Source organism: Medicago sativa, chromosome 3 (assembly GCF_051527215.1).
Source record: "Medicago sativa cultivar Bolivia chromosome 3, Bolivia_mono, whole genome shotgun sequence".
Lineage (NCBI taxonomy): Eukaryota > Viridiplantae > Streptophyta > Magnoliopsida > Fabales > Fabaceae > Medicago > Medicago sativa.
The window spans coordinates 22,584,825-22,656,913 of record NC_140751.1 but is presented as its reverse complement, the minus strand read 5'-3'; the positions used below and the strand labels follow the sequence as shown (position 1 = coordinate 22,656,913).

At 35.5% G+C, this 72,089-nt stretch overlaps 1 protein-coding gene, 1 long non-coding RNA gene, 2 other non-coding genes and 1 pseudogene across 5 annotated transcripts; 1 reads left to right on the top strand and 4 right to left on the bottom strand.

Moving 5' to 3' along the window:
* Window positions 1-4,935: 4,935 nt before the first annotated feature.
* LOC146936426 (small nucleolar RNA R71) lies at window positions 4,936-5,042 on the bottom strand. Its single transcript, XR_015033640.1, has one exon. It is a non-coding gene; the product is annotated as a small nucleolar RNA R71 (small nucleolar RNA).
* Window positions 5,043-19,516: 14,474 nt separating this feature from the next.
* On the bottom strand, window positions 19,517-20,225 carry LOC146936425 (uncharacterized; annotated as a pseudogene).
* Window positions 20,226-32,865: 12,640 nt separating this feature from the next.
* Window positions 32,866-35,185, bottom strand: LOC146936424 (uncharacterized). The gene has a single exon (XM_085751269.1). The coding sequence runs from the start codon at window positions 34,444-34,446 to the stop codon at window positions 33,097-33,099; it is 1,350 nt and encodes a 449-aa protein (XP_085607395.1). The 5' UTR covers window positions 34,447-35,185; the 3' UTR covers window positions 32,866-33,096.
* Window positions 35,186-48,281: 13,096 nt separating this feature from the next.
* Window positions 48,282-48,389, top strand: LOC146936423 (small nucleolar RNA R71). Its single transcript, XR_015033696.1, has one exon. It is a non-coding gene; the product is annotated as a small nucleolar RNA R71 (small nucleolar RNA).
* Window positions 48,390-65,574: 17,185 nt separating this feature from the next.
* LOC146936422 (uncharacterized) lies at window positions 65,575-69,774 on the bottom strand. 2 transcript variants are annotated; one of them, XR_015030594.1, is made up of 8 exons: window positions 69,219-69,750; window positions 68,969-69,033; window positions 68,747-68,809; window positions 68,102-68,175; window positions 67,317-67,385; window positions 66,224-67,155; window positions 66,073-66,145; window positions 65,575-65,852 (listed from the first exon to the last, which is right to left on the bottom strand). It is a non-coding gene; the product is annotated as an uncharacterized LOC146936422 (long non-coding RNA). The 2 variants fall into 2 exon arrangements; XR_015030593.1 differs by lacking the exon at window positions 68,102-68,175 and having other exon boundaries at window positions 66,224-66,958; window positions 68,969-69,060; window positions 69,219-69,774.
* Window positions 69,775-72,089: the final 2,315 nt, after the last annotated feature.

Sequence of the window (72,089 nt, the reverse complement as noted above, 5' to 3'; positions counted from 1 at the left end):
GAATATTGATTGCCTCAGAACTGAGACAAATGCAGTCCTTTATATTTCTCCCTTTGATGAAACCTCTTTGTTGAACTGAGACAATTGCTGGCATTATTGTTGCTAACCTGTCGGCCAAGATCTTTGATATAATTTTGAATTTGAAGTTTGCAACTGGAATAGGCCTATACTGCTCCATTGTATTTGCATTGTTAGTTTTAGGAATAAGCACAAGAGTATTAGTGTTGAAATTTGGCAATAACCAACCAGAGTTAAAAAACTGTAACACAACTTTTATCACATCATGTTTGATTATTGACCAATAATTTTGAAGAAATAATGCTCCAAAGCCATCAGGACCAGGAGCACTATCTTGGTTTAGTGAAAAATTGCATCATGAATTTCCTTCTCATTTGGTAAAACAGTGAGCCTTTCATTGATTCTATCTGTAATGAGATTGGGAATGACATCTTCAACCATACCATTGTTGACTATATTTGTATTTTGAGTGAATAAATTTGTAAAGTGATTAACAATATGTGCAGAGACTTCATTAGTCTCATTTAGCAAGATTTCACCGTTCCTCATGGTTGTGATAAGGCTAGAGGCTTGTTTAATTTTGGTGATTCTGTGGAAGAAAACTGTGTTTTTATCTCCTTCAGTGTGCCATTTTACTTTGGATTTCTTTTTCCAAAACGTTTCTTCAAGGTTTAAAACAGTCTCCAATTTCATCTGTGCATTCTTTTCTTGTTCTAACAATTGATCTGTGTATCCTGAATTGTCAATTTGTTCCTGAATATTATCTACTTCCTGAGCAGCAGCCTTTACTTGTAAGTGTATGTTTCCAAAGGTATTAGTATTCCATGTTTTCAGGTTAAGTTTGAGGGTTTTCAGTTTTGGGATAGAATGTACATTGGACAGCCAATAATTTCAGTGTTCCAGCTTTGTCTAACTATGTTGATGCAATCCGGATGCTCAGTCCAAACTTTCATAAATTTAAAGTTTCAGGCATGGTTGATGGTCTGGTTCTGAAATTGAAATAAAAGAGGGAAGTGATCATACCTTAATTTAGTGAGGGTACAGACACTGGATGTGGTGCAGGAATTGATCCAATTTTGGTTCACCATTACTCTATCAAGCCTTCTTTGAATGTTGAATCTTCCTTTCCTACCATTAGACCAAGTGCAAGCAGCCCCTCTTGTAACACCCATACTAAACGTATCTAGAAAGTTTAGGATGAACATTATTCTTAGTACTGGATACATTAAAATATACAACATAAAATTTTCCGAACGAATAATATTTACATCAAGTCACGTTCGTATAAATAATGATACAATACATCTCATCCATACATAAAAATACATCCTTAATGTCCATAATGTCCTACAGCGGTACGAACGAACCTTTGAAGTAATATCCATCCGGCTACGAGCATGCATAAACATCCTGCTTATCTGAAACAAATAAGGATTGGGATGAGACATAATGTCTCAGTGAGTTTCCCTAAATCCTAGGCTATAGGCAACCTCAAGGGGAAACCTACGATCACCACGTGTCTACAATACAACCTGACGGTTGATTATACATGTGTGGGGACTTGCATACTTAGACGGTAGTGCATACTAGAGCCGTCATAATCTTATCTTAACTTTTTATAGGCTTCACTTCCTATGCGTGTCATGGCGGTCGAGGGGGAAACTAGGACCGCATTGCCAAGAATACACTCTATGTATCGAGGCCTAAACATAACATAACATGTCACGATTCTAAACCGGACGATTAGGGGAAACCTAAGATCGTCATCGGCATAACATACTTTACTTGTTCTATTTCATATCTTGCACTTGTCTTGTAGCATCTAATTCTCTTGCTCTTAACTTAATCATATATGTAATCACTCTTACATAATCATGAACATAATCATAAACATAACATACATAGTCGTGCATAAGCTCATTCATTAGGTTAGCGTTGAACAAACAATCATTATCTTGATTCATTTTATGGATAGTCCCGGGTGGAGTAACCCCGAGAACAATCCCATACATGACCGATGTACGTACATCGGACTCCCTCGGTGTCGTGCAGGTCCCTTGCGGCTTGAACCGTTCCCCTTAGGTCGAGAACCTCCCGTATCCCCCCGGCGTGGATAACAAGAGACACGAGCACCTACGTCTTGTTTACTCAGTGACATGCGGGTCCCTTACGGCTTGAATCGTTCCCATTACGAGAACCCCTTGTATCCCCCTGATGTGGATATCAAGAGACATGTCACCTACACTTATTAAGTCATAGTCTTGTCGTACACATAAGTTAAACATATACATACTTGCTTATTTACCTCGGAATCTTGATCGATCCGATTAGCGGTAACTTATACTTATTCATACTTAACATGGTGGAGAGAATTAACTTATCAATCCACAACTTACATACTAGCTAAGTTATTCTAGCTTATGTGCGAAAAGATTATCCTTCGCGTCTTACTTACATATGCTTCCATATTCCTATACTTGACATACTTAGGGATTCATGCTAACTTGCTAGTTCTCAACAACTATGTCAAGGCTCTACATTCATTCCCTTCTTAAATCATTGCTACCCGAGTAATACCGGCTTAACCTCTCTTGATTCACTCTTGCCATTCTTATTAAGTTTGCCATGATTTTCATTTCAAGAATCGTTTGATGTTATGTGCATTGCCTAGATGTTGTTTCGGGGTTATAAAGTTGTAAAACGATGAAAGAAAAGCATCGGAACGCACCACCGACCCTACAATGAGCCAACCGCCAAAAAGCATATTGGCCAACACAGAGCCCTGCACTATTAGCGCACCTGGGGCGTGGCCTGCCTGAAGAATTTCGCTATTAGCGAAATTTTCGCTAATAGCGTGGTTCTTCAGGTCTGTGGTACTAAATTTGTCATTTTGACCCCAAAACTCATCCAGTTTGATCCTGCTATGTACCATAATCATCCAGCAACATATATTGACTTTAAATAACATATTTCATGGCAAACTAACATGGAATCAACAAGAATTTCTCAAAAGAACATTAGGGTTCTAAATCCCTCATGAACATAAATCAATCCTTTCTAACATGAATTTACACAACCAAAGGTAGGTAAACTATTGATGAGTCATAGATAGTCTTATTTATTGCCTTATTTAGTTTAGTTTTATTTTAGATTTGATTTTATTTTATTGCATTTTATTTTAGTTTAGAATATTTTACTTCAAATTGTGTTTTATTTTATTTTAGGAATAAATATATGGTGGAAGGTGCCTTGGAGCAAAAGAAAGAGGACTGGAGCAAATACAGCGCAAGAATACAAAGATACGGGACAAAAATATGTTCCCCCAAAGTCAGAAGCTTGGCACGGCCCGTGCCAACATGTGGCACGGCCATGCCCGTCTCCAGGACCTGTTTTGCTGCTTTTCTTCAAGCCCAAGTTACCCTGTTGCAGCTTTACCGTTTTATCCTTTTAGTTGCTTAGTTTCTAAGTCAGATGTAAAGCTATAAATAGAGTAGCTCTCCACCATAAACAATCATCCTTTACTTTGCTTATTTCAATTGCTATTTTAATAAAAGTCTTTATTTTCCCTTTTACTTTCTTTGCAATTTACTTTACTGTTATTTTCTCTCTTCTTCCCCCATGTCTACGATGAACATGAGTGAGTAGACTTCTTCGTCTTGGGATTGTTGGGGAGTCTAATGACTCAATACTAAACAAAACATGTCTAAACCCTAATTTCTATGTAACCCTAATTTCTAATCTAGATTCACCGTCTTAACGTGGATTAACAATTATCAAACTGTGGAAGCGAAAGCGGAGGGTTTGATAATCGTTAATCCATCATCCCAAACATCAATTCATAAAGCGAGAGCGGAGTCTTGATGTTGGAACAAGTGAATCTAGACAATAATTGCAAAACAGTGAAATAGTCTTTGCAATTATTGAGACAAAGAGTAGTTTCAATCCTCTATGCATCTTCTAGTAATCATGTCAGCGAAATAGGCTTGGTTGCTAGAAGTAAACTCTCACCGGACTTTCATCGGAAAGGTGAGGGGCTAAGGGAAACCGGTCTTTAGAAATTAGTGTGTAAATCATGAAATTAGATGTTTAGGTTTTGTCTAGTAAAGGATTAGTCATTATGATGAACCAATGATCCTAAGGCCCTTTATTATTATTATTATTGTTTTTACCTTCAGCAATAAAACTCTCTTTTATTAACTTTCTCTCCTCTAATCATTCATTAAAAGTTAATTAAGTTGAACAACTCCCTAGCGGAACGATAACTCTACTTACTACTATTACTTCGATAGGCCGTGCACTTGCGGTTTGGCCCTATCAAGTTTTTGGCGCCGTTGCCGGGGAGTTAACTAATTTAATTAGCTTTTTCTTAGTGATTAGAATTCTCTCTTCTTCTCTTTCTTTTTCTGTTTTTATTTTTATTTTTATTTTTTTGTTATCACTAACTTCTTGGGTTCTCAATTTTTTATGCGAAAAACCAGAAATCGAGTTGTAATAATCAACGAGATCGAAAGGTATTTGCATAGACGAAAGAGAGCAGCACAAAATAACACCGCCATGGCCAATCGCACTCTCAAAGAGTATGCAATGCCGTCTACGGCTGAGCCACAAGCTGTTATTGTGTACCCAACGGTTGAGGATGACAATTTTGAAATTAAGCCTGCCTTACTTAACTTGGTGCAGCAAAACCAATTCTCGGGATCCCCCACTGAGGATCCCAATCTTCACATCTCTGTTTTCCTACGAATTAGTGGAACCATGAAGGAGAACCAAGAAGCCGTAAGACTTCATGTCTTTCCCTTTTCCTTATGGGATAGAGCTAGCGCTTGGTTCCATTCCCTCGAAGTCGGTTCCATTACTTCATGGGATCAGATGAGGCAAGCATTCCTTGCCCGTTTCTTTCCACCATCTAAAACCGCTAAACTTAGAGACCAAATCACGCGGTTCAACCAAAAAGATGGGGAATCTCTCTATGAGGCGTGGGAGCGTTTCAAAGAAATGCTAAGACTTTGTCCCCACCATGGCCTAGAGAAGTGGCTTATAGTCCACACTTTTTATAATGGCTTATCTTATACCACTAAGATGTCTGTTGATGCAGCTGCAGGTGGAGCACTTATGAACAAGAATTACACGGAGGCGTATGCCTTGATTGAAGACATGGCTCAAAATCACTACAAGTGGACCGACGAGAGAGCCATCACTAGTTCTTCACCCTCCAAAAAGGAGGCAGGTATACACGAAGTCTCTAACTATGACCACCTTGCTTCTAAAATTGATACACTAACTGAAAAACTTGAAAAACTCAATGTTAGTGCTATCAATTCTGCTTCTATTCCTTCTTGTGAAATATGTGGTATAACCGGTCATGCTGGTGTTGATTGCCAACTAGGTAGTGCTATTAATGGTGTTGAGCAAATGAATTATGCTCAATACAACCAAGGGATGCGACAAAATCTAAAATTTTATAAAAACCAAAATCCCTATGGACAAGTAGCACCACCCGGTTATGCAAACAACCAAAGATTCACTCAAAAATCCAATTTGGAAATTTTGTTGGAAATTTCCATTGCCAACCAAAACAAACAACTTCAAGAACTTAAAAACCAAACTGGATTTCTGAATGATTCTCTTTCCAAGCTCAATACCAAGGTTGATTTTATTACTACTCACTCTAAAATGCTTGAAACACAAATCGCCCAAATAGCCCAACAAGTGGCTACCTCTTCCCAAACACCGGGAGTCTTTCCTGGTCAAACCGAAGCCAATCCCACAGCCCAAGTTAATGTCATATCTTTTGGGGGTAGTAAGTTAGGCGAAACTTTTGCTAAGGTTAAAAACATTGGGAAAGAAAATGTCAAGCCCTTAGGTGATAAAGTTGTGATAGAAGAAGCAAAACCACTTGAAGAAAACAAAACTCCATCCCCCTTAAATCCTGATAAGCTTAAACTAGAGGGTAAGTTTGAAAAATTTGTTAACATACTTAGGAAGATTTGCATTAAACTTCCCTTTGCTGAAGCTTTGTCTAGGATGCCTCTATATGCCAAGTTTTTAAAGGAAATTTTTTCAAAGAAAAGGGCTATAGAGCATAATGAGACAATAGCCTTGGCTAAGGAAACTAGTGCAATCATCCAAGAAGCACCCCCTAAGCTTAGAGATCCAGGTAGCTTTGCCATACCATGTGAAATTGGGAATGAAACCATAAACAAAGCCTTATGTGACTTAGGAGCTAGTGTTAGTTTGCTGCCTTTCTCTCTTCTTAAAAGGATAGGGATAGGAGAGTTGAAACCTACCGAAATGGAATTAAAGTTAGCTGACCGTTCTACCATGAAACATGTAGGATTTGTCGAGGACATACCCGTTAAGATAGAGGGGATATACATCCCCACCGATTTTAAGGACTCTTTCTAACCGTCAAGCTAATGACATTAAAAGAGCGCTTCGTGGGAGGCAACCCACGCATTTAATTGCTTTTGTTTTGTTTTTCTTTGTTTTAATTTGTTTTGTAGGTATTTGTCCAAGAGTGATTCGAGAAAAATCATGAAATTGAAAAAAAATTTGAAGCCTCCTTACCAGAGTGTTGGCACGGCCCGTGCTGAGGTTGGCACGGCCGTGCCATGGTTTGTAACACAAAATCAGCCAGGAGCCACAGAGTGTTAGCACGGCCCGTGCCAAGGGTGGCACGGCCGTGCCCGACTTCTAGCCCACTATATACCAATTTTTCTTCTTCTTCTCCATTCATTCTCAAACCACAAACTTCTTTCATCTTCTAACCCTCTCTCTAAACCTCCATAACTCCCAAACTTCAAACCTTCACATCTTCATCAAAACTTAACCAAATCACTCAATTCTTTCACCAATCAATCACAAACTTCATCCAAAACAACAACCACCAATCAAAAACAACTTTCATCCACCCAAACCCATAATTCACCAAAACCCTAATCCTTCAAAACCTAACCCAAACACCGCAAAACCTCAACCAATCTCCATAACTAAACCCATAAACCTTACTTAAACATCCACCCCAACCCTAAACCAATCCTTTCCACCAAAAATCTTCCCAAACCCCAAACTTTCATACCAACCATAACCAAGGTCAAATGGCTTCAAGAAGAAGAAGTGGAAAGGAACCAACAAGTTCTTCCGGTCCTCCCCCAAAGAAGCAAACACAAGTCAAGAATCATGGAATTCAGTTCAAAGACAACAAACAAAGGGACAGGTACAAAATTCTTACTTCTAAAACCTTACATCCCTCTAGATATCCTGATTCCTATGATTTGCAAGTGCTAGGGCTTAGAGATGATGTTTTTAGGTTGATGGGTAGGCTAGGTTGGACTGATATGCTAACACCTATGAGGGGTTATGAGAATTTTACTTATGAATTTTTAAGCTCACTTGTTTTTACCAAAGATAAGTTGAATTTTGATAACCCTAATCATAGAGTTGTTTTCCGGTTAATGAACATTGATTATAATATGTCTCTTCAGCACTTTTGTGAAGCCTTAGGTTTTGTCAATGAGGGGTATATTCATGATCATTGGGATGATAGTCTTAAACCGGATAACTACGACCCAGCTGCCTTTTGGAACCGTATCACCGGCCTTGATAACTATGTCCCTAGAGCCAACAAAGCTAGCAACATTCACAACCCCGTACTTAGGTACCTTTAGAGAGTCATGGCTTGCACCATTTGGGGTAGAACCGAGCTAGGAAACACTAGAACCGATGAGTTGTTCATGTTATGGGCAATGCTCTACAACCACCCCGTCAACACTGGCTTTTACTTGATTGATTACCTAGACTTTGTAGCTACTAGACCAGCCGGTAGGGGAGACATAGTGGTGGGTGGCATCATTACATACATAGCTAGGTGTTTTGGTGTGAGTGAGGATGAGGGGATCAAACCAATTGAGGGAAACAATAAGCTTAACCGAGAAGCCCTCATTGCTATGAATTTCATTAAACATAGTCCACCACTCCGTTACCAACTTAAGCTTAATGTGCCAATCATGTTTTTATTGCCTAACCCACCTCGGACTACTACCGAGGTGGAAGAAAATTGGTTGTATGTTAATGATGTGCAGGTTCTTGGTGAGCAAGATGATGATGAGGGAGAAGGTGCTAACTTGCACCATGATGAGGGAGAAGGTGCTAACTTGCACCAAGAGGGGCACCATGGCCATGAAGCCGGTGAGCTTAATGAAAATCAAAGATGGACATGGATTCACAATGAAATCGAGAGGATGAGCACCGAGCAACAAAGGCAAGGTGTTGAGATATCCGGCCTTCGCAGTGAAGTTCAAAGGGGCAACCGTGTCAATGATGAAAATAATGAGATGCTCCGTCGGATGATGCAACACCTCCAACTTCAAGGTCCTCCTTATGGACCTCAATAACATGTGAGCTTTCCTCTTCCTCTTTTCCCTTCTTCTCTCTCTCTACTACTCTTCTTCTACTCCTTCTTTCTTCTTCTTCTACTTCTTCTCTTTTAAATTTCTTTTTCTTTGAATCATTGAGGACAATGCTTCCCCTAAGTGTGGGGGGGCCTAATAAAGTGTCTAGAGTCGTAGTGTTCCCAAACTCCCTTGAACTTTATTCTTTTGTTTTGTTTTTATAGCAAGAGGCACGATTAGTAGCTTGTTTTTAATGTAAATATGGCATGAAATTTTTTTGTTTTGTCTCTTCTTTAAAGGTTGTTTCTTGTACATAAAAGTAGTTTCTTGTGTTTCTTGTGTTCTTGCTATACCCATATCATGTTTTAATGTGAAAATTCTCCAATGAGAAAATCACCCGGTTGCAATCCTTGAGTAAATGTATGAATAGGTATTTTAAGGAGCACGTTCTATCTTTAGTGTTAACTTAGACCCTTTAAAGTCTTAAGAGTAAAAGTAGTATAAGTTTGTGTGGGAAAATTAATCAAATTGATTCTTAATTGTTATATTCTTTTTAATTTGTTAATGTTAAATGGGGCGGGAGAATGGCACCAACATATGGGGGAAAGGACAATTACATCCTAACTTCCTAATTGTGGTGGTGACTCCTTAATTTGAACTTAAAGTGAAACAAATTCATCAATGCTAGGGGGAAAGGACAATTACATCCAAAAAGACTTCCTACGCGGAGATGAAACAAATAAATAATTTTGCAGCACTGCTTAGGGTGATTTTGAATCTAGGGGGAAAGGACAATTACATCCGAGAAGACTTCCTACGAGGATAGATAGAACCTAAGCATCTGCAGCCCCTTGTGCTTAATTGTTAAATTAAATCAATAACTTAAATTCCCATCACTCTTATATGAAATGAAGAAAGGACTTTTCTCGGTTACTTTAGCACTAGGGATAGAACCTATTCCTCATAATATCTGTCTTATACAGGAGCAAGAAAAGGGTTGGACTGCACACACACACTCACTTGAGACTTGAAGTTGGGTAGAATAGGTTCATAAGAAGTATTTGAAATTGTAATTAGTGTACTTGAAGCAAAGCCTTTCTTTTGAGACAATTGTTCTTAATATTTCCATAATCAAATCTTTTGTTGCTGCTATGTTTGCTGCCTTTTGCTTGAGGACAAGCAAAGATTCAAGTGTGGGGGAGTTTGATGAGTCATAGATAGTCTTATTTATTGCCTTATTTAGTTTAGTTTTATTTTAGATTTGATTTTATTTTATTGCATTTTATTTTAGTTTAGAATATTTTACTTCAAATTGTGTTTTATTTTATTTTAGGAACAAATATATGGTGGAAGGTGCCTTGGAGCAAAAGAAAGAGGACTGGAGCAAATACAGCGCAAGAATACGAAGATACGAGACAAAAATATGTTCCCCCAAAGTCAGAAGCTTGGCACGGCCCGTGCCAACATGTGGCACGGCCGTGCCCGTCTCCAGGACCTGTTTTGCTGCTTTTCTTCAAGCCCAAGTTACCTTGTTGCAGCTTTACCGTTTTATCCTTTTAGTTGCTTAGTTTCTAAGTCAGATGTAAAGCTATAAATAGAGTAGCTCTCCACCATAAACAATCATCCTTTACTTTGTTTATTTCAATTGCTATTTTAATAAAAGTCTTTATTTTCCCTTTAACTTTCTTTGCAATTTACTTTACTGTTATTTTCTCTCTTCTTCCCCCATGTCTACGATGAACATGAGTGAGTAAACTTCTTTGTCTTGGGATTGTTGGGGAGTCTAATGACTCAATCCTAAACAAAACATGTCTAAACCCTAATTTCTATGTAACCCTAATTTCTAATCTAGATTCACCGTCTTAACGTGGATTAACAATTATCAAACTGTGGAAGCGAAAGCGGAGGGTTTGATAATCGTTAATCCATCATCCCAAACATCAATTCATAAAGCGAGAGCGGAGTCTTGATGTTGGAACAAGTGAATCTAGACAATAATTGCAAAACAGTGAAATAGTCTTTGCAATTATTGAGACAAAGAGTGGTTTCAATCCTCTATGCATCTTCTAGTAATCATGTCAGCGAAATAGGCTTGGTTGCTAGAAGTAAACTCTCACCGGACTTTCATCGGAAAGGTGAGGAGCTAAGGGAAACCGGTCTTTAGAAATTAGTGTGTAAATCATGAAATTAGATGTTTAGGTTTTGTCTAGTAAAGGATTAGTCATTATGATGAACCAATGATCCTAAGGCCCTTTATTATTATTGTTTTTACCTTCAGCAATCAAACTCTCTTTTATTAACTTTCTCTCCTCTAATCATTCATTAAAAGTTAATTAAGTTGAACAACTCCCTAGCGGAACGATAACTCTACTTACTACTATTACTTCGATAGGCCGTGCACTTGCGGTTTGGCCCTATCAACTATCTATGGAACTCACCTAACATGTTTCTTGCAACTTCTCAAGCATCTAGCATCAAACCCTAGCTTCCTCTTCATTCTTGATCTTTAGCCCTTTCCACCAAACCATGCTTAAATCCATGCTTCCACTTGTTTCTTACTTGCTAAGCCATGCTTGATCATGTATTGAAGAAGTTTAGTTAACTTAGAGAGGAGAGGGAGGGCGGTTCCTAGAGAGAAGGAGGAGAGAATTTTCTCCCCAAAAACCTAGAGAGAGAAAGTGAAGGAAATTATGAAGATTTCCACCCCAAAAATGCTTATATACTCCCTTGTGCGTAAATACTTAAATGCCATTCGTCTTAGTCGTGTTTACCTGACACTGATACTTAAGTCCATACTTAACTGATATCACATAATAACATCTTCCGTCCTACTTAACATTTTTCATCATACTCGCTTTCCATAACCATCAGTCCTCTGATACATGTAACCGATAGAATTTCTATTAGCTGACGAGCGGGATGTTACACTCTACCCCCCTTAAAAAAAATTTCGTCCTCGAAATTTAGAGATCGACTACCAATCATCATGACAAAAACTTACCATATATGGTCTGAGCTAAACATTTTCCATTCATACATACCCAAAGGGTTCATCGCATCATGTCCTCATCTTGTTTCTTAACCCGCATGTAACTGAACATAGCCTTCTTGATCTTAATATCACTCAAACTTAGAGTTTTCTTAGTATATTATGATTCAGAACGTACCTTGCTACATATAAACCTATTGTCTCAGACTCGGATCTTACCCGCTTAACATAAACCATCACGAAAGGTATCTTGTCATAAACATGAACACTCAGGATTTGCCTTTTAACTGGAATCCTACCAGAAACCAGGTTTGCCCTGCAGTGCTTAATCGTAACTTTAAAACATCTTTTCATGCATACATAATCTTATCAGGTAAACATATAATTCCTACATCAGTTTACTTATTGTACTTTGAGACAAGTGCCTCATTCTGACATTACTTATCTTGACAATTCTACGAATCTCTTGTCTCTTTTCAGAGTCCTAAGAAATCTTCTGATCTCATAACTATTCTCTTAGCATCCGAATTCATGGTAACTCATATAACTTGTCATAGAGAAGCATAATTTATACACTCTGATACATCTTTCATCTGACAACCAGTATTGTGGCTCGTATGTTCTTAAAATTTCCGACTTAAGCCATTTGCATTTGAATACTCTTAGCATATACTTATGCGTCTCATAAGACTTTTCGGAAATCTTTGTTGTTCACTTCAACACATTTTACTCTCCATAGCATTCGCACACCTTCAAGTGTCGTTTCTTGTTAAATAATTACGATACTTAGTCTAACATATTACTTTAAGAAGTTTTCTAAACATGAATATTGGGATCCTTGGAACGATTAGAGACATAATCTTTTAAAAGAATTTTGTGAAAAATGTCATGTAAAATAATAATTTCGTTTCAAGTCCCTCAATACCCATTTTAAATTTAGGAGTTTTTAAATCATAGTTCAAAATCTTCATACAAGTATCGTGATCATTTAACTAGTTTGACATAAGAGGGCGTGCTCTTCATCGTGCATAGCTCATGATTCGTATCTCTTTCTATAATGAAATTCTTGAAATTCAAAAGCAACTTCTTTATTATCCTTTCTTGACTTACATACATATCTTGGAGACACACAAAATTGCATAACATAAATCAGATAGGATCCTTGACCCTCATATCAACATCTTATTTCCCCGTTCTAAGAACAATAAACTTGAATCTTCAAAACATCATATTCGGTTACGATCACATATTGTTACCTTCTCCTGCATAACACTTCTTCTTTTAATACCGGTTCCACACTTGATAATTCAATCATTATTTTGAGTCACAAAAAGGAACCTTTCGACTCTTACATGTATTTCTCTTATCATGCACATACTCTTCATTTGTAGTGACTCTAGCCTTTCCTATCTTACTTAGATGAAGACACATCCACATACCTTTACCTTTTTCATGACTGATTATATAAGTCTCCTTTCTTACTTAACATTTCGAGAACTTCTCGCTTGTCCCATAATGCTTCTAACGAAGGCTCTTACTATAACATTCCATGTTCCATGATTACTGTTAGCAACTAAACCAATTAACCTTCGTTGCGCCACTCTGATTCCCACCAGTTGGCCTTAACCAATACTCTAATTCATTAAGACGACTGAATTTCACATTCTCTTTCCTTATGAGCATCATCTTCTTGAACCTTTCAAATGGCAACCATTGCCATAAACATGCACTTCACAATACCTTGCAAGATTGGATCTCACTGTAGACTTGTCAAATTACCATATTATTTTACTTGGGAATAGACCTTACTTTCTCACTGGTTGAGTTCACCTCATGACATACACTTATCATACATAAACTTATTTCTGAGAAATCTCGAATCCTCATAGTAGATTCATCATAAATTATACATGCATTTCTTGATCTTGCTTCATTACAACCTTGTATTCTCGCATACTATGTTTTGCGTAATCAAATATTGCTTGCTTGTTAATTTCTTTCTTTAAGGAAACATTACAATATAACACGTGGGTCATTGGCGTTGACGACTTCTCATCATATAAAATAAACATATTGAATTCTGGGTCCTAGTCGTTACTTAGTATTCACGGATCGAGTTGACAACATGATTATGCCATCAAACCTTGTTCCAGGTGAATTTAACTTACTCTATGCGAGTCATGACCAACCAGAACCTACAGAATTCCAATTTAAAATCTATAAACATCAACTCCAATCACCCATATGCGTCTACCTTTCTAAAATCTTGTAAACTTTTTAATTCAACATCTTAACGGGCTTTAGCAATTCAATTAAGCAAAACATAGATCTGGGGGAATACTCATAACTTCATTAAACCTGAAAATCTTGTGACTTCACTTAACTCTTTATCCATTTACTTTCCATCTCATGACTTTACATTCACTTTATCCGTTCCATAAGACGAAACCTTAAAACTCTTGACCCAAGCTCTTCGTTAGCTCTTTCCACATGTCATTAACTCCCAATGTTACCTTAAACCGGATTGTTTCCGTTAATTCCTTAGAAATCATAGGATGTGATGTGCATTCGAGACTTGTTGTCATACAGAGTGTTTGTTACATAAAAGATTGTGAAAACAACTCCCAATAGCTACAAAGGCTCTAGAGACGAAATGACAGTTTTCAGAAAACTGAAAATTTCGCTCCAGGTTCGCTATTAGCGAAATCCTCTGGAGTAATTTCGCTATTAGCGAAATTTTCGCTATTGGCGTGTTTTCTTCAACTCAGTTTTCCAAAAATCATATTTTCATAAAATCTTATTTCCTCAAGTAATCTAGTGCACATCAGTCATTCCGGTCATCATAAAAAAAATAATGTCATAACTGTTGCATGGCAAGCATTAACACCAATCAATTCAATTCATGGCACATTAGAAACTAATGTCTTGTTCATCATATTACTTAACATAAAACTTCCACATAAGACTTTAACTTCGTCCAACATACATGTACTTAATTTCATTCATATAACGCTATTCCTGAGAGCCTGCTGACTCCGTCAACATATGTCGACTTCTCACTATCTTGTAGCCTTGTCCTGACATTCCAGAATATCATAAACCCGTTCCAACAACAACTCTTACCTAAACTTTTGGTCATGCTTAGATATATACATATCCAACTTCTTCACTTACGGGTACATGAAGTATCGCTATCATCTTACCCGACATTGTCGGAACGTTCCTTCTTAATATTACTTTACATTCCCAGAGTATTCATACTTCTACTTACTTAGTTCACCGGCCACCTACTGACACGATCAACCTCTTACTAATACTCAATCCATGTTCTTACTTCTGAATTCACACTTTCCAGTGCATCTTCATCACATACTTCGTTCCTCCTGGGTCCTATTCAGCTCTCAGGCATCCGTTCTAATCATCGAATGCTAAATTGAGTTGATCAGGCTCAACTAACATCAACAGCTAGAACATTTACCCGGAACCCAATGGTCCCACTACCTTAGTTGTAACTTAATGACCCATGGCACGATCTGAATCGAACTGCTCTGATACCAATTGTAACACCCATACTAAACGTATCTAGAAAGTTTAGGATGAACGTTATTCTTAGTACTGGATACATTAAAATATACAACATAAAATTTTCCGAACGAATAATATTTACATCAAGTCACGTTCGTATAAATAATGATACAATACATCTCATCCATACATAAAAATACATCCTTAATGTCCATAATGTCCTGCAGCGGTACGAACGAACCCTTGAAGTAATATCCATCCGGCTACGAGCATGCATAAACATCCTGCTTATCTGAAACAAATAAGGATTGGGATGAGACATAATGTCTCAGTGAGTTCCCCTAAATCCTAGGCTATAGGCAACCTCAAGGGGAAACCTACGGTCACCACGTGTCTACAATACAACCTGACGGTTGATTATACATGTGTGGGGACTTGCATACTTAGACGGTAGTGCATACTAGAGCCGTCATAATCTTATCTTAACTTGTTATAGGCTTCACTTCCTATGCGTGTCATGGCGGTCGAGGGGGAAACTAGGACCGCATTTCCAAGAATACACTCTATGTATCGAGGCCTAAACATAACATAACATGGCACGATTCTAAACCGGACGATTAGGGGAAACCCAAGATCGTCATCAGCATAACATACTTTACTTGTTCTATTTCATATCTTGCACTTGTCTTGTAGCATCTAATGCTCTTGCTCTTAACTTAATCATATATGTAATCACTCTTACATAATCATGAACATAATCGTAAACATAACATACATAGTCGTGCATAAGTTCATTCATTAGGTTAGCGTTGAACAAACAATCATTATCTTGATTCATTTTACGGATAGTCCCGGGTGGAGTAACCACGAGAACAATCCCAAACATGACCGATGTACGTACATCGGACTCCCTCAGTGTCGTGCGGGTCCCTTGTGGCTTGAACCGTTTCCCTTAGGTCGAGAACCTCCCGTATCCCCCCGGCGTGGATAACAAGAGACACAAGCACCTACGTCTTGTTTACCCAGTGACATGCGGGTCCCTTACGGCTTGAATCGTTCCCATTACGAGAACCCATTGTATCCCCCTGATGTGGATATCAAGAGACATGTCACCTACACATATTAAGTCATAGTCTTGTCATACACATAAGTTAAACATATACATACTTGCTTATTTACCTCAGAATCTTGATCGATCCGATTAGCGGTAACTTATACTTATTCATACTTAACATGGTAGAGAGAATTAACTTATCAATCCATAACTTACATACTAGCTAAGTTATTCTGGCTCATGTGCGAAAAGATTATCCTTCGCGTCTTACTTACATATGCTTCCATATTCCTATACTTGACATACTTAGGGATTCATGCTAACTTGCTAGTTCTCAACAACTATGTCGAGGCTCTACATTCATTCCCATCTTAAATCATTGCTACCCGAGTAATATCGGCTTAAACTCTCTTGATTCACTCTTGCCATTCTTATTAAGTTTGCCATGATTTTCATTTCAAGAATCGTTTGATGTTATGTGCATTGCCTAGATGTTGTTTCGGGGTTATAAAGTTGTAAAACGATGAAAGAAAAGCATCGGAACGCACCATCGACCCTACAATGAGCCAACCGCCAAAAAGCATATTGGCCAACACAGAGCCCTGTACTATTAGCGCACCTGGGGCGTGGCCTGCCTGAAGAATTTCGCTATTAGCGAAATTTTCGTTAATAGCGTGGTTCTTCGGGTCTGTGGTACTAAATTTGTCATTTTGACCCCAAAACTCATCCAGTTTGATCCTGCTATGTACCATAATCATCCAGCAACATATATTGACTTTAAATAACATATTTCATGGCAAACTAACATGGAATCAACAAGAATTGCTCAAAAGAACATTAGGGTTCTAAATCCCTCATAAACATAAATCAATCCTTTCTAACATGAATTTACACAACCAAAGGTAGGTAAACTATCTATGGAACTCACCTAACATGTTTCTTGCAACTTCTCAAGCGTCTAGCATCAAACCCTAGCTTCCTCTTCATTCTTGATCTTTAGCCCTTTCCACCAAACCATGCTTAAATCCATGCTTCCACTTGTTTCTTACTTGCTAAGCCATGCTTGATCATGTATTGAAGAAGTTTAGTTAACTTAGAGAGGAGAGGGAGGGCGGTTCCTAGAGAGAAGGAGGAGAGAATTTTCTCCCCAAAAACCTAGAGAAAGAAAGTGAAGGAAATTATGAAGATTTCCACCCCAAAAATGCTTATATACTCCCTTGTGCGTAAATACTTAAATGCCATTTGTCTTAGTCGTGTTTACCTGACACTGATACTTAAGTCCATACTTAACTGATATCACATAATAACATCTTCCGTCCTACTTAACATTTTTCATCATACTCGCTTTCCATAACCATCAGTCCTCTGATACATGTAACCGATAGAATTTCTATTAGCTGACGACCGGGATGTTACACCTCTAGTGTGCAGATGGATTAAACTATTGTTGTCAGACCAATGTTGAAATTCTTCCATAGAGGTTCTTGATGGTGAGTAGTGGCTTCTTTGCTCATGAGAACCTAAGATTGAGTTAAAATCCCCTATACAGCTCCAAGGTATATCATGCTGAGCTTGAATGTTAGAGATAGCAGACCATAACAATCTTCTTTTGATGTAGCATGTGGAAGCATAGACTCTAGTTATACCAAACTCTCTCCTTGCCATATCAACTTTAATTGAAATTTGTTGTTCATCCAAGTGCAGAAGAGTAGGATAAAGGTTTGATGCGCACAAGCACCATAAATTTGGAATCAAATTATATCTATTATTAACTACAAAGACCTTGAGCCCTAAATTATGTAACCATCTTTGAGAAAGATTTGTAATTTGCATCCAAGGCTCAGATAAAAAACAAATATCAGGCTTGTATTTAACTAAAAGATTCTTGAGGGCCAATTTAGTGGGAGAATTGGCCAACCCTCGAAGATTCCAGTAAAAACATTTCATTTAAAAGGCTTGGGGTTACCAACCTTCGATCTGGTGGAGTAGCTACCATGCTTAGAAATCTTTAACTTGCTAGCTTTCTTACTTGCTCTTGTAGTCACCAGCTAAAACCCTTGGTCATCAGTGCTAGGGTTTCCTGTGTCTGATTTTTCATTGACATTTTGTACCATTGACAAGTTGTCTGGTGCACCACGATCTCTGCTAGCATGCTCTTCAGAATTATTAACAGCGGGTGTAGGAGAACTTTCATCCTCATTAACATCTAATTCAGCGAGGTTAGCCCATGATTCCTTAAGAAAATTCACATCCTTTAAAACAGTATCAGGTCTTGACATATTCATGTCATGCGCATCTGCAGCAGTAGGTGATGGAGTGCTCCTGTCTTGCGCAACATCTTCTACAGGTTTCTGAGTAGCATCTACGAATTCCGAGGCATCAGAACTGTACTCATCTTCATGCCCTGCTTCTTGAGAATTTGCCCTGTTATTAGTTTCATTCATGTTAATATTCAACTGTTCAATTTCAGCATTAATTTCGTTTTCCAGTTGAACATCCTCATGGTTCCTGACTGTTTCAGCAGTTTTAGATGCAGATGCAACTTGAATAACCTCTGGCACTTTTTCTTTAACATCATAAACCCATTGTTATCAAAAACGCGACTTAATTCCCAAAATCCTGGTTTTTGCGACTTTGCGTAGCTTCAACGACTCAAATCCATAGCAAAGTCCTAAAAACAGGCAAAATCCTATCAAAATCGCACAAAATCGTGAAATCCGTTCAAAATCGCAGGATTTTGAAGGAATTTGTTCATTTTTTTATAAGGGTCAATTTTTTATCCGGTTCGTACATTGACCCGATTTGAATCCATGACCCGGTTCTATAAATACCCAAAAGGCCAAAAATTTTTATTTTTCACTTCCCTCACACTTCCACAATAGTTACACAAGATTGTTCATTTTTCATCTAGTTCAAAAAGAACTAAACCTAACTAGATTGCCTCCTTCCTTCAATCCATCATCCTTTTGCTTTAATACATCATTGTCAGACATTTAGGATTTGCCTTTAAGTATTTTGTCTAGGTTATTTGGCATTATTATGACTACTAAAGAATATTTGCATCTAGACTTTGAGTCATTTATGTATATGTATTTTGTGGACTTTGAACTTTAGTCATTTATGACTATATGCAATTTATAACATATATTTAGGCATTATTTTTGTTTTGGTAGAATCCTCGATTTTGATTGCGATTTTACGAGTCCTGACTTTGCTATCCTATATCGATTCTACAAAAGACCTTGAGTAAAATCCTTCGTTTTTGATTGCGATTTTACGAGTCCCGCTTTTGCAACTCCCTTTCGACTTAAAGTAAAGTCCCGATTTTGATAACCTTGCATAAACCTGCTTCTTTGGTGCGTTCACATGTTTCTTTGTTAGATCATTTGTATTTTTGTCAATGTTTACCACTTTTTTCCTCCTGCAGTTATCAATATGTTGTCCAATACCTTTGCAATAAGAACAAAAGTCCGGAAGATTCTCATACTCGAAATCAACAAAGAAGGCGTACCCCTTCCTTTCTACCCCAACACCATATCTCAATTGTTCAGATAAATCAAGGTCAACCAAAACCCTAGCAAAGTGTCCAAATGATCTTTCCATTAAAGGTTAACTTGAAATCCTATCAGTACATATGGGTGTTCCCACGCTACTGGCTATTGCAAACAAAATGTTCTTCCTCCAATATTCCTGTGATAAGCCAAAAATACGGACCCAAACTTGAAAAGATGTTTGTCGCTGCAAATTAGGGCTAAAGTCTTTTGTCCAGGCAAAGAGTTTCAGTATTCCAGGGTTTAAATTCCATGATCCTACAGACCTAACACTTCTCAAATCCTCTACAGATGAAAATGAAAATTCGAAGACACCCTTACCAATAGAGGTTATACCCCCATCTTCCAATGGATTTCCATAAGGTGGCTAGCTTGATTCTCACGCTGTCGACGGTAACCGGAGCGGAACCCTTTGGGAGAATGATCCTTCCTTGAAGATTGTGTTTGCATGCTTCCAATCCTGCTTCATATTCATGATCTGGAATCTCAATAGCTAATCTATCACCTTTTAGGCAAGGTTTTGGTAACTGGCTATCCGGAATATCGCAAACATTGTTTAATGCTTGCGCAAAAGTTTTTTGCTGTGGAATAGGCTTAGGGTTAGGTTTAGAAGTGGATAGTGGAGGTGTAGGAGAATCAGCACGGAGACAAGGCCATGAAAGGATGAAAGGTTGATCGATGGTTTTAGCGGTGGTCATGGCTAAAAAATGAAAACGGTGGTAGCTAAAAGGTTGCTTAAAGGGAAGGTAAGGTTACAAAGGAACAGTAATTAAATCGCACTAAAATCGCCTCAATTTCACCTGAGCACATATTGCTTTTTCCCTTTTCAACCCCACATATACAATTAACTTTATGAATAAAATACTCTTTTGGTTTTTATTATAAGAAAACAAAATAATAATATATTCATTAAATAAGTGATATATGTTGATACATCAGTTATTTAATAAATCGAAATAATAGATTTATATTATAATTATTACGGGATAGAATATCAACTTTGACTATAATAAAAACCGATGCTACCAGATTCATTTGGTAGTTTGGTGCAATTGTGCTATCTAGATGTCTCGCACACCGAAATCAAAAGTTTACATGAAACAACAGGTGGGATTTAGTATGGGAAAGTGGAGTTGTTTCCCACCATGGGAAAGTAAATATTGACCATTAGATAAAGTAGAGAACATAATTTTATCATACACACTCAACACCAGATTTTTTTTCTATGCTCACCAACCACTAGCCGTCCCCAATTCTGCTACTTCCTCTCCTTGTCAGTTTTTTTTTTCCTCTAGTATATTCATTATTCTGGCAAAAATTACAATGATAGAGAAAAAATATGGTTATTTTTCTCAAGCTTCAGGATGCTTTCAAGGAAGAAGTCAAGAATTGCTTCTCTCCAAAACAAAATGAGGAGTCTCCTTCCAGTTTAAACAGATTGGAGTTCAACTGATTCATAACCTCTTATTCTTACTTAACCCCATCTTTCATATTTCAATTAATAAAAAATTCACAGATCCAGAGAAATCAAATAATGAACCTAACATAAAGATCCAAATTTTCAAGAACCAATTGCAAAATAAAGAACAAAATCCTTGGATTGAATTTGGGTTTGGTTTTTAGATTGGATGAATTGCTTTAAGGGGTTAGAGAGAACCACATACCCAATGGAATTTTTTTCCATGAATAGGTTTGTATCGTGTTCTTGGCAGGGGATCAGTTACAAACTTCAAACCCATTACCAAAGGTCGTCATTTTTCATAAATTCTAATTGAAATTTATCTATCATGTCATGTTTTAATTTATTTGTGTAATTTTTTGCCACTGTAGAGAGAAGGAGAGAATCATATGCCCATGGAAGTTTTGCCATTGAAATATAGGGAATAGTTTTTGAAAAATCTATTTTTCTGTAACTGCCAAGGATTGAAGGAGAGGAAGAAGGAGATCTGTCGACGGTGAATGGGTGTGGGGAAAGAAATTTGGTGTTGAGTGTCTATGATAACATTATGTTCTCTACTTTATCTAATGGTCAATATTTACTTTCCCATGGTGGGAAACAACTCCACTTTCCCATACTAAATCCCACCGAAACGGCATATGTAACTTTCACCTTTTTCAAGGTGGCATTTAGGGTGGGTGAGGGAAAGAATTTCCCACCATAGGAAAGTATTTTTTTTACCATTAGATCAAAATAAGAGCATGATATTATCATACACTCCCAACACTATATTTTTTTAACATTATCTCTCACCAAGTTCCCTCTCCTTCGTGTCCTCCCTTCCCCCTTCGTCAGGTTACCACTTACCACCACCCAGCAACCTCTCAAAAGTCAAAATTCACTTAGTTATCAACATGGTTCCCATTCCAATAGCTTGAATTACCATTTTGCAAAACAAAATATTTCTGATTCACCATTTCTAGCATTTTGGTTATGACCCAAACCCGAATTCACAAACGGGTCTGATGAATATCTCTGTCCAAGATGTGATGAAAAAATCAAAGATTTGTTCAACAGTGTGGGAGGTTTAAATTTGTCCCCCTTTGTTGGAATTTTCTCACTTCCACCACCCACCAACAGTGAACTCAAACCCACATTGTGTTCATGTCCAATCTCAATCTAATCACTGAAATTCCAAAACCTCTTTCCAGTAAAAAAAATATCTTCTTCTCCAAATTATCCTATTCACGTTTAAGAAACCTATTTGTATATTTAATTATCACTGAAATGTTCTTCTCCAAATTAAGAACTTTTCAATTTTAATTGTTTTTTGGATTTGATTGAAAATAAATAAATTTGACAGAAAAGGTGTTAAACAACATAATATCAGAGAACAGCTCGATTTCCCGATTGTCGAGGAAGACAAGATCGGAGCAGAAGAGTGGGCGAAGGAACAGTGCCGTGAAGAGGTTGCTGATCGTGGGTGAGCGGAGGTTGGCTGCGGTGGCCACTGTGGTTGAACGGTGGAAGAAAGATCCGGTAAAGTGGTGGGGGCAAAGAGGAAGATGAAGTAGAGGGTGAGTGGTTAGATTTGATACTGACAGACCATGATAAAGATGTGTTCAGTACTTGATCTAATGGTCAAAAAATACTTTCCCATGGTGGGAAATTCTTTCCCTCACCCACCCTAAATGCCACCCTTTTTCAAACCATGCTTTTATCTTATTGCAATAATCTCAATGAATTGCTCGTTCATGTTGGAAAGTTGATTAGTTTACGTCACCTTGACTCATTGCTCGTTCATGTTGGAAAGTTGATTAGTTTACGTCACCTTGACATAAAGGAGATGCCAATGGAAATTATTGGGCTGGAAAGTCTTCAAACTCACACCTTTTTTGTAGTGGGAAAGCAGCACATCGGGTTACGTATCAACAGGCTTAGAAAATTCCCACACCTGCATGGGAAACTTATCATCAAGAACCTACATAATTGCTTAATTTTTCAGGGATCAAATTAAGTTTTACGATTTTTTTCACAAATTAAAATTGGACTTTACTCTTAAAAATAAATTATAAATCATAAAAATTTAAGTAACAATATGGCGGGATAGAAATTGTGAGATGAAAAATCAAACCAATCAGTTAGGAAGAAAAACTTATACCAACCAATGAGCTATTGAAAATTCATAAGTGGATGCACAACCACAATTTTTAGCCAATGTAATCTTGAAAGAGTTGGAAAAGTCATTATAATCTAGATGAGTTAGAAAACGAATGATTCTTATTAGAATGACCTTCAAAATGCATCAATATTAATTCTTTTGAGGGAGAGTTTTTTTTAATTCATTATGGTTCTATCCGACTCGAGGTATTAGTATCTACAATTGCACGCAGAGGAAATTCAGTTTACAAACACATAAAAATGATACTGTAATGTCGAAAGACTCGAAACAATCATCATAACGTAACATATAAGTTAGAAAATAAATAATTCTTATTAGAATGACAAATAAAGAGACAAGACTATTTGTCAAAAAAAAGAAAGAGATAAGCACTAATTTGTTTTTGGTTACGTAGACAATGACTATATAGAGAGACTAATATGACTCTTTCTATAATTTTGGTAAAATTTTAAAATTAATGAATATATGGACCTACTAAGTAATAGGAAAAATCACAACCAACAGACCTTTTTAAGAATCGGCTTTTTAATTTTTTTTTTTATTGGAAAATTGTTCCTCTTATTCATAATATTCATCAACCTTTTTTTTTGACAAATAATATTCATCAAACTAAAAAATTGAAGCCAGAAAAAAATAATTCAAACTCATTTAAAAAAACAATACTTATTCTTTGTGCACTCCTTCGTCTTTCTTTCTTTCCTCTATTCTCTTTAATTTTTTTCAACCACATTTTTTTTAACCTCTTGTTTTTTTAGCAGTTGCTTAATGCAAGTAAAAAGAAATAAAAACATTTTTTTATAAACATCTTGTGTCCCCGGTTTTTGATTAAGGACATTTATGTAAATTTAAAACTACGCATATTTTTCTTAATACTGTTTCCTTGCATACTGAACTACTAAATAATATTCATCTAATTTTTTGTCAAAAAAAAATCATCTTATTTTCTCCTTTCAAAAAAAATTATCTTATTTTCTATTTATTTTCGCTTCTTTTAACTTTATTTTACTACATATGCCTTTTCTTGATCAACCAAACAAATGGTAAAGAAAATAGGGATTAAGTTGCACAAATTTTTTTCTCATAAACTAAAAATAGCTTGAACTTTTTTATGGATTAAATTGAGTTTTGAAATTTTTTCAAAGACTAAAATCGGACTTCACATTATATACGTTGAGGTCGTGTTTCAAACCCTAAATTTCTTACTTATTCATGTTAGAGGTGCCTCAACAAGTGAATTTCTTGTCACTGAGATAATTGATTTTAAAATAAAATTTTGACTTTACTATTAAAAAAGAATCATAAATCGTATAAAATAAGTATAGACATGATGTGAAAAAATTTGTGAGATGAAAAATAAAACCAATCAGGTAGTAAAAATAGGAAACCAATCAATGCTTCTATAATACGAGAACAATGACTTTCAAGTCAATGTACATTTACGACCTCTCAAAAAAAAAAAGTCAATGTACATGTACGACCACAATTTTTTAGCCAATGTAATGTTGAATGATTAAAAAAGTCATTATAATGTAATGGATGAGTAAAAAATGAATGATGCATAGCCAATGTAATGTTGAAAGATTATAATGTAATGGATGAGCAAAAAATGAATGATGCATATTAGAATGACCCATCGAAATGCATGAGCCAACTTTAAGTTTGATCTCTTTTCCGAATCGGCTTTTTAAGTATTTTTTATTCGAATAAATTTTTTATGACACATTATCGTTTTCGATCTAGAAGAGCAGTATATATTTTTTTGTTCTTCTGTCATTACAACTCTGGTTAACTTTAAAGCATGAGATTATTGCAAAACTATAATAAGTTAAGCTGATTTAACTACTACAAAATCTCAATTGAGTTAATTCAATGATCATATCAAACATATGCATCATCTATATGTAAATTTAATAAATGAGATTTATTAATCTTTATCCAATAAATATAATATATATATGGATTATTGATGTCCTATGTACAATAATCAATGATCAAGAACAATTTTGAGTATGATAATAAAAGACTTTATTGTAATCTCTAATAATAAATCTATAATTTTAACCATGGACTTTATCGCAACCATTTAACAAAAACTGTAAATAAGATGATGAAAATCAATAATTGGGCGTACTTAATCGTGAAATTGATTTTGATACGTTTGATTACTTTTGAGTAAATTGAATTTCTTTTATTATTGGTTCTAACATGAAGATAGAAATTGTACGTGTTCATTCTAACTGTACGTCTGTACCATAATTAATTATACCACCATGTATATAAAATAAGAAAAATATTTTATGATTATGAATTTTGTTATGGTTATTTTTATTTTTTAAAGAAGTTAAAATGGAATTATAATAACCAACCTTGTTTACTTGCCCCGATTTTTAATATTATTTTATTAATATACTTATTAGATAATATTAGTATTATTATTATTAGTAGTAGTAGTGTTGATTGTTTGACATTATTATTTTTTTATTATTTTTATTTAAATTAAATATGTTTTAACATGTTTGGGTGAGGTTATTTACTTAATTGGGATAGAGACATTGGATTAATAAGGGTAGCATATACTCCCTCCGTTTCAAAATGAGTGTCGTTGTCGCGTCATTTTTCGGAGATCAAGGCTATTTGATTAGCTTATTGACTCACTTTTATTTCACGACTGAACATTTAATTTTATTAAGAAAAAGGGGAAAAAAGTTCAAACACCCCATTTTGAAAAGATTTAGGGTTCGGGGGTTAGTTACATAAAGGGAAGGTGTTAGCACCCTTTATGTCCGTAGTACTCTACGGGAACCTCTTGGTTTCATTTAATTAATGTGCTATAACTTGCTTGTTTTGAAAAAAATGAAGTTTGAAATGGTAAAAGAAAGGAGACCTAGTTTATCTACATTTTATTGATTTGGAAGGACGAGTGTCCTCTGCCTACGTACCCGTGAGGGATCAAAATCGCGTAGTTCGTGGTTAAAAAACTGACGTTTGATTGGTTGAGTGTTTTTTATTAGTTTAAAAAAAAGGTTTTAAAATGAAAGAAAGCCAAAATGGCAAATGAGAATTTGTTTGTGTTTTTTATATTTAAAAAGAGACTCAAAGTAGAATTAAATTGATTGATGTTTGATTAAGAAAATAAGAAAAAAGACGGCACTTGATTTAAGATCAATGTTTATTTAAAAAATATTTTTGTTTGTGGTTTTCAAATAACTAGAATATAATTAAACTAACAGAGCATAAAGAAATAAAAGCGTAAGGACCCCATGGTGGCGTCGGACCACCACAAAGGCCTTTTACCTAAACTAACAAGCATAAACATACACCCACTCACGCACACATGTACCTATGCTATTACAAAAATACCTATTAATACATTCTATGGTCTGCGAGAAAATAAATAAAATACATTAAACCTATATTTACATTCTAAATTATGTGCAATAAAGGAAAAATAAATTACATTAAGGCCTATTTACATTCTAAGTTATGTGCAATAGAAATAAATGACATAAAAAAAAATGAGCATGTAAATATGCATGAAAATAAACCTAAGCTAAAAAATGAATGAACAATTTTACATTAAAGCCTAATTATACATTCTAAATTATGTGCAATAAACCACAAATTGAATTAAAATATGAAATACTAAAACTAAACTAAAATGCACATGAACTATTTACGTTCAAACCTAATATGCAATCTAATAATAAAAAAAAAATGCTTTAACAATAAAATAAGAATGCAAAAAGAACAAATTAAAGTAATATGCGATGCATGACATAGACCGTAATAAATATGAAAACTCATGAAGAAAAGAAAGAAAACGAACATGATAAAAAAATGGAAAGGAAAAGAATTGAAAGTGAATGAATGCAGGGAAGGGGGTGCAAGAGTTAAAATGGGGGTGTAGTAATCAAAATCAAATGACTGGGCCTAAGAGGGAACCGGTTTTGGGTCGGTTCAGGGAGTATGTGGGTTGAACCGGTTTGAGGGAATATATATGGGTTGGAAACCCATTTTCTTTCATTTGGATCATTGCTTTCTCTCTCATCTCCTACAGACTCTCTTCTTCCTCTCGTTCCCTATTCTCTCCATTCTCTCTCAGTTCCGTCATCTTCTCCGTCGAGAAGTGCGGCGACGGTGGTGGTCCGAGCGGCGGTTAGCCACTATGGGAGGCGCTGCCGCCGCCGTTAAAGTCCAGAACAAATCCCCCCTTTTTAATTTTTGTCCTAATCTACTTCTTTCTTCTAATTTCGATTTTAATCTCAAAATTTCTGAAACTAAGTCAACAGACCCTAGATCTACAACAAGAAGCACATAGAAATATACCTTTTTGGATTCGGTTGCCTTGTGATGTCGGGAACGGCTTGGTCTCGTGGAGGCCGACGCCGGTTGTTGTTGTTCTGCTGGTTCTCGCTCTAGCCGCTGGTGTCCGGTTTCGGTTTGGTGTCGTCGAAAGCTGGCTTGAGGGTTTCAGTCGATGTGCTTTGCTATACCGTTTGTGGGTGTTAGTGGTGAGGCCTTTTGATTGGGTTGCGTCTGGTTGTGTGATGTTTGTATGCTCCTTGGTTGTAGGTTCCTTGCGTGAATGTTGTGGGAATGGCCGATTGGAAGAGCTGGGTTGTGTGTAATCGTGTTTAATTCTGTTGGAATTATTGTGCTGTGGTGGAAGGTTGTTGGTGTCGTGACAGTTTTTGAGTTGGGACTTGTTACGATTCAAAAAATATTTTCTTTGGATGTTTTGAGCGTGTAAGATTGTTGCCGGTTTGGTGAATTTTTCGGCCCCCCATTCTGTGTTGTAATGCAGGTCCTTTATAGTGTTAGGATTTTGATTCTAGGGTTTGTTAGGAATGGGCAGAAAGTTATGTGGTTTGGGGAGAAGGAAGGCAATCTGTTCCTGGATATTGGCTTGTGAAACCGTTTTTTGGATGAGGATGAAGAGAAGAAGTGTGTGTGACATACTTTGGGTGTACTTGGACAATTTTTTGGTTTTTATGAACAATTAAAAATAATAATAGAAATAATAACATATGAAAATAAAATAAAAGGATTGGACTTATCTAAAAGAATGAAATAATTAATTAAGAAGAAATAAATGGCTAATTAAAAAATGACCAATTAAAAAATAAAAATCAAATTAATTTTAAACAAGATAAAAGATGGAAATAACGACTAATAAAAAAAATAAGAATGATAGAGAGAAAAAGGGTCCGACTTGGAATTAAAATGAGGTATTAAAATACCTCTCTGTCGAACTTTTCACCGAAAAGTGAAAGACTTAATCAGGGTCAAAGGGCGCGTGTCGGTGTATGAATGTAGGACCTTAGGTCAAAAATTGGGGTATGACAGATGCCCCTATTTAAGTTTCTTCGTCCGGAGATTTGAAGATGGAATCTTTAACTCGATCGGAGCGAAGAGACTTAAATATAAAGTACACCAATTTTGGACCTAAGATGCTATGAATGCTAGTGAAATGCTTGTATGAATGCAGGACGACAAAGTTGACTTGACTGAGACGAGAAACAACGACGAGGTACCCAAATTCGTTGAAGAATGGGATCCGACTCCGCTAGGGGGAATGAAGTTTCATTGGGGAAATGATTGTCTACTACCGTATTGGTTTGGAACGATAGCTTAATGAAGACAAAACTTTTTAGCGACATCACTTGAACAGCTAAACTGGGGATGACACTGAAGAAAATAAAATGTGATTCCAAAACTGAAACATGACGAAAGGTAAACTCAAGCGGTCCGTTGTTTAGGACTGGCAGCTTGAAACAAGATAAAAAAGACTCAAGCGGTCCGTTGTTTTGGACTTGCCACTTGAAACAAGATAAAGGTGGACTCAAGCTGTCCGTTGTTTAGGATTTGCCACTTGGAACAAGATAAAAAAAAAGACTCGAGCTGTCCGCTGTTTAGGACTTGCCACTTGAAACAAGTTAAAGGTAAACTCAAGCTGTCCGTTGTTTAGGACTTGCCACTTGAAACAAGATAAAGATAACTTGAAACAAGATAAAGGTAGACTCAAGCTGTCCGTTGTTTAGGACTTGCCACTTGAAACAAGATAAAAGTAGACTCAAGCTGTCCGCTGTTTAGGACATGCCACTCGAAACAAGGTAAAGGTAGACTCAAGCTGTCCGCTGTTTAGGACTTGCCACTCGAAACAAGGTAAAGATAGACTCAAGCTGTCCGTTGTTTAGGACGTGCCACTTGAAAGAAGATAAAGGTAGACTCAAGCTGTCCGTTGTTTAGGACCTGCCACTTGAAACGAGATAAAATGTAGACTCAAGCTGTCCGTTGTTTAGGACCTGCCACTTGAAACAAGATAAAGATAGACTCAAGCTGTCCGTTGTTTAGGACTTGCCACTTGAAACAAGATAAAAGGTAGACTCAAGCTGTCCGTTGTTTAGGACTTGCTACTTGACACAAGATAAAATGTAGACTCAAGCTGTCCGTTGTTTAGGACTTGCCACTTGACACAAGATAAAATGTAGACTCAAGCTGTCCGTTGTTTAGGACTTTCCACTTGAAACAAGATAAAGATGAACTCAAGCTATCCGTTGTTTAAGACTTGCCACTTGAAACAAGATAAAAGGTAGACTCAAGCTGTCCGTTGTTTAGGACTTGCCACTTGACACAAAGATAAAGGTAGACTCAAGCTGTCCGTTGTTTAGGACTTGCCACTTGAAACAAGATAAAATGTAGACTCAAGCTGTCCGTTGTTTAGGACTTGCCACTTGAAACAAGATAAAAGGTAGACTCAAGCTGTCCGTTGTTTAGGACTTGCCACTTGACACTGACGGGTGACATCTCTTGACCACACACACTGGGGATGGCACTTTTGATGATGAGAAGGTGAATGTCAGATGTTCATGTGTAGAAACTTGCGTCTTGACACAATGATAAGTAGAGACCAAATTGAAAAGACATGACCGAAACAAGATTTTGGTGACTAATGCAATCATGTATGAATTGATATTATGTATATGTTATGTATATGTGAATATATGAATAAGTGAAAGTATTAATGTATGATTGTATGATTGTATGAATGGATGAATGTATGAATGTAACTTGTATGATTGTATGAACAGTATATGACAGACGACCCGATGAATCGAGACAGGAATGGTAAGGTGGGAAGTGGACCAACATTGCAGTACTGAACACTCAGCAAACTTCCTTGGAGGTGACCTCATTGGGGACAAATCGAGCCGTTGATGGGATGAATCCTGGCACAAGGTGGCAACTGATGTCTCCTGGGGATAGAGCCTATTGTTAACCAAAAAGTCTGGAGGAAGTCGCCATTTGTAAACCGGCGTAAGGTGTACTTCCATCGGCATGCTTCAACAGTCATATTTTGTATATATATTTTTGAAAATCCCTAACTTTTGCCTGGACCGCCCTTTCAGGTTTTCAGTCCACCGGGAATATATTCCTCTTTTTGTGCCCCTAATTTTTGCCTGGACCGCCCTTTCGGGTTTTCAGTCCACCGGGACGCTCTCTATTGCCTAAGCCGCCTTTTCAGGTTTTCAACTTAGCGAGCATTTATTTTTGTATTACTTCTTTTGTTGTTTTTTTTTACTGTGAAAGCATCTTGCTCGAAGCGAAGGTCCTCTTCATTGTGCTTAGCCATGTTTCTCTTTCGGAATGTGACCATTTTCGAGGCTGATGCTAATGTACGCTTCAACTACTCACAAGTTCAGATAGAGTGTGTTTGTTGTTCACAGTTTTCAAAAGATGTAAAAAAAAAGTTTTGTATTTCGAAAAATTTTGCTTCAAGTATTGTTATCAAAAATAGAAGAAATTTTGCAAATAGAATAAATGAGAATTCCAAATAAATGGGCACAGGCTCAAATTTGATGAATCGAGTGGTGACCAGCCAATGGCGCAGCTCCACGGATCTTTGAAATTTTTTGGAAAATGGTAGATATATGGAAAGGTACATTGAACACAATAACCGTTATTCTCCCTAACAACTTTGAATGCCCCTGTTTCGAGTCTTTGATCTTCAAATGTTTCGAATCGGAGGTTCTTTGATAGCAGGTATGCCCCAAGTGGATTGTGCCTGACCGGATGCAGTTACTTTGTCATGATCCTTAACTTTTGCATAGATTGCCCTTTTGGGGTTTTCAATCTATCAGGATAATCATCATCATGTTTTTTTTTTTTGTCTCTAATTTTTGCCTAGACCGCCCTTTCGGGTTTTCAGTCCACCGAGACGCTCATTTTTGCCTAAGCCGCTTTTTATGATTTGCGACTTATCGAGCTTTTATTCTTTGACAGAGTATTTCTTGACTGCATCGGCATTCATGGGACGTGTGAGTTTGTCACCATCCATAGTTGAAAAAAGTCATTGCACATGGGCCTTCATAGTTAGGCATCCATTTTATCCCTGGAGTCTGGTTGGAAAGTAGTACAAAGTTCCCTTCTTGAAATTCATGGGGACGAACCTTTTTGTTAGAAGCTTGTTTCAAACCTCTTTTGATATGTTTGCACAAAGTCGTCATGTGTTTAAATTCGATCAAGCTTGGACTTTAGCAGAACTCCTATTGACGGGACTTCGACCTTCACGGAAAGCGCGACCTCCATGTTGCATATTGGGGAAGGAGGGGGGGCTGCCCCTATTGAAATGTGTACTGAAGTACGATATTTGAGCAAAGCGAATGGTAGCACGCCGAGCCAGTCTTTGTAATTGAATGTCATCTTCTGGACAATCTCCTTGATATTTTGTTTGCAGCTTCAATGGCTAAGATGCCCCAATATGTGAGAGATCTCGTCGGGAATCTCTTCATTTTCCTTTTTCAGCTTCGGACATAGGGAACTCAAAGTTGGAAGAGAGTACATGGTTAACGTGTTCAACGGGTTTATTAATGCATGATTTGATTATTGATTTTGACAAGTTATGATTATGCAGAATTTTTTTGGTTTTTTGTATTACCATTTTTCCAGAACAAAGCACAAAATAAAGAACAAAGTCGGGATCAAAACGACCTTTTTATTAATGATGAAAATGCTTAAAGCAAAAAGCCCTACACCAGTTCACTTTCGTCTCGGGCAGAACGAAAGGGTTTTTTTTGAAAAGCAGCAAACAACAAACCAACGCATTATTTGAACAGATAAGTAGTAGAAGGAACATCAAAAACGACCCAAATGTGGCTTGCAAGTTCGAATTCAATCTTCGAAAAGCAATATATTGGCTTCAATTAGCTTCTGGACTTCAATCTTCAAAGAGAAACAGTGCTCGATGTCATGGTCGGGTGCTCCTTGATGGAAGGCACAGGAGAGGTCAGGTTGATACCAAACCGGCAACTCGTTAGGTGCCCGAGGAGGCGCTCTAGTTTGGACAAGGTTCTTCATGAGAAAGATGGGAAGCAGCTCCACATATGTCATTGGGATTGGGTCAAACTGCATCTTTGGAGCCTGTTGTCGAGGTTGTTGTTGATGTTGGTGTTCGGGCCCCTGTTGGAACTGCGGCTGCTTCGACTCGGCCTTGGAGAGTTGTGATCTCTTGTCCACACTTCCCTTCTTGTTTGCACGAGTGTCGTAGGTGCGAGTTGGCCTTGGGCGAGGACAGTCGGACCACTTTTGAAACAGATTGACCTCTATGGAAAAGAAATTTTGTGAGACTCAGAATTGAGACTATGAAATGCAAAATGATGCATGATGCTTATGCAAAAATAGACACTTTTTTTTTTATCGAAGGACTTATAAAAGCAAATTTGTAAACATCATAATTGAAAATTTCATTGACTAATTAAAGTACTACAAGATAATTCCCTTTTAACAAAACTGAGCCAAGGGATGGACTCCAAAGTACATCACAAAAAGCTAGAAAATAACATAAAGTGGTGAAACAGGTGGGAAACTCTTGAGCTCTTGTAGTAGACTACTCCTCGAAATCTGGGTGCGCCCCTGCGAAGAAATCGATGCACTCCTTCTTTCTGATAAATTACGCAAGCGTCACACTTTGGGCTTGGATCTGAGCATTTTTCTCGATCAATTGTCGCTCTTTGTTAAGGAGCTCATGCTTGAGTTGCAGTATTTCCACATCTTTATCCCCTACTTCAGACATAGCTTCTTCGTACTTCCTTTTCCAAGTAGTACACACACGGTTTAAGTCAGCCATTTTCTCCTGGTACTTCTCTTGGGTACTGAGGGGTAAGGGTAAAGGTAGTTCTGGGGTAGTTGATGACAAGTACCTCGGTAGAGGGTAAGGCATCCTATGCTTAACAGCTCTATCGATAACCCATTGGGTATAGGTTTCATAAGTGAGGTCCGACTTATCCCCCAGTTGATTGCTGTTTTTCCTGCGGATGGTACGCCAAGCTTTCACGAACTGGTCTCTCATACCTTTGCTATCGGTGAGGTTGAGATAGAATGTGCCCTCAAGTGCAATGTTGCAAGGCTTTTCTTTCATAGGATACCCGAACTGGCGTCTAGCTAGGATAGGGTTGTAGCTGATTCCCCCATGAATACCGAGGAGAGGCACATTACCGAAGTCTCCACACGAGTCAATGATGGTTTCGGTATCGTAAGCTGGGTTGTACCAAACTACGTCAGCTGGAGGGAGGGACATGATTTTCTCTGCGTATATAGCTTTGTCTTTGGAGAGGTAGAATTGAGGTAGGTGTGAGATGTACCACCTATAGAGTAAAGGTGCATAACAAAGGATGGTTCCACCCTGCTTATCGGTTCTATGGTGGATGGAGTGGTAAGTATCAGCAAGGAGAGTAGGGACAGGGTTTTTGGTGAGGAAAATTTGGATGGCATTAGCATCGACAAAACCATTAACGTTGGGGAAAAGCACAAGGCCATAGATGAGCAAGGCCAGGATGGACTCGAAAGCAAGAGTATTCTTTGATGCAGCAAAAATGTTGGCTTTACTGATTAGGAATTTGGAAGTTAGCCCCTGGATTTTCTCTTTCCCTTTGGTAGTGAGGTTATCAGTTATGTCGGATGTCTTGAGGTGAAGGGCTTTTGCAATATCTGATGCCTTAGGGGCCCCCTCGAGACCACTGAAAGGTACTATATCAAGTATGGGTAGACCGACCAAATAGGAATATTCTTCAAGGGTGGGGACAAGCTGGTAGTCCGGGAAGGTGAAGCAGTGGAGGAGAGGATCATAGAATTGGACCAAAGTCTTGAGGATCCCTTCGTCGAACTTTGTATTGAGAATCTTGAGCAACTTCCCATGATGAGCCTGAAAACCTGCTGGATTAGTGATGACATCTCCTAAATTCCTCAAGCTTTCCAGATCTTGGCTTTGGAAGCTATACTTCTTAATACTCCTAGTAGTCATATCTACAATGTTTACAACAAAAACTTGTTTAAGTCCTTCGATATTTTTTTATGAGAAAAAGTTTTCATGAATGAATGCATGTATGCATGTTTATGCTCAAAGTACATAGAATACATGGTGGTGAGGTTAAGTCCACATGTTGGAGTCAAGGGTAACAACGTCATTTGTAAAGGACTATGGTTTCATTTGCACTTGTAACAAGGGTTCTACCAAGTTCCCAAATTACAACTACCCTTATGAATATATCGGTGTATAGGAATGCTCCTAGTCCAATATAATCCACAAGGAAGTCTAGTTTGAGTGTAGTATCGCGTGACAACTAAAGTCAAGAATGATCTTGGTTTAGCCACCGCACTACGTCCTAAAAAGGCCAAGATGGGTTAAGGGTTACTAAGGTCCACGGCTTCGACGGACACTCACGTTGAAAGTAATAACGTCGACATGAATGCTCATGACAACAAGAGTACTACCTTCCGCGAGGCCTCCACCGAGTAGGGTTATCACATGTGCACATGGTCCAAGAATGCTCTTGGTATGACACTATGATTATACCCCGTCCTATCTTATATTTCTCTCAAGTCTGGGTTAGGACTTATCTCACCACTCACGTTAAAAGAAGGGAGAAAGAAGGCGAAGGGAGAACATATATATACAAGTATTTCCATCTTTTATTTTTGATTTTTTTAAGCAAGTTATAGCACAAAATTTAAATAAGACCAAGTTAGGCTCAACCCTCTTGGGGGGGGGGGGGGTCCCAGTGAAGTCGTCATTTCTGTCGCGTCATTTTTTGGAGATCAAGGCTATTTGATTAGCTTATTGACTCACTTTTATTTCACGACTGAACATTTAATTTTATTAAGAAAAAGGGAAAAAAAGTGCAAACACCCCATTTTGAAAAGATTTAGGGTTCGGGGGTTAGTTACATAAAGGGAAGGTGTTAGCACCCTTTATGTCCGTAGTACTCTACGGGAACCTCTTGGTTTCATTTAATTAATGTGCTATAACTTGCTTGTTTTGAAAAAAATGAAGTTTGAAATGGTAAAAGAAAGGAGACCTAGTTTATCTACATTTTATTGATTTGGAAGGACGAGTGTCCTCTGCCTACGTACCCGCGAGGGATCAAAATCACGTAGTTCGTGGTTAAAAAACTGACGTTTGATTGGTTGAGTGTTTTTTATTAGTTTAAAAAAAAGGTTTTAAAATGAAAGAAAGCCAAAATGGCAAATGAGAATTTGTTTGTGTTTTTTATATTTAAAAAGAGACTCAAAGTAGAATTAAATTGATTGATGTTTGATTAAGAAAATAAGAAAAAAGACGGCACTTGATTTAAGATCAAGGTTTATTTAAAAAATATTTTTGTTTGTGGTTTTCAAATAACTAGAATATAATTAAACTAACGGAGCATAAAGAAATAAAAACGTAAGGACCCCATGGTGGCGTCGGACCACCACAAAGGCCTTTTACCTAAACTAACAAGCATAAACATACACCCACTCACGCACACATGTACCTAAGCTATTACAAAAATACCTATTAATACATTCTATGGTCTGCGAGAAAATAAATAAAATACATTAAACCTATATTTACATTCTAAATTATGTGCAATAAAGGAAAAATAAATTACATTAAGGCCTATTTACATTCTAAGTTATGTGCAATAGAAATAAATGACATAAAAAAAATGAGCATGTAAATATGCATGAAAATAAACCTAAGCTAAAAAATGCATGAACAATTTTACATTAAAGCCTAATTATACATTCTAAATTATGTGCAATAAACCACAAATTGAATTAAAATATGAAATACTAAAACTAAACTAAAATGCACATGAACTATTTACGTTCAAACCTAATATGCAATCTAATAATAATAAAAAATGCTTTAACAATAAAATAAGAATGCAAAAAGAACAAATTAAAGTAATATGCGATGCATGACATAGACCGTAATAAATATGAAAACTCATGAAGAAAAGAAAGAAAACGAACATGATAAAAAAAATGGAAAGGAAAAGAATTGAAAGTGAATGAATGCAGGGAAGGGGGTGCAAGAGTTAAAATGGGGGTGTAGTAATCAAAATCAAATGACTGGGCCTAAGAGGGAACCGGTTTTGGGTCGGTTCAGGGAGTATGTGGGTTGAACCGGTTTGAGGGAATATATATGGGTTGGAAACCCATTTTCTTTCATTTGGATCATTGCTTTCTCTCTCATCTCCTACAGACTCTCTTCTTCCTCTCGTTCCCTATTCTCTCCATTCTCTCTCAGTTCCGTCATCTTCTCCGTCGAGAAGTGCGGCGACGGTGGTGGTCCGAGCGGCGGTTAGCCACTATGGGAGGCGCTGCCGCCGCCGTTAAAGTCCAGAACAAATCCCCCCTTTTTAATTTTTGTCCTAATCTACTTCTTTCTTCTAATTTCGATTTTAATCTCAAAATTTCTGAAACTAAGTCAACAGACCCTAGATCTACAACAAGAAGCACAGAGAAATATACCTTTTTGGATTCGGTTGCCTTGTGATGTCGGGAACGGCTTGGTCTCGTGGAGGCCGACGCCGGTTGTTGTTCTGCTGGTTCTCGCTCTAGCCGCTGGTGTTCGGTTTCGGTTTGGTGTCGTCGAAAGCTGGCTTGAGGGTTTCAGTCGATGTGCTTTGCTATGCCATTTGTGGGTGTTAGTGGTGAGGCCTTGTGATTGGGTTGCGTCTGGTTGTGTGATGTTTGTATGCTCCTTGGTTGTAGGTTCCTTGCGTGAATGTTGTGGGAATGGCCGATTGGAAGAGCTGGGTTGTGTGTAATCGTGTTTAATTCTGTTGGAATTATTGTGCTGTGGTGGAAGGTTGTTGGTGTCGTGACAGTTTTTGAGTTGGGACTTGTTACGATTCAAAAAATATTTTCTTTGGATGTTTTGAGCGTGTAAGATTGTTGCCGGTTTGGTGAATTTTTCGGCCCCCATTCTGTGTTGTAATGCAGGTCCTTTATAGTGTTAGGATTTTGATTCTAGGGTTTGTTAGGAATGGGTAGAAAGTTATGTGGTTTGGGGAGAAGGAAGGCAATCTGTTCCTGGATATTGGCTTGTGAAACCGTTTTTTGGATGAGGATGAAGAGAAGAAGTGCGTGTGACATACTTTGGGTGTACTTGGACAATTTTTTGGTTTTTATGAACAATTAAAAATAATAATAGAAATAATAACATATGAAAATAAAATAAAAGGATTGGACTTATCTAAAAGAATGAAATAATTAATTAAGAAGAAATAAATGGCTAATTAAAAAATGACCAATTAAAAAATAAAAATCAAATTAATTTTAAACAAGATAAAAGATGGAAATAACGACTAATAAAAAAATAAGAATGATAGAGAGAAAAAGGGTCCGACTTGGAATTAAAATGAGGTATTAAAATACCTCTCTGTCGAACTTTTCACCGAAAAGTCAAAGACTTAATCAGGGTCAAAGGGCGCGTGTCGGTGTATGAATGTAGGACCTTAGGTCAAAAATTGGGGTATGACAACGTCACACCGATAGGGTATGTCCGTCACTCACATAACAAAGGGATAGTAGCAATCCAAAATATTTATATATATAAAAATCACATTTAGGTAGAAATTTAATTCAAAATATAATAATGTTGGATTGCAAAATTTATATAGTTTTCTACATGACTTTTAACAAAGTAACTTACTTATTGTAATCCCATTCAAGGATCTTAAGGATAATAAGTAAGAAATATATCATCACAATTTACAATTCTTATGTCTCAAATTAAATATTGATAGGGGTACTCTAATTATATTTGACATAAGTATAAAAAATTAAGGTACATTGAATAATAACAATTATACTAATAACAACACACCGATAGGGTATGACTGTCACCAATATAATGCTAATCTATTTAACAAAATTTGCATAATTGTATCCACGATAGATGAGATTACAATTATACAAATCAATAATGTTTATGCTTAAGAGATTATGATAAAATAATATCATGCATAAACAATTGTACTTAATTTACTCAACTTTGGTCATATTCAAATAATAGAAAGATATGTGAGATTTATCCGATGAATCATATGAGAGTAAGGAATGTTCATAGAATTTTCTCATAAAGAAATAGTAGAAATATGATAGTACAATTTATCCCCAAATAAAGTTATATATAAATGTTTAAGGTGTCAAAAAATTCCAAAATTTATGCCAAAAGAATCAGAATAATAATTATTAATAATTCGGCATATAAATTAAAGAAATATTGGAATTATTTAGACTTGACACGTGTAAGGCGCGGATGGGTAAAGACAGCAGTTTTATTTATTTTTTAAAAACAGATCGGGTAATGGAACAGAAAACGGGTTGTTTTAACCCGGAATAAACCCGGTTCGATCTCTCTTGTTTTCATCGTAAGGAGACGTATTAATTTTAGGGTTCATCGCTTTTGTTTATGGATTCAAGGAGAATCAGAGATTGAAATTCTACTACTTGAATAACACCCTTATTCAAGAATTATACTTATATATTGGGTAATTACATGTATGTTACTCGGAGAACTACAAGGAACGTAATCCAACAAAATCCAAAACAAAAGGATTGGCTTGAATCAGATTTTAGTGTTCACGTCCATGTAGATAAAACAAAATATCTAGAGAATGAACACGGTACAATTGGAATTTGCACGAAGTACATATATTCACACAATTCAATCAAGTATTTGATGATCAGAATTAGAATAGCCATAATCCTATCTAATTGGCTCTGATACCAATTGATAAAATTTTAGGACTTAACCATGGATCATTAAAGACAGATTATAGCATATCATCACTAATAAAGAAGGAATAAGAGATTGATTGTGTACCTTTAAGATTTAGGATTCATGAAGATGGCTGTCAGAAGGATGAGAGGGATGACTACCCTCATTTCGTTTAGCACCAGAATGTTCAGAATTTAATGGTCAACAATGTTTAACCGTCTGATGGAATGACGTTTAAATAGCTAAACGGCTGAGGGCGGGACTTCTCGTTGGGCTTAGCTAAATGGTCCAACCCATCACAGTCCATTTATAAAAGAATAGCCCAACCACACATATTCATCAACTAATTAGTGCTCAACATAATAGACCATAATTTATATTATAATATTAACTTATAATAATTGATTATTGTCAATCCATAATTGATTAATTAAATAATTAATCCAACAGTGTACTTATGTGGGTAGTAATGGGTTTTGTTTCCATTGTTTTTTTTACATGATCTTTTAATTAATTGTTAAATTCATGCTCTAATTGATTGCTTTGATTTAGGGTATATTATTTTGTCTAAATTTTCTAATTATATATTTGATTTTTTACGATTCTGACGAAATTAAACAAATTTTATGGAAGAATAAAATTAGGGTATAAACGAGCCTAGTGATGCTTTAAAGTGTCCTGTTATGTCAATAAGTTTGAATAGCTTAATAACTTCTCCATTAGCGGCCCTTAAATTATGATATATAAATAGATGTTAAACCCCTTGAATAGACTCTCATTATAGCAATTGCATGTTAAACCCCTATTCCATTATCAGAGCTAGGATGTTTTACTTGATTCATTGAATTTGATAGCAAGATTTGACTAAAAGAAAATACACAAATTAAGCATATTATTCTTGGCCCCTTATATCAAAATATGGGAGAGATATCATTGCATAATTATTGGTGCAGATTCTTTAGTTTTAGAAGTCAATGCTTTTATTCAATTCCAAAAGGCTAATTCAAAATACATGAGGAGATTTGTTTCATATGTGTTAATGTGTTATGCGCTGCCTTGATTGTCAATAGTTATAAGCTACTGTAAGTATTATTTATTATTTTTACATGATAAAGATTAATTAAAAATTTAGTTCATGTTTTCTTTTATTCAATGAATTGAATTGATGAGTTATTTGACAATGTGTTATATAAAGAGTTGTTATTAGAAGATGTGTTGATTTAAAGATGTGTTATATAAAGATGTGTGATTTGAAGATGTGTGATTTAAAGATGTGTTATATAAAGATGTGATATTTGATGATGGTGCGATTTAAAGATGTGTATTTGTCGAGTCATTTAAAGATGTGCATTGTCGTGTCATTACTTGGTGCTCATGCATTCATGGTCAGTCCGATTTAATGATGTGTTTAAAGATGGGGGATAAATCAGTAACATACCTCTGATATCCAAAACCGGCACCACATGCATATAGAGTCGAGTTAGGAACATTGCATACATAATTGGAAGTATATTTGAAGATGTGTAATTTAAAGATGTGATATTTAAAGATGTGTTACTATTTAAACATCGTGTTGTTCAATGATGTGCTTCTATATGATTATGTGTGAATGATCTGTATTTTTCTAAATGTGTACTTGATATACTTAAATGGTGTTGATACTTGTATGTTATATAAGATGTTGATTCATGGCTATTTTTTTTTTTGAAGAAGCTAAACTTGATTCATGGCTATTGATTTTTATTAAACGAAGGTTTATATTTAAATGTGAATATTATCCGTCTGTGATATATACATGCCTAATGTAAATGATGTATTCTTTGTTCTGGATCTATACATTTGTTTATGCATTTCTTATGTTGAATATATTCTCACCCTCTAGCTGCGGGTTGGGCGCCTGCACCCTTGTGGTGTAGATTTGCAGGAAGAAGAAGTTTAGTAGCACCGAGTCTCTAAGGATGGCTTTGGAACCTACTTGTTTACTTATTGCTTTTGCGACTTTTTATCGAGTCGAAGCTCTGATCTGTGACACTAGGGATTGGGGATTTATTCTCTTTTATATTAGGTTTTAGGATTCTTTTGAATTTAGTTTTGATGTTGATACAAATGATGTGAAATTAGTTACTTTGATATTTTAAAAAAATTATTCTGCTGCTACATTTTCAATTTAAATTTAGTATTTTTGAATTGAAGAAAATGTGTGACACCCTTGCATGTTTAATTAATTATTAAATTTTAATTAGAAAATAATACGTGGGGTTTAGGGTGTTACATTATGTATTAAGACAGTAAAGTTAATAATAAATTTATAAGTGTCGAACAGATTTCCTAATTTTTTTTATTAAAGTTCACTAAGGTATAGGAGTGTTCGCGTTGCAGTTTGGTTCGGTTTTGAGCAAAAAAGTCATCCAAACCGCGAGATAAAAAAGCACGCGGTTTGGTTTGGTTCGGTTGATTTTTAAAAAGTCATCCAAACCAAACCAATGAGTTTTGGATTGGTTCGGTTTGTGCGGTTTATCGCGAGATAAAAAAATATTACATTAACTCTAATATTGCCAACTTGTTACAAAATAAACATAGGACATTTTATTTTGATGTTTATAAGATAAAATATTGGGTAAAACTTATATCAAAATAGGTAAAATTAAGAAGAAACATAAGCATGAAACAAATTATTGGGAAGTAAAGAAAACAAATTCATCACTGGAAATGAATTGAAAGAGATGGAAAGGAATTATAATCGAACATGATGGTGCAATGATGGAAAAATCGAATCAAAAGAGATTATTCTTGAGCTATGTAATTGGGCTAGTACATATTTAAGTAATATTCATTATTCTTGCGGTTTGGTTTGGTTTGGTTCGGTTGCTGAGATGCAAACCGCAAACCGAACCGAACCGCACGGTTCAGTGCAAAAGTCATCCGAATTCATCCCAACCAAGTGCGGTTTTTTACGGTTTCGGTTTGGATTGGTTTGGTTTGCGGTTTTTCTATTGGGTTGGTTCAGTTTTGAACACCCCTACTAAGGTATGTATGGATGGGTATAACATAATAAAATAAAAATATGACCGGTCCAACGATATTTTATGTCGATAGACATTCTCCAGCCATTAGATCCCAATAGAAATATTAAATAATTATATTGAACGAAAATGACCACTGTCACCAAGAAAAGACCATTAAAACTGAATTATGTATTGTCAATTTATGTCGCGTTCCACACACTTTCAAGTCCTTCGCTATGCATGGGTGTGATGAAAGGTTAGTCTCTTTGGGGAGAGAATTGTCAATCATTGCGGTTTGCGGTCATATTCAATTTAAAAATTAATCTATATAGTTGTACGCAAAAGATATTCGATTCAATTTTTTTAATGTAATATGAAAAGACTCGGAACAATCATGATTATGTAATAGATGAGCTTGAAAATGAATAAGGCTTATTAGAATAGCAAATAAAGAGACAATGATTAGTTGTAAAAAAAAAGAAGCTTAAATGATTAAATTGTAACACCTTGTTTTCCCAATATAAATAAATATAAAGAATATCAGAGTTTTTCATCAGAAACGGAGCATCACATTCATCTTACAACATTATCCACAATTATAATAATAGAAAGTACTATTTATTAAAATAACCAGCCTTTATAAAAATCCAATAATCATATGCGGCGGAAAAGTTTTACATCATCTTATAAAATCCTTGGCACTAAAGGCCACAACTTAACATCTTAAAATAGTCTTCATGAAATTAGTCCAACAATAATAAAAGAAATACGTAACAAGGAAACAATGCATCAAACAATCCCCATCCCGTTACGTATCTGATAGGACCAAACCGCAAGCGCACGGCCTATCGAAGTAATAGTAGTAAGTAGAGTATCGTTCCGCTAGGGAGTTGTGAATTCAATTAGCTTTTAGAGAATGATTAGAAGAGAAGAAAGATTATGAAATAGGGGGTTAATTGCTGAAGATAAATAACAATAATAATAAAAGAGCCTTGGGATTATTGGTTTATCATAATAACAAACCCTTCACTAGACAAGACTCAAACATCTAATTTCATGGTTTACACCTTAATTTCTAAAGACCGGTTTCCCTTAGCCCCTCACTTTTCCGATGAAAGTCCGGTGAGAGTTTACTTCTAGTAACCAAGCCTATTTCGCTGACTTGATTACTAGAAGATGCATAGAGGATTGAAACTACTCTTTGTCTCAATAATTGCAAAGACTATTTCACTGTTTTGCAATTATTGTCTAGATTCACTTGTTCCAACATCAAAGCTCCGCTCTCGCTTTATGAATTGATGTTTGGGATGATGGATTAACGATTATCAAACCCTCCGCTTTCGCTTCCACAGTTTGATAATTGTTAATCCACGTTAAGACGGTGAATCTAGATTAGAAATTAGGGTTACATAGAAATTAGGGTTTAAGCTTGGTTTGTTTAGGATTATGTCATTAGACTTACCAACAATCCCAAGACAAAGAAGTGTCTACTCACTAACGTTCATTGTAGACATGGGGGAAGAAGAGAGAAAGCAATAAAGTAAAACAACAATAATATAAAAGTGAACTTTTATTCCAAGAACAAAAGATGAATGTTTATGATGGAGTGCTACTCTATTTATAGCTTTACAATTGACTTAGAAACTAAGCTACTATAAGGGCAAAACAGTAAAGCTGCAACGGAGTAACTTGGGCTTGAAGAAAAGCAGCAAAAGTGGTCCTGGAGGGTGGCACGGCCGTGCCACATGTTGGCACGGGCCGTGCCAAGCTTCTGACTTGGTAGAGACATATTTTTGTCTCGTATCTTCGTATTCTTGTACTGTATTTGCTCCAGTCCTCTTTCTTTTGCTCCAAGACACCTTCCACCATATATTCGTTCCTAAAATATAATAAAAGACAATTTAAAGTAAAATATTCTAAAAGGAAATAAAATGCAATAAAATCAAATCAAATCTTAAATAAAACTAAACTAAATAAAGCAATAAAATAGACTATCTATGACTCATCAAACTCCCCCACACTTGAATCTTTGCTTGTCCTCAAGCAAAAGGCAACAGACATAGCAGCAACAAAAGATTTGATTATGGCAATATTAAGAACAAATGTCTCAAAAGAAAGGCTTTGCTTCAAGTACACTAATTACAACTTCAAACACTTCTTATGAACCTATTCTACCCAACATCAAGTCTCAAGTGAGTGTGTGTGTGCAGTCCAACCCTTTTCTTGCTCCTGTACAAGACAGATATTATGAGGAATAGGTTCTATCCTTAATGCTAAAGTAACCGAGAAAAGTCCTTTCTTCATTTCATATAAGAGTGATGGGAATTTAAGTTAAGATTGAATTAATTTAACAATTAAGCACAAGGGGCTGCAGATGCTTAGGGGCTATCTATCCTCGTAGGAAGTCTTCTCGGATGTAATTGTCCTTTCCCCCTAGATTCAAAATCACCCTAAGCAGTGCTGCAAAATTATTTATTTGTTTCATCTTCACGTAGGAAGTCTTTTTGGATGTAATTGTCCTTTCCCCCTAGCATTGATGAATTTGTTTCACTTTAAGTTCAAATTAAGGAGTCACCACCACAATTAGGAAGTTAGGATGTAATTGTCCTTTCCCCCACATGTTGGTGCCATTCTCCTGCCCCATTTAACATTAACAAATTAAAGAGAATATAACAATTAAGAACAATTTGGTTAATTTTCCCACACAAACTTATACTACTTTTACTCTTAAGACTTTAAAGGGTCTAAGTTAACACTAAAGATAGAACGTGTTCCTTAAAATACCTATTCATACATTTACTCAAGGATTGCAACCGGGTGCTTTTCTCATTGGAGAATTTTCACATTAAAACAAGATATGGGTATAGCAAGAACACAAGAAACACTAGAAACTACTTTCATGTACAAGAAGCAACCTTTAAGAAGAGACAAAACAAAAAATTTTATGCCATATTTTACATTAAAAACAAGCTACTAGTCATGCCTCTTGCTATAAAAACAAAACAAAAGAATAAAGTTCAAGGGAGTTTGGGAACACTACGACTCTAGACACTTTATTAGGCCCCCCCCACACTTAGGGGAAGCATTGTCCTCAATGATTCAAAAAGAAAAAAAATAAAAGAAGAAGTAGAAGAAGAAGAAGAAGAAGAAGAAGAAGAAGAAGAAGAAGAAGAAGAAGAAGAAGAAGAAGAAGAAGGAGTAGAAGTAGAAGTAGAAGAAGAAGAATAGGAGAAGCAGATGAAGAAGAAGAGATAAGGGAAGAGAGGAAGAGGAAAGCTCACAATTGTTCATTGAGGTCCATAGGGAGGACCTTGGAGATGAAGGTGTTGCATCATCCGGCGGAGCATTTCATTATTTTCTTGTGTTAAGCGGTTGCCCCTTTGAACATCATTTCGAAGCCCGAAGATCTCAACACCTTGCCTTTGTTGCTCGGTGCTCATCCTCTCAATCTCATTATGGATCCATGTCCGTCTTTGATCTTCATTTAGATTATCGGTGTTATGGCCATGGTGCTCCTCCTCTTGGTTCTAGTTAGCATTGTCTCCTTCATCAAGATTGTTCTCTTCATGTACCTGATTATCATCAACATACAACAAATTTGCTTCCACCTTGATGCTAGTCCAAGATGGGTTAGGAAGTAGTAACAAAATAGACACATTAAGCTTGAGTGAATATTGCATGGGCGGATGATGTTTTATGAAGTTCATTGCAATGAGGGTTTCTATGTTTAGCCTATTGTTTCCCTCAATTGGATTTACCCCCTCATTTTCACCCACTCAAAATTGCCTAGTTATGTATGTGATGATGCCACCCACTACTATCTCCCCCTTTTCGGCAGGTCTATTACCTACATCGGCAGGATAATCAAGCAAGTAGAAACAAGTGTTCAGAGCCTAAGTGGAAACAAACTCTATGGTTAGGATTATCAAAATTCAACCTATCTTTTGAAAAAAACAAATGAACTTAGAAAATCATAGGTGAAATTCTCACACCCTCTCATAGGTTTCAATATCTCAATCCATCCTAAGTTTCCTAGCAACTTATACACATTATCTCTAATGCCTAGCATATTCAACCTATGAGAATCAGGATATCGACAAGAATGTAAAGGTTGAGAAGTTAGAATTTATACCTATCCCTTTGTGTGTTGTCTTTGAATTGGATTCCATGGTTCTCTGCCGGTGCTTTCTTCTTTTCTCCAGAAGAGCTTGCTACTTCTTTACCACTTCTTTTTGGAGCCACGACCTTGACCTTGGTTTGTCTTTGTGTGGTTTTGGTGAAGGTTAGGGTTTGGGAAGATTTTTGGTGGTAAAGGTTGGTTTAGGTTTGGGGTTAAGGTTTAGGTGTGGAGACTGGTTATGAATTTGTGGTTTTTGGGTTAGGTTTTATAGGAATAGGGTTTTGGTGAATTATGGGTTTGGGTGGATGAAAGTTGTTTTTGATTGGTGGTTTGTGTTTAAGATGAAGTTTGTGATTGATTGGTGAAATAATTAAGTGGATTGGTGAAGTTTTGAGGGAGATATGAAGGTTTGAAGTTGGGTGGTTATGGAGGTTTAGAGAGAAGTTTGAAAGATGAAAAAGGTTTGTGTTTGAGAATGAATGGATTAGAAGAGGAAAATTGGGGTTATACTACACTAGAGGTCGGGCACGGCCGTGCCATCCTTGGCACGGGCCGTGCCAACTTTCTGGACTTTGGCCACTTTTTGTGTTGTAATCATCTGGCACGGCCGTGCCAACCTTAGCACGGGCCGTGCCAACCTTCTGGTCACAGGGCTTCAAAATTTTTCAGTTTTTCTTGAATCATACTCGGACAATTACCTACAAAACAACTTAAAACAAGGAAAAACAAACAAAACAAAAACAATTAAATGCGTGGGTTGCCTCCCACGAAGCGCTTGTTTAGAGTCACTAGCTTGACGGTTGGAAGGTGGTTTTAACTATCCTATACCCAATCTCTCACTAAGGGATAATGGCAACAAACTAACATTCTCTCCCAAATCACACATGGCTTTCTCAAATGTTTTATATCCTATGACACAAGGTATGGAAAATCTCTCTGGATCCTTAAGTTTAGGTGGCAATTTGTTTTGAAGTATTTCAATAAAATTTCTAAACTGCTCATCTAACTTCGATTTAGCAAACTCTTGTGTTAAATGAATTTTAGGCTCATGAGATGGTGAAACAAATGGCTTGTCATTCTCTCCTATAGCTTTCTCACTTTGAGGCTCATCACTTCCTATCTCTTCTTCATTGCTATGAATTTTACCAACGGGGTCCTCTAATTGGTTACCATCCCTAATAATAGCACTTATATGGTCTTTGGGGTTGGTTTCAATTTGGCCTAGAAGGACTTCGGAGGTTTGAGAGGGATTAGCCACCTGTTGGGGTACTTGAGAAGTCTGAGTCTCTATCATCTTACTGTGAGTAACTATGGAGTCTATGTTCGATGTATGTTTGGCAAGAGAGTCCTTCAAAAATTCAGTTTGATTTTTAAGCTCTTGGAGCTGCTTGGATTGATCAATAACACATTTTTCTAGTAAAATTTCCAAGCTGGATTTTTGAGGAACTCCTTGGTTGTTTGCATAACCGGGTGGTGTTGTTTGTTGTCCAAAAAGATTTTGAGGGGTTTGAAAAAAATTTTGATTGTTTTTAAACCCTTGATTATATTGAGCATAGTTTACTTGCTCAGGACTTCTAACAACACTACCTAGTTGGCAATCAATGCCAATATGACCAAATACACCACAAACTTCACAAAGAGGTGATACAGGGGGAGGTGTGACAGCACTAGTATTTATTTTATCAAATTTTTGTGTGAGTGCGTCAACTTTAGCAGCTAGATGATCAAGGGAAGAATTTTCATACATACCTACCTCTTTCTGAGAGGGTGAAGGAGCAACATTAGTGGTGTCCCTTCCGTAGGTCCACTGATAGTGGTTTTGTGCCATGTCCTCGATCAAAGCATATGCTTCTGTGTATGTTTTGTTCATCAGAGCTCCACCTGCAGCTGCATCAACATACATTTTTGTGGGATACAAAAGGCCATTATAAAAAGTGTGAATAATAAGCCAATTCTCTAAACCATGATGGGGACAAAGTCTAAGCATTTCTTTGAAACGCTCCCACGCATCGTAAAGAGATTCTCCATCTTTTTGAGTGAATTGTATGATTTGTTTTCTTAAGTGAGCAATTTTAGAATGAGGAAAGAATTGGGCAAGAAAGTCTTGCTTCATTTGATGTCATGAAGTGATAGAACCAAGTTTCAATGAATTAAACCAAGCACTAGCTTTTCCCCCTAAGGAAAAAGGAAAGTAGTGCAGCCTTACGACCTCTTGGTTTGCATTCACAGTTCCACTGAGTCTTAAAAAAATTGAAATATGAAGATTCGGATCCTCAGTGGGTGATCCGAAAAATTGATTTTCCTGCACTAACTCAATAAGTGCAGGTTCTATTTCAAAATTGTCATCAACCGTTGGGTACACAATAGCATCGCATGACTCATTTGAAGATGGGATTGCATACTCTATGAGAGTGCATTCCTTAGCCATATCGTTATCATCTTCCCAAGAAGTTAAAGGCAAAAGAAGAAATAGAAAAAGATTTTTCTTTTCTTTTTTTTTTTATATATAAAATAAAATAAGATAAAGAGAAAGATTATTTTTTTTTTTTTGAAGTAAATAAAATAAAATAGAATCAAATAAAGATTTTTTTTTTTTGAAAGAAACAATAAAGTAAAATAAAACAACAAAAAAGATTTTTTTTTTTTTTTTTTTAGTCTAATCACTATTAAAAAGTTAATCAAATTTCAACAACTCCCCGGCAACGGCGCCAAAAACTTGATAGGACCAAACCGCAAGCGCACGGCCTATCGAAGTAATAGTAGTAAGTAGAGTATCGTTCCGCTAGGGAGTTGTGAATTCAATTAGCTTTTAGAGAATGATTAGAAGAGAAGAAAGATTATGAAATAGGGGGTTAATTGCTGAAGATAAATAACAATAATAATAAAAGAGCCTTGGGATTATTGGTTTATCATAATAACAAACCCTTCACTAGACAAGACTCAAACATCTAATTTCATGGTTTACACCTTAATTTCTAAAGACCGGTTTCCCTTAGCCCCTCACTTTTCCGATGAAAGTCCGGTGAGAGTTTACTTCTAGTAACCAAGCCTATTTCGCTGACTTGATTACTAGAAGATGCATAGAGGATTGAAACTACTCTTTGTCTCAATAATTGCAAAGACTATTTCACTGTTTTGCAATTATTGTCTAGATTCACTTGTTCCAACATCAAAGCTCCGCTCTCGCTTTATGAATTGATGTTTGGGATGATGGATTAACGATTATCAAACCCTCCGCTTTCGCTTCCACAGTTTGATAATTGTTAATCCACGTTAAGACGGTGAATCTAGATTAGAAATTAGGGTTACATAGAAATTAGGGTTTAAGCTTGGTTTGTTTAGGATTATGTCATTAGACTTACCAACAATCCCAAGACAAAGAAGTGTCTACTCACTAACGTTCATTGTAGACATGGGGGAAGAAGAGAGAAAACAATAAAGTAAAACAACAATAATATAAAAGTGAACTTTTATTCCAAGAACAAAAGATGAATGTTTATGATGGAGTGCTACTCTATTTATAGCTTTACAATTGACTTACAAACTAAGCTACTATAAGGGCAAAACAGTAAAGCTGCAACGGAGTAACTTGGGCTTGAAGAAAAGCAACAAAAGTGGTCCTGGAGGGTGGCACGGCCGTGCCACATGTTGGCACGGGCCGTGCCAAGCTTCTGACTTGGTAGAGACATATTTTTGTCTCGTATCTTCGTATTCTTGTACTGTATTTGCTCCAGTCCTCTTTCTTTTGCTCCAAGACACCTTCCACCATATATTCGTTCCTAAAATATAATAAAAGACAATTTAAAGTAAAATATTCTAAAAGGAAATAAAATGCAATAAAATCAAATCAAATCTTAAATAAAACTAAACTAAATAAAGCAATAAAATAGACTATCTATGACTCATCAGTATCAGAGCACCTAGACACACATGTGAGGAGTCCACTCACGACGCCTCTAATCTTGATTATCTGCAAGTTACCCATACGAAGAGCAACATTTCCAAGCAGAGGGGTGAAATTTCTCAAACAATAATATTAAGCATATAAATCATATAAAGTACATTCAACAACTTAAACATCTTATAATTCATTACTCATATCTAACAACTTAAACTTCCTTAACTAGTGTCATTAATCTTCTTATATTGGTCGTAAAACTATCTTAATACTAATCATAAACATCTTCATATATTATCAATTACTAATCTTAACATCATCATATAAAATCAAATGATAGTCTCCAACAATCATCACATAGCATCAATATTAATCACAAACGTCACTACATTTCATCGAACATTATTTATAAGCATCAATACCTAATATCAAATATAATCATAAGCATCATCATGTAATTTCACATAAGTATTATTATCAAAACATAGCATTACCGAAAACAACTTCATAATCAAATTTGTAATCAACTTCATATATCAACATAATTATAACTCACGTAACATCTTATCATAAATCATTTGTCTTCATTCATCATAGCACTTCATTAATAACTTATCAACTTGACATCTTAACAACTTGACAACTTGACATCTCAACATCTTAACAACTTTGACTCGACTATGCAACTTCTACTTCTCAAATCATCTTAAATCATCTTAGATATCTTCATTATGCATGTGGTACCACCAGGGCATTAAGCCCTTTTCTCTAAGGTCATAAAGGACCTGTCGGGCATTAAGCCCCCATCTCTAAGGTCATAAAGGACCTGTCGGACATTGAGCCCCCATCTCTAAGGTCATAAAGGACCTGTCGGGCATTAAGCCCCCATCTCTGACTATGCAACGACACAACTCTAATGCAACGACATAACTTTCGTACAACTTAGACAACTTCATGAACATCAATGACATCCTAACATCTTGACATCTTGACAACATAACATCTTAACAACTTGATGACTTCATAACGACTCGACGACTTAACAACTCTTATCATCTTAACGTCTTAACATCTTAGCATCTTGACAACATATGGATCACAAAAATAATTCATGTCATATCATAATATAACAATATCAAATGATAATAAACAACATCTTAAAACATCATATTCATCAATCATAAACAACGTCATATAACATCGTATTTAAACATCAACAATAATTCACTATGTATCTTTGTAAAAACATAATAAATTATTCACAACATATTTTCATGTCAAACCAAAGCTACTGGAAAGATATCACAAATATCAACAACTTTCATGTTTACAACAAAGATCAATTCAAAACAGAAACATATGAACAAAACGCAAAAACATGAAACAGAGAATACTGTCACCGTACAATTTCGGAAAGACCTCCCTGTAGTATTTTCATCATAACTCAAAGACCAAACATCATTTTCATGTCAAACCAAATCCACTAGAAAGCTAACAAAATTATCTAAAACTTTCATGTTTACGCCTAAGACCAATTCTGTACCGATCAATACCAGTTTTCATTTTAAATTCGGAAAAGTTGTGCTGAAAGTCCATAAAAATTCACTGTGACCTACGTGCAGTAATTTGACCATAACTCAAGTTCTATAAATCGTTTTGACGTGAGACCAACGGCATTAGAAAGTTAACATCCATACCTACAACTTTAGTGTTTACACCTAAGACCAATTCCGCACAGATCAATACCAGTTTTAATATCAAAATTCGGACAGAATGCAGATTTTCTTCAAGTTTCACCTAATCTCATGGAGCTAACCTCAAAACTACTTCCAATAATCATCCTATGGATTATCTAAGGTCTGTACACAATTTCTACATCAATTCAACAAGTTTTCATCATCTAATCATCAAATCTCTCTCAAAATCCTAATTCTCAAATTCTCACAAACTCTCCCCAACTTGTTAGATGTAATCTAATGATTTAACCAGTTAATATTAATGCAAGATAGTCTCACCCTCACCTTAGATTAATTCCTGAATCAGCAGCAGCGTTCTTCTTTCCTAAGGTATTCTCCTCTTCTCTTGACTTTTCTCTTCTCTTCTCTTCTTTCTTGTTCTCCTCTTTTCCAAAAAGCGGTTTAGGGTAAACTCTTTCCAACCTAAGCTTCTCTATTTATAATACTAAAATATTCTTCCCAAATCTATTTAGGCTCAACAACTTATTCTTCTTTCTATTCTAACCCCCAAATCCACTCACACTAATAATCCTCATATTCTAATAAATAATATTTCTCTACTAAATATTTAGTCAGGATCCGTTGACACCAGGTGTCAACGAATTCGTTGACACCAAATCCTAGCCATTTATTTCCTTTAATCTAATGGTCCAAATTAATTTACTAAATACACCACATGAGTTTGATCACACCATCACTGCATTTTCCCCAATCTATGGTTCTCGCTCTCTTCTGTACGGTTTCGGCACTCTTGATGCAGCTTTAATCTATAACCATAAAAAGGGTTTGCATTTTTTGTAATTAATTATGATGACGATGATCATCATTCAAAATCAGGGCACTGCATGACTTCTGCTTATAAAATTATTATTGAAGATGTGTGAATATTCAATTTAACATTCAATATGCGGCAACTATTTTCTTTCCATCTTGCAGTAATTGAAAAATATCCATGTTAGAAAGCATTATCAAAATGGGTAATGGAGAAATAGAAAGAAAAAAAAAATCAAGAATTATCCCCTGATTTTTTTATCCTGAGATCGTAAATTGCTGTGTAAAAGATGGAAAAAAAGGGGGCAGGCAGGGAAGGAGAGGGAAAACTATGGAATAAAAGATCATGTAGGTGATGGTTCACATGCATTGTTAATTGAATTAACAAGAGCCATTGGATTAAATTAAATCAACGGATGTGATTTGGTGTTAACGAATTCGTTGACACCTGGTGTCAACGGATCCTGACTCTTTAATAATACACCAAATAACAAATATATATCTATAACAATTAACAAATATATTATGCTAGTAAATACCAACATATAACATAACAAAATATCACTCAAGAAAATATATTAACTAAATTCTAAAAAGACATCTAATCTCAACAAATCATATATCCCTCATATACATATAAATATATAAATATATTCTAAAACTAATTAAAATAATTAAATAAAAAGGAGGGCGTTACAACTCTCCCCAACTTAAAAGAAATTCGTCCTCGAAATTCAAGCACAATAGAAAATAAATTTAGTCAGTTAAACATGATGACAACAAAAACCACATCAAGTTAGTCAGTTAAACATGATGACATAAAAAACATAACTACTAACTAGAAAACATGACGACACGACACAACGACTCATCTACTTGGCCGGACGGACCGACCTGCACTGATACCAATTGTAACACCTCGTTTTCTCAATATAAATAAATATAAAGAATATCAGAGTTTTTCATCAGAAACGGAGCATCACATTCATCTTACAACATTATCCACAATTATAATAATAGAAAGTACTATTTATTAAAATAACCAGCCTTTATAAAAATCCAATAATCATATGCGTCGGAAAAGTTTTACATCATCTTATAAAATCCTTGGCACTAAAGGCCACAACTTAACATCTTAAAATAGTCTTCATGAAATTAGTCCAACAATAATAAAAGAAATACGTAACAAGGAAACAATGCATCAAACAATCACCATCCCGTTACGTATCAGAGCACCTAGACACACATGTGAGGAGTCCACTCACGACGCCTCTAATCTTGATTATCTGCAAGTTACCCATACGAAGAGCAACATTTCCAAGCAGAGGGGTGAGATTTCTCAAACAATAATATTAAGCATATAAATCATATAAAGTACATTCAACAACTTAAACATCTTATAATTCATTAATCATATCTAACAACTTAAACTTCCTTAACTAGTGTCATTAATCTTCTTATATTGGTCGTAAAACTATCTTAATACTAATCATAAACATCTTCATATTTTATCAATTACTAATCTTAACATCATCATATAACATCAAATAATAGTCTCCAACAATCATCACATAGCATCAATATTAATCACAAACGTCACTACATTTCATCGAACATTATTTATAAGCATCAACACCTAATATCAAATATAATCATAAGCATCATCATGTAATTTCACATAAGTATTATTATCAAAACATAGCATTACCGAAAACAACTTCATAATCAAATTCGTAATCAACTTCATATATCAACATAATTATAACTCACGTAACATCTTATCATAAATCATTCGTCTTCATTCATCATAGCACTTCATTAATAACTTATCAACTTGACATCTTAACAACTTGACAACTTGACATCTCAACATCTTAACAACTTCGACTCGACTATGCAACTTCTACTTCTCAAATCATGTTAAATCATCTTAGACATCTTCATTATGCATGTGGTACCATCAGGGCATTAAGCCCTCTTCTCTAAGGTCATCAAGGACCTGTCGGGCATTGAGCCCCCATCTCTAAGGTCATAAAGGACCTGTCGGGAATTGAGCCCCTATCTCTAAGGTCATAAAGGACCTGTCGGGCATTAAGCCCCCATCTCTGACTATGCAACGACACAACTCTAATGCAACGACATAACTTTCGTACAACTTAGACAACTTCATGAACATCTATGACATCCTAACATCTTGACATCTTGACAACATAACATCTTAACAACTTGATGACTTCATAACGACTCGACGACTTAACAACTCTTATCATCTTAACGTCTTAACATCTTGACAACATATGGATCACATAAATAATTCATGTCATATCATAATATAACAATATCAAATGATAATTAACAACATCTTAAAACATCATATTCATCAATCATAAACAACGTCATATAACATCGTATTTAAACATCAACAATAATTCACTATGTATCTTTGTAAAAACATAATAAATTATTCACAACATATTTTCATGTCAGACCAAAGCTACTGGAAAGATATCACAAATATCAACAACTTTCATGTTTACAACAAAGATCAATTCAAAACAGAAACATATGAACAAAACGCAAAAACATGAAACAGAGAATACTGTCACCGTACAATTTCGCAAAGACCTCCCTGTAGTATTTTCATCATAACTCAAAGACCAAACATCATTTTCACGTCAAACAAAAGCCACTAGAAAGCTAACAAAATTGTCTAAAAGTTTAATGTTTACGCCTAAGACCAATTCTGTACCGATCAATACCAGTTTTCATTTTAAATTCGGAAAAGTTGTGCTGAAAGTCCATAAAAATTGACTGTGACCTACGTGCTGTAATTTGACCATAACTCAAGTTCTACAAATCGTTTTGACGTGAGACCAACGACATTAGAAAGCTAACATCCATACCTACAACTTTCGTGTTTACACCCAAGACCAATTCCGCAACGATCAATACCTGTTTTAATATCAAAATTCGAACAGAATGCAGATTTTCTTCATGTTTCACCTAATCTCATGGAGCTAACCTCAAAACTACTTCCAATAATCATCCTATGGATTATCTAAGGTCTGTACACAATTTCTACATCAATTCAACAAGTTTTCATCATCTAATCATCAAATCTCTCTCAAAATCCTAATTCTCAAATTCTCACAAACTCTCCCCAACTTGTTAGATGTAATCTAATGATTTAACCAGTTAATATTAATGCAAGATAGTCTCACCCTCACCTTAGATTAATTCCTGAATCAGCAGCAGCGTTCTTCTTTCCTAAGGTATTCTCCTCTTCTCTTGACTTTTCTCTTCTCTTCTCTTCTTTCTTGTTCTCCTCTTTTCCAAAAAGCGGTTTAGGGTAAACTCTTTCCAACCTAAGCTTCTCTATTTATAATACTAAAATATTCTTCCTAAATCTATTTATGCCCAACAACTTATTCTTCTTTCTATTATAACCCCCAAATCCACTCACACTAATAATCCTCAAATTCTAATAAATAATATTTCTCTACTAAATATATAATAATACACCAAATAACAAATATATATCTATAACAATTAACAAATATTTTATGCTAGTAAATACCAACATATAACATAACAAAATATCACTCAAGAAAATATATTAACTAAATTCTAAAAAGACATCTAATCTCGACAAATCATATATCCCTCATATACATATAAATATATAAATATATTCTAAAACTAATTAAAATAATTAAATAAAAAGGAGGGCGTTACAAATCTCCCCAACTTAAAAGAATTTCGTCCTCGAAATTCAAGCACAATAGAAAATAAATTTAGTCATTACTTCTTCAAACAAAACACAAAAACCACATCAAGTTAGTCAGTTAAACATGATCACATAAAAAACATAACTACTAACTAGAAAACATGACGACACGACACAACGACTCATCTACTTGGCCGGACGGACCGACCTGCTCTGATACCAATTGTAACACCCTGTTTTCCCAATATAAATAAATATAAAGAATATCAGAGTTTTTCATCAGAAACGAAGCATCACATTCATCTTACAACATTATCCACAATTATAATAATAGAAAGTACTATTTATTAAAATAACCAACCTTTATAAAAATCCAATAATCATATGCGGCGGAAAAGTTTTACATCATCTTATAAAATCCTTGGCACTAAAGGCCACAACTTAACATCTTAAAATAGTCTTCATGAAATTAGTCCAACAATAATAAAAGAAATACGTAACAAGGAAACAATGCATCAAACAATCCCCATCCCGTTACGTATCAGAGCACCTAGACACACATGTGAGGAATCCACTCACGACGCCTCTAATCTTGATTACCTGCAAGTTACCCATACGAAGAGCAACATTTCCAAGCAGAGGGGTGAGATTTCTCAAACAATAATATTAAGCATATAAATCATATAAAGTACATTCAACAACTTAAACATCTTATAATTCATTAATCATATCTAACAACTTAAACTTCCTTAACTAGTGTCATTAATCTTCTTATATTGGTCGTAAAACTATCTTAATACTAATCATAAACATCTTCATATATTATCAATTACTAATCTTAACATCATCATATAACATCAAATAATAGTCTCCAACAATCATCACATAGCATCAATATTAATCACAAACGTCACTACATTTCATCGAACATTATTTATAAGCATCAACACCTAATATCAAATATAATCATAAGCATCATCATGTAATTTCACATAAGTATTATTATCAAAACATAGCATTACCGAAAACAACTTCATAATCAAATTCGTAATCAACTTCATATATCAACATAATTATAACTCACGTAACATCTTATCATAAATCATTCGTCTTCATTCATCATAGCACTTCATTAATAACTTATCAACTTGACATCTTAACAACTTGACAACTTGACATCTCAACATCTTAACAACTTCGACTCGACTATGCAACTTCTACTTCTCAAATCATCTTAAATCATCTTAGACATCTTCATTATGAATGTGGTACCATCAGGGCATTAAGCCCTCTTCTCTAAGGTCATAAAGGACCTGTCGGGCATTGAGCCCCCGTCTCTAAGGTCATAAAGGACCTGTCGGGCATTGAGCCCCCCTCTTTAAGGTCATAAAGGACCTGTCGGGCATTAAGCCCCCATCTCTGACTATGCAACGACACAACTCTAATGCAACGACATAACTTTCGTACAACTTAGACAACTTCATGAACATCTATGACATCCTAACATCTTGACATCTTGACAACATAACATCTTAACAACTTGATGACTTCATAACGACTCGGTGACTTAACAACTCTTATCATCTTAACGTCTTAACATCTTAGCATCTTGACAACATATGGATCACATAAATAATTCATGTCATATCATAATATAACAATATCAAATGATAATAAACAACATCATAAAACATCATATTCATCAATCATAAACAACGTCATATAACATCGTATTTAAACATCAACAATAATTCACTATGTATCTTTGTAAAAACATAATAAATTATTCACAATATATTTTCATGTCAAACCAAAGTTACAGGAAAGATATCACAAATATCAACAACTTTCATGTTTAGAACAAAGATCAATTCAAAACAGAAACATATGAACAAAACGCAAAAACATGAAACAGAGAATACTGTCACCGTACAATTTCACAAAGACCTCCCTGTAGTATTTTCATCATAACTCAAAGACCAAACATCATTTTCACGTCAAACCAAAGCCACTAGAAAGCTAACAAAATTATCTAAAAGTTTCATGTTTACGCCTAAGACCATTTCTGTATCGATCAATACCAGTTTTCATTTTAAATTCGGAAAAGTTGTGCTGACAGTCCATAAAAATTCACTGTGACCTACGTGCAGTAATTTGACCATAACTCAAGTTCTATAAATCGTTTTGACGTGAGACCAACGGCATTAGAAAGCTAACATCCATACCTACAACTTTCGTGTTTACACCTAAGACCAATTCCGCACCGATCAATACCAGTTTTAATATCAAAATTCGGACAGAATGCAGATTTTCTTCAAGTTTCACTTAATCTCATGGAGCTAACCTCAAAACTACTTCCAATAATCATCCTATGGTTATCCAAGGTCTGTACACAATTTCTACATCAATTCAACAAGTTTTCATCATCTAATTATCAAATCTCTCTCAAAATCCTAATTCTCAAATTCTCACAAACACTCCCCAACTTGTTAGATGTAATATAATGATTTAACTAAGTTAATATTAATGCAAGATAGTCTCACCCTCACGTTAGATTAATTCCTGAATCAGCAGCAGCGTTCTTCTTTCCTAAGGTATTCTCCTCTTCTCTTGACTTTTCTCTTCTCTTCTCTTCTTTCTTGTTCTCCTCTTTTCCAAAAAGCGGTTTAGGGTAAACTCTTTCCAACCTAAGCTTCTCTATTTATAATACTAAAATATTCTTCCCAAATCTATTTAGGCCCAACAACTTATTCTTCTTTCTATTCTAACCCCCAAATCCACTCACACTAATAATCCTCATATTCTCATAAATAATATTTCTCTACTAAATATATAATAATACACCAAATAACAAATATATATCTATAACAATTAACAAATATATTATGCTAGTAAATACCAACATATAACATAACAAAATATCACTCAAGAAAATATATTAACTAAATTCTAAAAAGACATCTAATCTCAACAAATCATATATCCCTCATATACATATAAATATATAAATATATTCTAAAACTAATTAAAATAATTAAATAAAAAGGAGGGCGTTACAACTCTCCCCAACTTAAAAGAATTTCGTCCTCGAAATTCAAGCACAATAGAAAATAAATTTAGTCATTACTTCTTCAAACAAAACACAAAAAACACATCAAGTTAGTCAGTTAAACATGATCACATAAAAAACATAACTACTAACTAGAAAACATGACGACACGACACAACGACTCATCTACTTGGCCGGACGGACCGACCTGCTCTGATACCAATTGTAACACCCTGTTTTCCCAATATAAATAAATATAAAGAATATCAGAGTTTTTCATCAGAAACGGAGCATCACATTCATCTTACAACATTATCCACAATTATAATAATAGAAAGTACTATTTATTAAAATAACCAACCTTTATAAAAATCCAATAATCATATGCGGCGGAAAAGTTTTACATCATCTTATAAAATCCTTGGCACTAAAGGCCACAACTTAACATCTTAAAATAATCTTCATGAAATTAGTCCAACAATAATAAAAGAAATACGTAACAAGGAAACAATGCATCAAACAATCCCCATCCCGTTACGTATCGGAGCACCTAGACACACATGTGAGGAGTCCACTCACGACGCCTCTAATCTTGATTACCTGCAAGTTACCCATACGAAGAGCAACATTTCCAAGCAGAGGGGTGAGATTTCTCAAACAATAATATTAAGCATATAAATCATATAAAGTACATTCAACAACTTAAACATCTTATAATTCATTACTCATATCTAACAACTTAAACTTCCTTAACTAGTGTCATTAATCTTCTTATATTGGTCGTAAAACTATCTTAATACTAATCATAAACATCTTCATATATTATCAATTACTAATCTTAACATCATCATATAACATCAAATAATAGTCTCCAACAATCATCACATAGCATCAATATTAATCACAAACGTCACTACATTTCATCGAACATTATTTATAAGCATCAACACCTAATATCAAATATAATCATAAACATCATCATGTAATTTCACATAAGTATTATTATCAAAACACGGCATTACCGAAAACAACTTCATAATCAAATTCGTAATCAACTTCATATATCAACATAATTATAACTCACGTAACATCTTATCATAAATCATTCGTCTTCATTCATCATAACACTTCATTAATAACTTATCAACTTGACATCTTAACAACTTGACAACTTGACATCTCAACATCTTAACAACTTCGACTCGACTATGCAACTTCTACTTCTCAAATCATCTTAAATCATCTTAGACATCTTCATTATGCATGTGGTACCACCAGGGCATTAAGCCCGCTCGTCAGCTAATCGAAATTTTACCTGTTAAGTGTATCAGAGGACCGTTGTTCATGGAAAAGCAAGTTAATGGAAAATATTTTGTGGCATGTCAGCTTTTTACGGGGAAAAGTATCAGAGTCGTGTTAAACACGTTTGAAGCTAGGGCTTAATGGTAAATGCGCGAAAGAGATAATTATATGGTTTTGACACCAAAAATATCTCATTTCCCATTCTCCTTCTCTCTCTATGTTTTAGGTAAAGAGTTTTCTTTCCCTCTCTCTCTCTAGGCCGCCCCATCCTCCCTCAAAGAAGTCATCAAAGCCTTCCAAATTCATGCAATAGATGGCTTAACAAGTAAGAAACCAGTGGAAGCATGGATTTAAGCATGGTTTGGTGGAAAGTTTAGGAATCAAGGATGAAGTGGAAGCTAGGGTTTGATGCTTGAAGTTTGAAGATCAAGTGCAAATCATTAGGTGAGTTCTTAGATAGAACCCACCATTGGGATTATGTGTTTAATTGCAAGCAAATCATGATTTTAGTTAAGTTTAGAGAAAAAATGATTTTTAGCACCCTAGCTTTGATCTAGTCTTGTACATGTTAATATTGCCATGAAAGATGTTTTATAAGGTATATATATGTTGCTGGATGTTTTGGTGCATTGCAGGAACCATTAGAATGAGTTTTGGGTCAAAAATTGGAAATTTGGTACCACAGACCCGAAGAGCTACGCTATTAGCGAAACCTACGCTAATAGCGAAATTCTCAGGATGAGCCACGCCCCATCTGAGCTATTAGCGCAGCTCTCTGGACTTGGCCAACAAACTTTGGCCTGTTGGCCAAGTTCAGGGTCTGTGGTGCATTCCGAAGCTTTTCTTTCGATGTTTTACAACTAGTTAACCCCAAAACAACATCTAAGCAATGCACATAACATCAAATGATTCTTGAAATGAAAATCTTGGTAATCTTAACATGTATGGCAAGGTTAGCATAGAGAGTTTTAGCCGAATTACTCGGGTAGCAAAGAACTAGGCATGGGATGAAAGTAGAGCCTTGACATAGCTTGTCAAGAACTAGAATAGTTAGAAAAGAATAGAATGCTAGGCATGAGTAGTATGCTTGATTAGATGCGAAGTGATATAGAGTATTCTCTTCGTATAGAAACTAGAGTGCCATAGGAGTGTGGCCAGACGTGAATTGATTAGACATCTCTTCACATAGCAAGTTAAGCAAGCATATAGTTTACCTCTAGTCGGATCGTATAGGCGTCTGAGGTAAAAGAGATAGCATTTATAGATTTAATACTCATGCATATATATATAGTCCAAGACTTTTAAGTTAAAGGTGCCATGTCTCTTGTGTCCACACTAGGTTGGCTCAAGGGGTTTCCATTAGGTGAAACGGGGTTAGCCGTAAGGAACCCGCATGTCACTTAGTAAGCAAGATGTAGTGGTCGTGTCTCTTGTGTCCAACTAGGTTGGTTCAAGGGGTTTCCATTAGGAGAAACGGGGTTAGCCGTAAGGATCCCGCACGTCACTGCAGGAGTGCCGTTGGTTATACCTTAGATAGGTTTCCATCGGATAGATAGGGATTGCGCTTGGGGTTACTCCACTCGGGGCTTTCCATAAAATGAACTCAAATAATGCTTGTTTGTTAAACACTAACTTATGAATGAATCTGACTGTGCATATTTATTAGACATATTTATTTTATGTCATAGAGCCTTGACGTAGATCGTCAAGAATTAGTAGAGCCTTGACGTAGATCGTCAAGAATAGTAGAACATAGACGTAGATCGTCAAAACTAGTATGATAGCAAGATAAGATACGTTGTTAGAAACATCGTATTTTGCATTGAGCAAATAGAGAAAGATATGCCGATGACGATCTTAGGTTTCCCCTAATCGTCCGGTTTAGAACTGTGTCATGATTATGTTAGAATTAGGCCTCGATACGTAGAACGTATTCTTGGCATTGCGGTTTTAGATTCCTCTTGACCTCCATGACACGTATAGGAAGTGAAGCCTATAACAAGTGAGATAAGACTATGACGGCCCTAGTATGCACGACCGTCTAAGTATACAAGTCCCCACACACGTATAATCAACCATCAGGTTGTATTTTAGACACGTGGTGACCGTAGGTTTCCCCTGAGGTTGCCTATAGCCTAGGATTTAGGGGAACTCACTGAGACATTATGTCTCATCCCAATCCTTATTTGTTTCAGATAAACAGGTTGGATTAGCAAGCTAGCAGCCGAATGGATGATGTGACAAGTGTTCGTTCATACCACTGCAGGACGATGTGGATATTCAAGGATGCATCTATTATACTTTAGAAAGTTGAGTTGTATTATTATGTACGAACGCATTTGGTTGTATATATATTCATTCGTAGTTGTATTGTTGTAAATTTTTAATGTATCCAGTACTAAACTAATACACATGCTAGACTTTCTAGATACGTCTAGTATGAGTGTTACATCCCCCATCTCTAAGGTCATAAAGGACCTGTCGGGCATTGAGCCCCCATCTCTAAGGTCATAAAGGACCTGTTGGGCATTAAGCCCCCATCTCTGACTATGCAACGACACAACTCTAATGCAACGACATAACTTTCGTACAACTTAGACAACTTCATGAACATCTATGACATCCTAACATATTGACATCTTGACAACATAACATCTTAACAACTTGATGACTTCATAACGACTCGACGACTTAACAACTCCTATCATCTTAACGTCTTAACATCTTGGCATCTTGACAACATATGGATCACATAAATAATTCATGTCATATCATAATATAACAATATCAAATGATAATAAACAACATCTTAAAACATCATATTCATCAATCATAAACAACGTCATATAACATCGTATTTAAACATCAACAATAATTCACTATGTATCTTTGTAAAAACATAATAAATTATTCACAACATATTTTCATGTCAAACCAAAGCTACTAGAAGGATATCACAAATATCAACAACTTTCATGTTTACAACAAAGATCAATTCAAAACAGAAACATATGAATAAAACGCAAAAACATGAAACAGAGAATACTGTCACCGTGCAATTTCGCAAAGACCTCCCTGTAGTATTTTCATCATAACTCAAAGACCAAACATCATTTTCACGTCAAACCAAAGCCACTAGAAAGCTAACAAAATTATCTAAAACTTTCATGTTTACGCCTAAGACCAATTCTGTACCGATCAATACCAGTTTTCATTTTAAATTCGGAAAAGTTGTGCTGAAAGTCCGTAAAAATTCACTGTGACCTACGTGCAGTAATTTGACCAAAACTCAAGTTCTATAAATCGTTTTGACTTGAGACCAACGACATTAGAAATCTAACATCCATACCACAACTTTTGTGTTTACATCTAAGACCAATTCCGCACCGATCAATACCAGTTTTAATATCAAAATTCGGACAGAATGCAGATTTTCTTCAAGTTTCACCTAATCTCATGGAGCTAACCTCAAAACTACTTCCAATAATCATCCTATGGATTATCTAAGGTCTGTACACAATTTCTACATCAATTCAACAAGTTTTCATCATCTAATCATCAAATATCTCTCAAAACCCTAATTCTCAAATTCTCACAAACTCTCCCCAACTTGTTTGATGTAATCTAATGATTTAACAACTTAATATTAATGCAAGATAGTCTCACCTTCACCTTAGATTAATTCCTGAATCAGCAGCAGCGTTCTTCTTTCCTAAGGTATTCTCCTCTTCTCTTGACTTTTCTCCTCTTCTCTTCTTTCTTGTTCTCCTCTTTTCCAAAAAGCGGTTTAGGGTAAACTCTTTCCAACCTAAGCTTCTCTATTTATAATACTAAAATATTCTTCCCAAATCTATTTAGGCCCAACAACTTATTCTACTTTCTATTTTAACCCCCAAATTCACTCACAGTAATAATCCTCATATTCTAATAAATAATATTTCTCTACTAAATATATAATAATACACCAAATAACAAATATATATCTATAACAATTAACAAATATATTATGCTAGTAAATACCAACATATAACATAACAAAATATCACTCAAGAAAATATATTAACTAAATTATAAAAAGACATCTAATCTCAACAAATCATATATCCCTCATATACATATAAATATATAAATATATTCTAAAACTAATTAAAATAATTAAATAAAAAGGAGGGCGTTACATAAATCGTCCATGTAAGTTCACGTGTTTTTGGTTTTCGTCTCTGTATCTTCTTTTGTTGCAATACAAACCTTGTAAGTTCTAAATATTTTGCTTTTGGTCCAGAAATGGGGGTAGGAGATGAAGATGCATAGGAAATTACAATGCATCTATGAATCCGCACACTGCATAAATTGACAACATCAAACATGTTGATAATTAACAAACAAAAAATAATCATCGTATTTTCTATTTATTTTCTCTGATTTTTATTTTATTTCACTACAAGAAAAACTGCATTTTGCGACCTTTAAAATGGCAGATTGCGACTGTTAGAAGGGTCGCAGATGTACAATTGCGACCCTTCCCCAACAGTCACGGATGTTGGGGTCGCAAGTGTCTTTTGCGACCCTTCATAGAACAGCCGCACCAACTGCCGCAAAAGGCACTGCGACAGTTGCTAAGGGTCGCAAATGAGGAGATTCAAATGGATTTCAAGGGACTTGCGACAATTGGGGAAGGGTCGCAGATGCATAAAATTTATTTATAAAAAAAACATTGCGACAGTTTGCAAGGGTCGCAGATGTTGAGTTAATTTAAAAAAAAAATCAGTTTTTTCCTGAATTTTTAATAGAACTATTTACTAATAAAAAATATATAAAACTAAAATAATTCATAATAAAAAATATGAACAAATTCATAAACTAAAATATTAATTTTACATTCATATAAAATACAAACAAGTGATACAATAAGGTTTCTTGAGTTCCTAACATGAAAATTTAATCAATTTTGTAGATGATATTTGGCGAGGAAGTTGTTTTGATCAACTAGAGATGAATAGACTCCAAAGAATGCTATGCTCTGTTTGGTGATTCTAAGTCTTCCGCCTAAAAATAAGTCAAAGATTATATAAGACACATCAATTAACAAAAATAAGCAATAATGTCACGCAAGTCATGATTCTAACTTATCGCGCAATTAAACTTATAATTACTTTCTGATATATTTGTCAAAAATAACCACTATGGAATAACCATTAGCTATTTATCACAGAGAAGCTTACAAGACCAATTAATTGCATTCAATGTGAAACAAATAAATCATTACCCTTTCATTCAAAACACCAGTCTTGAGTTCAAGCAAAACTCCAGGTACTCCAGTATGGATGCTAGACCAGCATCTGAACCCTCCAAATTTAGTGAAGGAACTCAATAATTAAAAAAATTAGTGAAGTGAAGGAAAGAAATATTGCACTTACATTTAAAAGAGGGTGACTACAAGGTCTAGTTTTTGAACAAGAAAGCTCCACAAGATCTATTTGCAAAATATCTCAGTCCAAGAAAGCTCCACAAAGTGATTCATAATTCATGTTCACCACTCTCGGGTACCTCAGCATGTATTGTTGTGTGACCAAAATATGGAACCAAATTAGAATGTAAACTAGAAGTGAAGTACCAAACAACACCTATATCAGATAAAGTAGCCACAAAAAGTTCATTATGATCAGGCCAAATCAAGGATGAATTGTGCAAGTGCAGAGTTGGCATCTGACACATTTATGCATATAATGCACATTTATACATAAGCATATAATGAGCATTTATGTTATAAACACTTGCTTAGTCAAACAGGGCCCAAAGCTAACAACATCAAAATTCAATAAGATCATACTTTCATGTAAAAATCAATTATATTTTGTATAAGTTCTGTGAGATCATAAAATGAGACCTCTGCACTCTGTCAATAAACAAATTGAAATTGCAAACATTACTAAAAAGAATAGTCCATAAAATCTCTTATTCTTTGCACGCGGCAACATCAAACAATGTAATGAAAATCATTAACGCAACACACACACACACAAAAATCAAAAACAAGTCAAGCAACCACAATTAAAAATAAACCTTTGGAAAACAGTGGGGATTGGCCACTGAGTTGTTCCAACACCTGAGAGACTGTACATGAATATCATAGGTATATTGTTATGATTATCCTGTTGACATGTGCCAATATGAATCAAAACTCTATATATGCCAACAGAAAAGAGAACTAAGCACTCATTTAACATAAGATTTTGATGATATTTTAGTTAGTGAAGTACCAAACAACACCTAGAAGGACCAAACAGCACCTACATCATAAACAACATGAAAGGGAACGAACATCCAAAAAACTCAAAGAGACCTACGGCTGAAACAGAACAGTGTGAAATGCATCAACAATGTTTCTTCTTCTAATTTATTGAAACAAGGTTTCTTCTGAACCATTAAGTCACACCATAACAATTGATCAAATTAATGAGCAGCTAAGGTTAAAGTTGACCTAAAACAAAACAGTTTTAACTTGCTTACCTCGTCAGTCATATACTTGATCTTCTCAATTGTATTATTACTCCAAGCTACATGGAATCAAATATCTCCCTGTAACAAATTAGCCACAATGAATAACTTTCTATACCTCAACACCAAACCACTAAAATGTTATCATATTAACCACTAAACATATTCGTAGGTTGTTTGTGGCCTGAACTAGAAAAATAGACAGTTAGGTTCTGTAAGTAGCAGGCAAGTAAACATATTCTCACTACCTTAGGAACTACAAAGGGACAGCAGGATAAATAAATTTCTTATATGCCACACTAAACAAATGTAGCCATCCAAGAAACATTAACTTGTGGGGATAAATAATAACGGTAAGTTTGTTCAAGACCACAATAATAACGGTAATTCACCAAAATGTGAAAATAACATCGAAACATAAATTTGTTCTTGACCACAATAATATTAGAGTTAACCAAAATGTGAAGAAAGTAGGATATGGATTCAAGAAACAAATTAGCTTCTTTCTAATGTTACACCTCAATGAGCATTATTCAACCACAATTGTATTAGACGGGAAAAATCCTGCACACATAACACTATTTCGAAAATGTCCAACACCATTGAGGTTTTCTAACAAACACATTTTGTGCAAACATGAAACAACCTAAGACAATATGCAAAACGAATCACACATCCAATAAAAGAAATTGTTCATGTATATCTCAAAATTGTTCTAAATTTTCTATGTTATCAATCACACATCTTTAGCACGGAATGGAAGAAATATAAGAAAAACAAAGAAAAAAAAGGAAAACCTGAACGATTTATTATGCACACCATGAGACCCCTCAAAATACTTTTCCACTTTTGATTCAAAAGCTAGCATCTCCTAAATAACATATAAATCCCATGTTATTAGGCATCTATGTTAGATTAAATAAATTCCTAACCTATCTTGACTTTGACATTACTACTCATTGAAAATATGTGGATAACATTACTACTCATTGAAAATATGTGGATCCAATAAAAAAGAATCTGAATAAGTACAAAAGATGAGTGTGTGAATCAGCCATATAACCATTCAACCTCGAATCACAAATTTTAAACCACTGTCACAAATCCTTTCATACATTCTCTTTTAAAGAACACAATAACAAGCAACTAAAACCAACTCTAAAGAATAAAAACTACATCAAGGAAAACTGTAAAGTTTTTATATCAGGGTTGTTTGTGTGAGTAGCTGCTATTCCAATCTTGTGGCAATTCTCTAATTTTGTTCACCTATATCTCAATACATAAAGATCGACACGGCAAACAGAACGACAGATGAACAAAAATGTCTCTAAAAATATCCAAAACAAATTCAGGGAAGATTAAGTAACAAAGTTAATTTTCATTCATCAATAAATAAACATCAAATGCGTCTAATTTTCAAAATGTCAATGTGAAATTTATACCTCACTCGAAGGTATGATGGTTTTGTACTTTTTCACAAATGGAGAGCGAGCCTCTTCACTAAACTGAGAAATGAATAAATTAGCTCATTAGTTGAATTTCAGACTATGTAGACGCCAATACATAAGCATTTATATGATAAGCACATATTCTATAAGCACTTAATTATCATTGCCTATTATCATAGATCAAAAACATATCTAAAAAACAGAAGATAAAATTACCTCATGGTGTTTAATTATCTTGACTATAATTTTAACTCTCCGCTCTCAATCTCCATAAGAATCTGCTGCACGTAATAGAATTGAAAGTGAACCTAGCAGAACAATATATCAACAGTAAAATACATGAAACCCAGTGCAACGAAAACACTAATATCTCTCCAAAATAAATTCTAATCAAAATTCACAAATTTAAACAAAATCAAAAACAGAGAAAAAAAATCATCACGGTTAAGAACAAAATCGATCTTACTTAGATTAAGAGCATCATGAACACTCCTTTTCCGATTGAGTGAGAAGATTCTGAGATTGAGCTCCGATTGAGTGAGTTTAGTTCCTTTTGAGTGAGTTGAGTTCCGATTGGACCGATTGTAGCACCGATTGGACCGATTCAGAGTTAGGTTAGGTTTTGGATATGAATCGAGAGTGTGAGATAGGTTGGGAGTGTGAGAACGAGTGTGCGAGTGTGAGAAGGCATAACGATTGAGAGGAAGCAGCACTGATACAAATCTTTGCGATTTGGGTACGATTTCGATTTCGAAATTCGAACCGGTGAAAGAGGAATGGAGTGAGTTGGTGAACGAGTGAGGAAGGTAAACGAGGAAGAGGAGTGAGTTGGTGAACGAGGAACTGGAGTGAAGTTTGTCAAATTTGAGAGTGAGATGGAGATTTGGGGGTTCAGATCGGGAGAAGTGAGAATGAGGGAGAGATTGAGTTGTGGGAACGGGGAAAGCGGTAGTGATAAAAATATTTGAGGAAAAATGAATTTTTTTGTTTTTGAGGAGGAGCCATAATTTCTTTTGGGAAACAGATAAAGCCTAGTAACTTTTTAGCTTAAAATATGCGGCTGTTGACCACAAAGGTCGCAGCAACTGTCGCAAAAATGCACTTTGCGACATTTTTGAACCAAAGGTCGCAGAGTAAGTGTCGCAAAATGCTAAATTTCTTGTAGTGTTTCTTTTATCTTTTCTTCATCAACCAACGTGTAAAGAAAATGGGGACCAATTTGATACAATTGATTTTTTTTTTTTTGACAAAATACAATTGATTTTTCTCTAAACCTATAAATTGCTTAAATTTTTTCAGAGGTAAATTGAGTTTTGCGATTTGTATCAGAGAGTAAAATTGGTCTACACTTTCAAACAATATATTATTAATTATAAAAAAATAAAGTAAAGATGTTGTGGAAATTTTTTCCTTTTGATTAGTCTCCACCGTTCTTAATGCATTCGACGACTTGCGGAAATTTTAGGATGAGTCTACACGTATATTTTTTGTGGATAGAATTCTCTAGCCATTAGATTCCATTAGAACTGAAAATGACCTTTGTTTTAAGGATGAATAAAAATGACCATTGGTCATCAAGTAAAGACCATCAAAACTGAATATCGTATTTTCAATTTGGCTAGAGAAGAAATATGTTAGTCATGGTCCCCGATTAGTATCAAGACATAAGGTTGAGACATATGGAAGATTTTCACATAATTATTATTTTGACTGAATACTTGTGTTAGTCATATGTTACTTAAAACCGATTCGGTTTTATGTCTCAAAGGTCGAATATGGAAGCAATATACTTATTATGATGTGTGATGGAGCGGTATCGAATGACTCAAAAGTACTTGACTTGATTTTCATTGATTTGGACAAGACATATGATAGAGTGCCTTGAGAGACTTTGTAGAAAGTCCTAGAGAAGAAAGGTGTTAGTGTGGCCTATATTCGAGATATTAATGATATATATGAGAGGGGGGAGGGGGGAGGGGGGGGGGGGGGGGGGGGGGGGGGGGGGGGGATCTCGACTGGTATGAGGACACAACGATGAGACACATAATATTTTCCCATAATAATAGGTTTGAACCATGGTTCAATGCTAATACCATTTCTTTTCAACTTTGTTTTTGATGTACTTACAAAACACATCCAAGAGTGAGCACCAAGGTGTATGCATAATGATATAGTCTTACTTGGAGAGTTGATGGAAAAATTAAATGGGAGGTGGAACACTGTGAGACAATTCTTAGAAACGTATGGATTTCGCCGAAGTAGAAGCAAGACAGAGTATATTGAATGTAATTTTAGCACGAGGCATAATGTTTGTAGCTTAGATGTGAAAGTTGGGTATATAGTACAAAACAACGGAGGAATAAAAGGGAATGCATCTTTGCTCCATTCAGCAGGCCTCCATTTATTCTTGTTCACTGTATAGATGTATGACACGTGGCAAATATAAAATTAAGGGTTGAGATTAAGAGATTAAAGAAAGACATTTCTTTACTTGGAAAAAAACTATGGGCTTCCACTTCTTTCCCTCTCTGAAACAATACCACTTTCCTCCTTCTTCCTCAGAAACAACATCACCATTGCGTCTCCCTCTCTTTCTCGCTGACATCGTCAACTCCATTCATACTTATAGTAGATGTATTAATTCAATTGGTTGATGAATCCACTATCATCACTTGGTTCATGTATAATAAAATTCAACATTAGTTTCCCATCCTCTCCCTCACCTTTTTTGTTCTAGTTTTGTTGTTATTGGAAGATTTTGTAGATTAATTCCTTGTTTTAGTTTTCAATTCAATATCTCCGTTGATATCAATCAGACTAATTAATTTCATCAGATGGAGATGGACGGACGTCGCCGGCGAGAAGGAAAGGAAGAGGCAGCGACTATGTTGTTTCAGAGAAGAAGAAGTAATGTGGTGTTGTTTGAGAGAAAGAACGGGCAAGATTTTTTACAGTAAACAAATGCATATTTTTGATCTTTTAATCTGAACCTTTAATTTTGTTTTTGCCAAGTGTCATACATCTATATGGTGAACATGCATAAATGGAGGTATCCTAAATGGAACAAAGAAGGACTCAATAAAAGGAGATTTAAACCATCGAATCCAAGCTGGGTGGTTGAAATGGAGGAGTGTCTCAGGTGCTTTATGTGTTGTGAAAGTACCACTTAAGTTGAAGGGAAAATTTTATTGAACAACGAAAAGACATAAGATGTTGCATGTGACAGAGTGTTGGGCGTAAAGAACCAACAAGAAGATAAAGTAAGCGCAATAAAGATGATGATGTTGTATTGGATGTGTGCTAAGCCTATACATGTTAGGATTAGGAATGACATCAT

Bases quoted from the DNA above. Each gene is read 5' to 3' on its own strand.
- LOC146936424 (XM_085751269.1), bottom strand. From the start codon at position 34,446: ATGACTACTAGGAGTATTAAGAAGTATAGCTTCCAAAGCCAAGATCTG.